Consider the following 70387-nt stretch of genomic DNA (forward strand, 5'->3'; position numbering starts at 1 on the left):
CTTGCCATAGAGTCAGGCTACACAGACAGCTTGCCAACCCCTGGATCTTAAACCAACGCGTCTCCTCAGGCAGAGATCATATTTAACTTCAGGAAGAATCTGGCAAGAGGAGATGCAGCAGAGTATCGCAGGTAAAGGCTGCAGGGGACTCTGCAAAGGCAGCAAACTCCAGCTGTGTGGACATGGAGCCTGTGGTGAGAACTCAGCTTGCTCACAGGAGGGTTTAGTAACATGACAGCCAGGCAGTGCTGCTCCACACCTGACCAACACAGCACCCCGAGACTCCCACCTCAGAGCAGCTTCCCCCCACATTCAGCACCTGGTCTTCTGAAGTTTCCAAGAAGAGCCCATTAGCACAGGCACTGCACTCTGCACCTTCCAAAATCAAACTGGTCCCTGATCCCTGCAGTCACAGCAGTCCCCACTGCAGCCTCAACTCCCTGAAACGTACCTGCTTTCAAGGGTGGGAACGGAAAGGAGAAGTACATGGGTGGGGAGTAAGAGGTAGCGACGCTGGGGAAATGAAAGCTTTCATCTACAGCAGTCTGGAATCTGATGAGTTATTACCTAAAGAATTAAAGAATATGACAAAGACATTATTATTCAGCCATAAAATGCAGCTATGTATTTCAGACTAGATGACAACAGAGATGAATACAAAGCTGTGTAGTGTGGTATCCTTGATCCATTTGATCCCTCTGCCTTCAAAAAATAAAACACAAACCGGTATCCAAAGTAGCAAACCCATGCTCCACCTTCCACAGGGACTCTGCTGCAAATCCTAGCCAGCATGATGGAGTCAAGACAACAGCCCTCTCTCTCTACATTACTCACTTTAATGATGACTGACACATGAATCATGTCAAATGAAGTCCTGGATATGTGAAGTCCTCTTTCCTAGTAAGAAATCTATGGCAGAATCCTGCCCCTTCCACTCTTTTAAGTTCCTTCACCCTGGTCCCCAAAAGGTAAAGCATGGCAATGCCAGAAAATCATTGAACAGAGTTAGTTGCCTTTGATGTCATCTCTGAGGAAGCATGATCGTAGCCGATGGTTTTGTCCTGAGGCTCACTGGTGATGGCTTTATCGTTTCTTTTTAGTTTCCTTCTTGGGTTTCTTGCTTATCTGTGCAGCAGTTGCCTTTGGCTTCTTCACTGTCTCTGAATTCTTGGGCTCACAAGTGTCTGAGTCCTACAAGAATCAATTAACAAACAGTCAGTAACTCCTTTTTTACAGTTTGATGACAACTCACTTTGGGAATTTGAGTATAAGCCAAAGGAAGCCAGGGCTGGGTATCCGTGTTGGAACCCATCTATATCACACTGAGTCTGCATTTAATGAGGCTCAGGCAGTGCCATCTCTGTTTCCTCTGCCTGTGCTCTCTCATGAGCCTGAGTTTATGTGCTGAAACAGCTCATTACCACAGGAGCCATTAAAGGTGTCTAAAACAGGCTTTAAAAAACAAAACTGGCTTTAAAGAGAAGGAGAAAAGCAAGTCTAAAGGAATACTGTGCAAACTAGGAAAAGCAGAAGATACCATACAATCACCAGAGTGTGTGGAAACATTCAGCAGGTACTTCTGCCAAGTGTTAATCATTATCATGTGCGAGACAAAAAGTATTCCTCAAAACAGCACCAGGGATGTCAAGCTCAGAGCCTCTAAACCAAGCCCAAAACCCAGGCAGGGGACTGCAAGCAAGGCTCTCTTCACCTGGACTAACAGGGAATGCTTAGGGATCCTGCTTGTTTCCTTCAGGGGAGATGACAGATAATATTTCAGCCATGGGAAATAAAGTCTAGTTATCTTGTAAAAACACAAGGGAACAGCGCCAGTCTCATCTGAGAAAGCACACACATGCAGATTGCCTCCTTTCATTAAATGCATTTGAGTATAAATATTGCTTTAGCATCTTGGTTTCTATCAGTCAGAGCGTGCCAACTGGAAAAGGACACACAAAAAATGGCTGAGCAAGACATGCTAGTTTCAAGCTTCCAAGACAGCGCTCCAGATAATGGAGGGGGAGGCGAGCATCTGACAGAATCCTTTTAATCAAGGAGCTTGGTTCAAACGTCTCTCAAGTTACTGGGCTATTACAGTTCACATCTGTGTGGCTTTCCAAGGAAGGAGACTTGGCTGGCTTTCCAAAGGCTGTAATCGGCGCACGGGGAGCTGGCAGGCTCTGGAGAAATGGAGCAACACGCAGTTATTACTCAGGGATGTAGTGTGCTGCTGCCATAAAGGGAACACTGCTGCCTTCTAATGTTCAAACCAAGGTAGACTTCAAAGCCTGAAGCCTCCAAGACAGAGAAGCTCCTCAGTATCCCACCCAGACTCGAGTATCGTTCCCAAGATCTTGGAGGGGTAGCCTCTGGTGTTTACAGCCTTACAAATTAGCTGTATGGACAGTAAATCAAGAGGATGGAATACATATAAGGAAAATAAAAAGCAGAGCATGCAAACATCAAAGCTTGCTTGCAAACTTAAAACAGCAACAGGTCCTTGAGCTTTTATCGTTTTAACTGGTGTCCCAGTGTTCAGTGTCCCACTTCAAATTAAAGCTCTCAGGTTTTCCAGCTTCCAAGAGTCAGAATTTCTCAAAAACCCATCAGGGGAAACCACAGACTCTGACAGAGGGGGGCTGGGGGCTGCAGAGGAATGGTGCACGATTTGCAGTGCCACTGCATCGTGCCTGGCGGCCACCTGCTTCATCTCCCTGCTGCTGCTCCTGTGGCAGGCCTGGCAGGAGGGAGCCCTGTCACTAATCCAGTACATCACACGGCCAGTTATAGGGGAAGGAGCTGGGTGATGCTGGTGATGCACTGTATCCTTCACACTGCACCTCACCCTCAGGCCTTCCCTTCCCCAGATGGGCTGAAAATTTCCATGCTTCCTCTGCACAAGAGGGAACAAACGTGGCCATAAAGATAGCCTGGAAACAAAGCTGCCCCTGCTGAGCTGCTCCTGAAAATAAACCACAGGCATCTCTATCAAACCACCAACCCCCTGAAATATCTGTCCCCAGCACCACTGACATCACCAAGCACACAGAGCTCTTTTTTCCAGGAAGATGCAGGTCACCTCTGAATCAGAGTCCTGTAGCTCACCTCAACCTTTCACTTTAAAACTCCTGTGCTAATTGCACCTAAGGAGCCTCCACTTGCTGGCCAGGATTGGGTGTCAGTACTGAGAGCTGCCTTCCTCACGTTAGAATGTACTGGAAATTTCACCTGTATCTTGTTTCCAAAAATCCCAAACAAACCAGAGCCCGAGTCATTCCTGCAAGGTAAGGCTTGCAAAGGGACAGCCTGCCTGGCAGTCAGTAAAGCAGATCAGAGGCAGGGGTCAGGAACAGCATGTGCATTCAGCACACTTGGTCAGTGCTTCAGCTCACTTTTTTCCCCGAGATTCAGAGAGACCCCAGCTCAGGGGTTTGTTCCTGATTTCCTAACCTGGGGGTAAATCACAAGTCAAATGCTGGAGGTGGGAAAGCTAAAAGGCAAGAAAATGAACACTAAAACTGTCATTAATCCCAGAAGCAGACCTCTGTATCTCCATTAACTATTCAAAGGTCCCTCCCATCCTATTTTCTCCATGCCTGCCCACCCATATCAGTATTAAAGAGCATTACTTACTGTTTTATGGGACTTGGAAACGGGCAGGATTATGGCTAGCACACAGATAAGCTGGAAAATGGCCCCAAAGAAGAGTCCATAGCGTAGCACATTCTCCATGAACGTGGGCTCAGGGATTTCAGGTGGGGAGAAATCCAACTCAGTGGCCATTGTGAGTGAACTCTTCTGCTCACGCTCTCAGGATGATTGGTTACTACAAGGAGGGGTAAAACAAGAGCAGTTATTTGCATCATGCTTTCTGGTCATCACTTTTCATTATCAGAAAAGGACAAACTCCTGCAGTTTGGGTTTTTTTTTAAGACAGACCCAATAACAACGAGGAAAATCAAAGTTTATTGGATGCTTGGCTCTACCACTGGGCTACATAAATAGTCCTCAAAGGCCACTATCGGCCTATTTGCAGGTGAAGGTACAACAAACAAAATACCTACAGTCATGAAATGATAAGGGGAAGCTTAATGAGCAAGAAACAGGCTTCTCCCTGAAGTGGATCATTCAGGCAAGGTGACTAGTCTTCATTTTTATTTATTCTGTGTGTGGTCACAGCCTTGTTGGTTTGGATAGTGTACAAAGCCAGCTACTACTTGAACAAACCACACAGGAGGAATGCCTGGTGAAGGCAAGGGATGAGTTACGTGTTTGAAGTTAAGCATGGCTTCAGTGGCTGCTTACACCAAGCCTGATGTACCTGCAACGGTCACACAGGTAGTTTGTGGCAGAGTTCAGTACTGATCTCCTGGGTTCCACAGGCCCACCCTTGCTCGCTAATGGAGCTGTCAGTTCATTTTATGACTGACTAATGGCTTTCTACAATAAGGGAGAACCCTCCTGCCTCAGCTGCTGGAGCACACCACAGAGTCCCAAAAGGGAAAGTCAATTAGTCCAAGATGCCATCAGAACTCGGTTGTGATCAGTGTCTTATTCAGTCTTCCCAAGCTGTGCGATCCTGGGGTGTACTTACTGAATCTGCACTGCTTACTGATACTCACAATTCTCTGGGTTACTAAACTTGGGTGTGAGATTTTGCCACACACACGTTTCAGCTGAACAGCAGTGATTTCCCTCTGAGAAATTAAGTCCAAAGCAGGGTCTGTATTTCTCAGGCTGGGAGGTTTCTACAATCTGCAGACATGACCCAGTTCAGACAGACTTAAGTAAAGTTTATAACTGATAAATTTGAGAGTCAATCATCAACACAACAGCATTGTGTAAGAGGGGAATGTCACGTGGGGACACACTGACAGGAATGGTATGTAAATGACAAGAACTAGTTCTTTTGGTTTAATTCAGCTAAAGTACAGGCTCTGGTTTGGAATTAAAAAAAAAAATACAAACCAGGAAAAAAAATTCCCCACTGCACAGCCTGCCAGCCCCTGGAATACAGAGACCATGGAATGCCTGCTGCTGGTGATTCAGCTGAACAGATCAGATAAGGGTGTGAGTATATGTAATCCTGCCTTTGAATCAGGAGATAAAAATAGGTGACCTCTCAGGGTCCCTTCCAGGTCTGTGCTTCAGTAAAAGAGATTTCTTAAAAATTCTGATTAGAACTCTGCAAGCTGCACAGGACCTGTACGTGAAACTGGAACACACGCTGGGTCTTTCAGGTTCAGCACGTCCCAGAGCAGAGCCAAAGGCCACAGCAGACACACAACGGTGCCAGCAAAGAATGCACGAGTGAGGCTCATCCCCAACTGCTTTTACCTTTCCAAACTCCCGCTCCCCCAACCCACAAAGGCAGCAGGATCATAAGGAAAAAACAGAATCATGGGGAACTTCACCCTCGAGTTGCATTTCATCTCAGCTTTATTTTTGGGCTATCTTATGAAAACGTTATCTTTGCCCAACCCTTTCCTCAAACAGAACAGGAAGGGATGGTGCTCCATTCCTCACCCGGAATTTTCTCAGGACAAACTCCTACTGCTAATCCTGATTCATGCACCTGAAACACAAACAAAGAAAATAAACCAGAGACTGACACAGCGAAAACAAGAATATCCCTGTCGTCATCTTCCACAAGTCTCCCCTCCTTTCCCCTATTCTATTTCACCTCCCTTGAGGGTATTAATAGTTTTCTCACAAATCCCAGGTGACATGAACAGCACCAAGACCTCTCACACAGGCTGGCAGCAGCTGCCACTATCATTTTAAGCACCATCCCATGAAATATGTTCAGAGAAGGCCTAATGTCAAGCTCCAAGTAGTGAGAGTAGAGTGTGCTTGCCTGCTCTCACTGCAGCCACAGCAACTCACATTCAGACCCTTCACTTTCATGCAATCAGTAGAGCTGATCTAATATCAGCAAAACTCTTCCCTGTTTCAAAATCTCCTGTGGTGAACACAACACCCAAACCTGCACCTGCACGGAGCCTAAACCTTCCACATGTGAGCAGGCCAAAGCTGGGCCCTGGGGAAGCAGGGCTCAGCCCCCCTGGGGAAGCAGGGCTCAGCCCCCCTGGGGAAGCAGGGCTCAGCCCCCCTGGGGAAGCAGGGCTCAGGCCCCCCGGGGAAGCAGGGCTCAGGCCCCCCGGGGAAGCAGGGCTCAGGCCCCCCGGGGAAGCAGGGCTCAGGTCCCCCGGGGAAGCAGGGCTCAGGTCCCCCGGGGAAGCAGGGCTCAGGCCCCCCGGGGAAGCAGGGCTCAGGCCCCTGGGGAAGCAGGGCTCAGGCCCCCCGGGGAAGCAGGGCTCAGGCCCCCCAGGGAAGCAGGGCTCAGCACCCCACACGCTGTGAACACACAACTCGCACAGTGAGTTTTCTCACCAAGTGCTACCTCCTAACCCAGCAGGTCCCTGGAGGATAATGGAGAAGCTAAAAGTTTCACCACTTGTTACTTCTCCACAGCTATAAACCACCTTCTTCCTCAGCTATTGATATGGCTATGCTTACAATAATTGTTCTCACACTGAGTGTAAAGATCAGGTCTCCTGTTTCAGTTGCTGAGAGGAAGCTTCCTCTGACCCCAGCAGCTTACTCATCTGGTCTAACAGCAGCCACTGCCTCTGCCCACATGCCTGGCCATCCTGCTGGAACAGGTCACAGTTTGCACTGTGCTACAGAAATTAATTTTCACTGTCTGTTTATAAACATTCAGTCTTCCCTCTATTAGGGATCTACCCCCCAGAAAAGGGCCTGGTCCTCCAGCAAAGCCAGAGCTGTGCCACAGAACGAGCAAGGGAATCCTCCATGCTGCAGGCTCATGGTTTTGCTCAGCAGCACCCCTGGAAGAGGACACAGCCATCTCCCTGGGTGCAGGATCAGGCACCAGGATAGACAAACACTTGCTTTCAGGATCAGGGCTACAAACGAGCCACCTCAGCAGAGCTCTGCCAGACTCAAACCCTTCTTTTTGTTTCCCAGCCAGCATCCTCAGGGCCTAACGCTATATAAACAATTAGTGCAGGGCAAAGCCACAGGAGCGCTGCAAGTAACACACACCAGCTGCCTCTGGGGCGGGGGATGAATTAAGAGCGGCAGCACCAGCGCGGAACTCAGAGCTCCTGCCGAAGGACGGGGCACAAAGGGGCTCGGCCTGAACTGCTGAAACAACGCAGCCGGCGTTGGGACGGAGACGGGCCGGCTCCGCGCGGCCTCGGGGCGCGGCCCCACGCCCGGCAGCCGCTGCACCGGCCGCGGACCCCGGAGTCCCTCCCGCAGAGAACGGCCCCGCGCTGCTCCTTGCTGCAGGCCGCCCATCACTCCCCTGCCCCCGCAGCTCTCCCACCCGCTTCCCGGGGAGGCCGCAGCAAGGCCGAGGCCGAAGCCGCCGCCCTCCTGCCCCCTCCCCACGGGAACCCCGTTCCCGCAGCCCGCCCCAGCAAACCCCGGCCCCGCTCACCGCCCCGCTCGCCCAGGCCTCGGCGCCCCGGAAGTGATCCCCACACGGCAGGATGTTCGCCCCGCCCTTAGCAACCGCCCGGGGCGCCGCGTTGCTAAGGGCGGCCTGCGGGCGGGTCGGAGCCTGCGGGGCCCGAAGGCTCCTCTGCCCGATTCCGCCCGAAGCGCCCCGGGCCCGGCTGTGGGCGCCGACCCCGTGGAGGGTCCGCAGGGCCGGGCCCGGGCGTTTACACCTCAGGGTTAATGCACTCACCCCCCCGAATCAGCGTGAGTTTCAATCGCCATCATGACAGCGTGGCCTTTGGGCCCCGGTGGCTCTCTCTATCCCCGGGGTTCCGATTGCTCCCCTGAGGCGCTCTGGCAGCAACAATTAAGCCTCACGCTTCTGGCGCTGCTCTTGCTGAGGATTTTATTAATTCCCTGATTGGGTATCCAGCTCGGAAACAGAGATCTCTCTCCAAGATGACCTACAAAGGAAAAAATGCCTCGTGCTCCCTGTTGCTGGCTTATGGTATTTGAAGAATCTGATTTGTTTTGCCCTTCTCCTAACCCTAAAATATCAGTTAGCGCCAGGGTAGTTTTGCTGCAGAGCTTTGTTATCAGAACACCTAAATGCTGCAGGGAAAACCTAATCTGTTGCTTATCTGCTGAGGGAGTAAGGTATGGCATTTGTAGTAAAAGGATTTCCTAGGCTGTAACCAAGCATTTGAATTAAACGGGTATTAATGAAAACAATTTCAAAGGTTTTGAGCAACTGGATTAAAAACCCTTTCATCTTTAGTGCAGAAGGCTTTACAGACAACTAGAGAATGCCCACAACTATGAGTTGCAGAGGCCAGAGACGCTTGTACAAAGACATTCTAGCATAAAAATCCTAACAAAAGAAATTACTTCTAAATAATTACCAGAGCTTTCACTGCCCCTGGTGAGTGGCTGCACTGGCTTCAGGGCTAAACCCAGGACTCAGGAAAGGCAGTAAACCCTGCCCTTTTGGCTCCCAAACACATTATTCAGGACAGCAAAACACTGAGGAGGGAGAAATAATTCAGTGAATGTCAGAAGAGATCCTATCAGTGTGGATTAAACAGCCAGATTAAATTCTTCCCAGTCCTACAGGTACACCAGATTCGGTGGTGCTGCTGCTGTGTGCACATACCTTCCCACGGGCTCTGCTCCTTGGGGTTTGAAGTTTGCAGGCAAAGGGGAAAAAGAGGCACTTAGATTGCAATCAGTACTGTAGGTTTTCTTCCTTTCACCTCCACTCCCCCAACAGAAACAGCACTACCTATTTAAAGTAGAAATAGGCAGGTGGGGGACTGCTAGTCCCCCCGCCCTGTGACTTTCCAACACCCCCACAGCCAAGCAGCGCTGCACAGGAGACACTCAGCCTTTGAGCTGCAAGCAGGTGGTGCCATTAGCCCGCTTTGGCTGCGCGCCTTTCACCAGCACCACCCTGACCCATTCTTTTCAGCTGGTTGTGAAAGGATAAAAAAGAAGCTATTTCTTAAAAAAAAAAAAGTATTTTTTTTCCCAAAGCCTACGAGATGTGAGTGGGTTTTAAAGCTAAAATCGATTCAACAAGAGTAACTGGCAATTTTGTCAGCACCCAATTCAAAGTAGAGACAGAGCTCAGGTGTGATGTATTTCTCCGAATCCAAACCATCTTTAGGTGTTTTAGTTCTTTCTACATTTATTCTTTGGTTTGCATTGCAGCATTTCCTGCATGTCTTTGCCGTGAAACCTTTTTATTGCCGTTCCTTGTACGTGTACCATAGCCTTGTGCACCAAGGTCTCTTAATATTCAGCTAGGAAAAAAAAATATGGGAAATGAAATGATAGAAAATATGTAGACCAACACCCACCCTGCCATGTCGAGAAGGGCTGTCGTTGGAGTAGTCATTAACCCTTCATACCCTCTCCATCCCAGAGTATGAAGGTCTTGGTGCTTCCCAAAATCAGGAGTAAGGTCCTCAAGCGTGGCACTGGCAGCTGAAGGACTTTGGTGAACTCATGAGTTAGGACTGAAACCCTATTTATTGATTCTGGCTGTCATGTGATGTGTAACCTTCCAGCCAAGGCTCCTTTCCAAACTGAAATGGGAGTTGTAAGACCAAAACCAAAGTCCTTAACTACTGAGATTCACTGCTGGCATCTGAGCAGTATCTGTCAGGGTTGGAAGAGGAAGGAGATGGAATTTAGAGAGCCAGACATTCAGGAACCAGCAACTCACAAGCTTACAGCTGAGCGTAACGTGCTGACATCTGGCTGAAACTCTTGGCAGTTCACTTGGGCGATGCTGAAATGCTCCAGCAGCTCTGCTAGGAAATAAACAGCCAGACAGGTACGGGCGCTATAAATGGATCTCACCCGCAGAGCTCATCAGGCCTCCTGACAGATACACACCTCGCAGGCTGGTGCCATTTGTTCTATTGTACTCTCAGTGATACAATAATGTTTGAAGATTAAGCAGGCTTTTAACTCTCTGAGACAGTCTTTTCTGATCACACTTCCTTGCACATTTTGAATTCCTGATTTTGTCCATTTTTAATCTGATCTCTTGCTTCAGACTCATTCTCATAGTGCAAACTGTCCAGAGGGACTTCTTCCTTGAGATTATTGTGACTAATGTTTACATCCAGCTTCCTACCAATCTGAATTCCTCAAGGGAAAATTCTCCCTGGGGAATCTACTGATGTTCAAAGGACTGAATCTGGAGGATCTGAAGATCCAGATCCCAGCACTTTATCCCTCCAAGGTGGAGAAACCAAGTCCTGTACAATTTTCTAACTGAGAGTCTCACCACACCCACTGGGTTTACGTGTTGGGTCTTCTGTTTGTTCTTCAGGAGAAACTGGCAGCACGGGCCAAATCTTGTCTTTCTGATTTTTGTTTCCTTGCCTTTCACAGAAGTGATCGTGTTTTTGTGAAGAACTGAGGAATTAAAGTCATGGTGTACACCCTGGTAACAGACAGCATAATTGAATGATTGATGGTCAAGTTATAAATGTGCTTTAGTTCTGCCACTTGGGATAAGACATTTGAACCAAAGTGTGTCCCATCCTACCTCTAAGATGGCAAATCTAGGCAGAAAAATGTAACTTCTGGATTTAGGCAGTTGTGTTTAATGTAGCGCTAGGGCAGCATCTGGGACTACTTAGTCACCAGCACATCTCTCAAGCAAGAGCAAACCACAGAGGAGAGTTTGGGGGTTCCCTCAGGAGTGATGGGCTTGGAGCAGCTCAGGACCAACAGCCCCAATCTCTGCCATTTTGGAGAAGTGCAGGAAAGCTCAGAGCTGAGATAAGGGATGGGGTTTTTGCCATATGATGAGTTACTTCCTACTGTCCTTAGTTTCAACCTCACAAGGTGAACAAGACCATTTCACATGCTGCTTGGCTTATCTGACACTGTGGGTTGTGCAGCTGGAATAGACACAGGCAATTTTTTAAAGCATGGCACAGAGACTGGAGGAGGTAAAGCTAAGAGGAAATCAATATCTGGGAAATTGCTGCAGGATCCTAACACTGTGTCCTGTGTCAGTGAAGGATTGGCACTGAAATAAACTAGCTGGCATGTGTTTCTCCCAAGGACCTTCGGGCCGTTAGGGCTGCATGGATATGACTCCATAATCCAGCTGTAGGAGGTATCTGTGGCAGCTTGTATCTTGTAGACTCTGTCAGGCTTACCCACTGCTCACTGCTAACCTGAAGTCATGGTCTGTGGGAGGCAGTTTGAGTGTTTCATACCCCTGTTTTGGGAGCAGGTGGGTGCTAATGACAGTAGCTGTGTCAGGGAGGAGAGGTGGGGAGAAACCGAGCAGGTTCTAGGGACAACTCAAGAGATGATTCTAAACAGAAAAAGCCATTCATTTTGCAAAACAAGTTTCTCATCTGTTCCACCAAATTATTATTGAGCCTGTCCCTAAAATGAAGTTCCTGTGAGGAATGCTGTCACACAACAAGTACATTTAGCCTTTGAACCCCCCTGATATGCACTGAGCAGCTCTCAGGCTGTGAGGAGTGCAGAACTGCAGCCAGAGCCACCCTCCCATGCGTGCAAGGGGCTACCAGCTCCATCTGCATGACCACCCCACTGAAAAATTGACCACAAGAACATCAGCTCAAATACCTACCATAACATGGATGGATGCAGAACGGCTCCAAACACCACTGGATCCTATCGCAGTCTGTAGCATCTTTGTCCAGAGACACTATCAGCCAGAACACCCATTGTGGGACTCATCGTGGGAGGCTGGAGTGCCGGCAGCAGTGGGGATCAAAGCCGCTTTTGCCACAGGGGAGGTAGCCTTGCTAGCCAGAGAAGTAGCCTTGCTAGCTCAAGAAGTCTGGTGGAGGAGCTCCACAAATGACCCTTCTGGGTCCTGGGAAGATGCAAAAGTTTTGACTAAAGCCGGGACAGGAAATCCCGGGGACAGAAAAGCTGCTCTGTTTAAGCTGTTTCAGAACTCCTAAGCTGTGTACACCCCAAAGAGCCTGAAGGGTTTTTAGAAATTTCTATTGCCTCCTGCAATTAATCTGAAGTCATAAAGAGAGCCTGTTGTTGCATGAATCGTGCTGGGCCCAGCTGTGCATGACAGGAACCCAACCCAGGCTGCACAAGGAAACTCCTAGGACAATGGAGCTTTGTACAGCCTTTGGAAGCAGCTCACTCGACATATGAGTGTGGACCACGGCTCTCCTAACCCAGCTATAAACAAGTCAATATAGACAGATTCCTCTTGATCTGAGAGATACTGCCTAGCATCTTACAGCAGCTCTGTGTAAGGCAATGGGCTAGGAGGAGGGAGAATTTGCTCAAAACCATGCTACAGGATAACACCTTGGCAGAGTGTAGGCTCTCAACTGGTTTCACATGGTCTGATTCATCTGTTCAGCCAGTGTAGCACCAAGACAGTGGAAAAAAAAAATAAGTCAGGCTGAAAAATCGGTGCAACTGGCCTCACACATGAGAGAACATGAACAGATTGTTTCAAAGAAAGCAAACAAAAATCCCTTTCCAGTTTGCAGAGACAGCGTGCAGCCGTGTGCATCAGTACAGGGATCCTGGAAAACCTGCTCCCCAGAAATCCCCTTCTCTGGGGCTCCTGAGTGGATGATACAAGTGATAACGTGCCGCCTTTGCACGGCAGCTGCTTTCCCCTTGAACAGGCCAGTGCCATTCCTTCCTACAACTGGAGGAAGGCAGAGGTTCTTGCTTGTCTTCATGTTCCCCTGTTTCTTGATTCCACTAGAGAGGCCCTGGTCAGCTGTTCTGTTCAGGATCAGCTTGCACTCTGCTTTGGTCCGTTCAATCTTTTTTCATGATTTCTCAGCAAAGTGGCCTGATCCTGGTTTGATACCAGAGGGAACCTGGGCCCTTGGAGCACTCAGGGCAAACAGGGAGAGCCCAAAGGTGTGAGTGCACATCTGCATAAATACAGGGCAACTGCTGCTCAGCACCACAGAGTTGTTTGGCTCGCAGAGCTCACTTGAGCCTTTCCAAATGGTTAGTGCTTACCAAGAGCCCACAGCGTGGAGGGAAGATACTGCTTCACTAAGAAGTTGAGCCATCATCACAGTGCTGATTTCTCACCTTGGCAAGAAGCAAAGGGGCAACAACAGAGTTAAACCAGTGCTGAATGCTTCAACCCCCTGCACCACAGGCCCCCACACTTACACCAGACTCACCATCCTTCCCTTACAATCCATCTCTGCCACCAATAGCTGCAACCAATAGTGCTCTGGTGTGAGGTGAAGGTATTCAGGTAGATATGAGTCATCTCACCTGCGGAAACTTCTTTCCAGCATTGAGTCATGTAAGCCCTGAGACTGGAGGGTCTGAGTCCCCATCAATTCTGGGCATTATGAAGTCAATACTAAAAATCTGACAGGTGGAACTCATGCTGGCACCTCATTTTTAACTCCTCTGAACTGTCCTGGTCTTCTTGGCACCATGGCTGTGTGTTCTTTTTAATGGGGCTCTCATAAACCTGTTCCAGGAATGAAAACAGCTGCCAGCACATGCAGCCCCCTGAGGAAGACCCTCACCTTTTTCCTGAGCTCACGAAGGGAGCGGGACTCTCCAGCTGCTTGGTGTGCTCCATGTGAAGCTGTGATGTTTGCGAGGGACTGAAGCATGAGCTGCCCCGCTAACGACAGCAGGCATGAGTAACAAAGGCTGATAAATCAAAGAAAAAGAAAATAGCAAAAAGATAACTCCCCCTGAGCCGGCAGTGAGAGGAAGTGTTAATGGTTAACTCCATGATTCTATGAACTCTCCCTCACCGTGGAGTAGGAGGGAAAAACACAATTGCAAAGGGAAAGAGAAGTTTACCTTGCAAAGCAAATTTGTCATTTACTCTGCCAGATTATTCTTGTTATTATTTGCTCTTCGCTCTTTGAATGATCAAACATGCAAATGGCCCTCGACTCCAGGCATAGCCCTCTCCCTGCAACCTCCCTGCCTGCATCCTTGCGCACACACAAAAAAGAGGATGCTAAACGCTGCCTTTGAAATTCAGCAGGATAATTGATTCTCTGACGTGGTGAAGCCCACGGGACCCCTGAGGGAGCACAGGTATAAAAGGAGGAGACGCACCTCCCTGGCAGCCAGAGGACAGCTGGGGGGAGATCTGAAAGTGTCCTCCCGGGTCCTGCGGAGGGGACGGAGGGACCCAGCAGGGCTCACCGGAGCAGCCCAAGGGAAGGAGAAGTTGTATTTGCAACAGGGGAAGGAATCACCTGGGCAGGAGTGGATCTGGGAAGTGCTCGTTTTCTAAGGGAACGGTAAGTGTGAGTCTCTTGTTATGTACATTTACGTGCAATCTCTCTTGTTATGTGCAAGATATCTGTTCAGAAATTTGAGACAATTAAATGCTGAAATGCAATCAAAGCTGGCATCAGTAATTAGCTTTGCCAGGTACTGTATCCTCTATACCATACAAGACTGTTTTGTACCAAGTTATAGAATGAATCAATAACTGAACTACAGGATAAACATCAATCAATAGGATGATAATACAGATGGCTCTTGTAGGAACGTGGTGGATGTTTACTAGCTGTAGCACCGTTTTGCTCTTTTGCTATACCGATCCGAGCTCCTTTTACTCTGCAAAACGAACGTGGCTCTACTCACCCCTCAATTAAACTGGGTTTGAGCCAAACCAAAGTGCTAGGAGAAACCCAACGGTGTGTTACAGGTAACGGGAAGCCAGCTACAGGGCGGCAGAGTAAGGCACCTGAAAGGGTTTCTGCTTTTCTAATCTAGTATTTCATAGTATAAATGTCTGAACTTTATAGAACTGCAGGCACAGGAAAAGCTTCGTTTCATCTACACAGAGGTATTGTAAAGACAGAGATCAGGTGCAGGTTTCAGAAGCAGCAAGAGATAGTTAGCCCATCTCCCCAACATCGCTGCCACGCTGCTGCTGTTAGCGCTGCACGGGATGGAGTGAAGCTATTACACTTTATCTGCTGGAATGATGCTAAAAGCTCTTCATCTTAAGGGGAATTTATTTATTAATCATTTTTTCACATGCTGCCAGAATGGAAAGTAAAGGTATCTCTCATCTCAGAAGAATTTCAAAGGTGACAAGGTTTTACAGAGCTATCAAGCTGCCTGTATGAAGGGTGACACTTAATTCCCTGGCTTCTCCTCTGAAATAGCAGACACTTCTGGGAAGGGGTGAGGATGTTCATTTCAGGGTCCTTCCCAAAGGAAAAAGGGAGCCAGAAATACCCAAGAAGCAGACTGTAGCAAAGGGAGAAAGACAAAGCACGACAGGGGAAGAAAGACAAAACCAGAAACTAGAAAAACAAAACAAAAATTATCACAAAGAAATTAATAGCAGAGAAGAGGAAGAGAAATCTCAAAGGGACAAAAAGTGATTCCAGAGGGGGAAAAAAAGGGTCAGCATTCAAAGAGAAACCAGATACAGAGAGAAAGTGGTAATCAGGGCTGTATCTCAGGCAGAAGAAAGGGAACCAGACAACACTGGACTAGGTTTTCTTTTAATTTACGCTGGTATTTCACTTCTCAGCTCATGTGGCAGCTTTCCTGGTACTGATTAAATCTCCCAGTTGGCACTTTTTAGCGATGCTGGTGCCACAGTCTCCTGGAACCTCCTGGCAGATGGTTTAGATCAAAAGATCTGATTTGGGATTTATCTTGGAGATACTTAGGGGAATGAGGCACAAAAGCAGCATGCTTTTCCACATTCAAATGAAAAGTGGAAAAAATAAAGGCAGGAAATTTGCCCTAAACACAGTTGTCCTACAAGTCTCTCTCAAAGTCACTTTTTAGCTGCTTATGAGTGTTCCTTGGTGCTCTGAGAGGCTGGAAGACACCAGATTTCAGAGGTAGAGGATGCAACTTGTGCATTTGTGAGTTCTGCTGGAGCCAGGAGCAATGGTGCTGCTCCCAGGGGAACAGAAGGGGAAGCCACTGGCACCCTGGCCCAAGGGCTGGGAGCACAAGCAACTGGAAACGGGGACCAGGCTGGGCAAGAATTTAGGATGAGAAATGCCGTTTCTTAGTGCACCACCTTGCCCACGTCTATCCACACACTTTTACACTACCACTAATTCTGTTATTAATTTCCACAGTATCAAGATCTTGCATAAACACCGGCCCCTAATTAGCATTCCCCCTTCCAGAAACTGAAGCTGAGCAGCAAAGCAGAGCTCCCTGCTGGTGTTTCCATCAGAAGGGCCCCCTCCTGCCACCACCATCAGTAAAGCCCACTGCTTGGAAAGTTCACTCGGGCAATTAGAAGCCCAACCAAACCCTTTCCATTTAGAAACCGCTCTTTTTGCAAAGAAAGTATTGTTATATGCTTTAAAGGATTTTTTTTTTAAAAAGAAATAAAAATTCTCAAGTGTTTTTTTCCCCTCTTACAGAGATCAAACACCCCTCTGCTCTTTTCTTGTGTAAAATAAGACAGGAAACAGGGAAACTTGGTGTTTTAAAGATTTCTATCCACATTCTTAAAGAATCCTTGCTGAGCAAAAAAAGATCAATCAGTTTCAATAAAAACTCAGGGAGAACATTCACTGAAATACCTTCCACTGCCCCTCGCTTCGGAAGACAAAGGCATCGCACGCAGCTCCCGAGGCGCATGACCTCGGGCAGCTCTGCCCTGAGTCATTCAGCCCACGTCGATGCGAAGCACTGTGGTTCTGGCTCTTGGAGGGCAGACACACGGCTCAAATCCTCCTCACCTACTGCCCAAGCGGGTGCTCGGAGCTGCGGGGGTGTCCTGCTGAGCAGTGGAGGGGGCTCCTCTTCGCACAGCAGCAGCTCAGCTCTCCTGAAGGGATGTATTTCAGCCCAGTCCCCCTTCTCCCCAAGCACACTGCCTAACGGAGCAGCCTGCAGTTTGTTTAGGCTAATTAAGCTCAGCACTGATGCCTTTAGTGAATGGATTTGCCAGGGACACCTCTGGGACAACACCACCCCTCTGCTCAGGAGTTTTGTTTGGATTTGCCTGTTTCTCCCCAAACTCCGGCAGATGCTGTGCAGGGACCTGTGGCCTACAGCCACACGTGCCCAGGAGGGGTCCCAGGGTCTGGGTGCAGAGAGTTCCATGCAGGCAGTGAAGTTGGTTCTGTCAGCCCCCACACCTTGGTACCCCTACACGGGCGCTTACAGCCCAAGCAGCAGCCCCGGGGGCTTGCCCCAGGCTGAGAGCTCTGCCTCCACCACAGTGGAAGGACAGGTCAGTAAGGGGGTCCCACAGCACAAAACTCTGCTACTCAGCCCTGCTTCCTGACCCAAAGGGGACATCTGCTCCCTGAGGGGTCACACACAGGCACTGCTTCCAGGAACTGCACACCCTAGGCAAGCCTTTGCCACATCAAGACACCTCTGCACTGGGAAACGCCATAACCACAAACACAGAGGCAGGTGTTTGTGCCGGTAAGTGAGCAGGGGGACTGAGGACACAAAGGTGGCACTTGGCTTCTCTTCCTGGCCCTCAGCATCTCACTGCCGCTGACCCAGACTGCTCTGTATTTCAGGTGACCCCAAAGGGTGGAAGATGCTGGATAAAGCCACCCTGCTCCTGTTCCTGCATCTAGTCACATGCTCCATCTCCTCTCCTCTCTACCCAGCTCTCAGGTAAGCTCCGGAGTCTTTAATCCAGAGTCACCCACTCTCTCATCTCTGACCTTCTGCAAAGTAAGCAGGTGCCCAATTAAGGCTGCCAGCACGTCTGAAGCCAGATAAACCATCTCTGTGTTGTTAAACCTGTTTCCTTACCCTGGCTTAATTTTTTGGGAACACTGCTAGCCTAGGGGCAGTTCCCAAATACGGCAGGCATCTGGCATGGGATGTTTCAGTCCAAGCAGTTGGCTTTGGAATTGAATGCTGGGTCCTATAAAGGGAAACCTGGCAATCTCAAGAGCAGCCAGCACCGCCGGCTCCATCACTGATTAACACTTGTGCCTGCAGGCACCTGTGCTGGAATCAGAACTGCAGAAATTCTAGTGCATGGACTCAATAGCAGACTGTTAATATTCCAAGTATTTCCAAGTCAACTATTCTGAGTTGCAACATTGCTTTGATGAAAGCAGAAAATGAGGATTGGGTTCTATAAGGTGGATTTGCAGTGTCCCAGAGTGCCCAAGCCATGGAATAATGATACTGGAATCATTGGAATTTTGCTTGAGGATGCTGGAAGCTCAGCAATGGGGAAGGTGTGTTTGGAGAAGCTCTATTAACCATCTTTTCAGTGCTGAAATAGCTTTAGGGCAGTTTCTAGCTGGAGAGAGTGAAGGATGCCACTAGTGTTATTTGATGAGGATGGCAAAAGGAGACAGAAAAAGCAGGAGAACAGGGAGCACTGGCAAAGACAACAGATCCCCAACTGGCCAATGAGCAATGTCTTGCAGTGCCTTGGGTTTGTCTTGCAGGTACAGTCCAGGGCCAGTTGCTGTCAAGGCCGTGAACTTCCAGCTACAGCACAGCAGCCCACTGCAGAGCCATAACCCCTCGGCAGAGGAACAGGATGAGGAGGGTTCGTTAACAGACTCCACAGAGAAAAGGTTTGTACCTCACCTCTTGGCCTCACTGCAGCAAGAGTGTGCTGGTTATGGTGTTCCCTCAGGCTGGGAATGGACCAGCAGTGCAGTTGTCCCACCGGCACCACAAACTCCAGACTACACAGGAAACCAGAGCAGAAGGCTGGGTCTGTGCCAGCTCTCACCATCACCCATGTCCAGAGCCACATCCTGCTGTGCCCCAGCGGCAGGGATGTACTGACAAGGGCAGGGGCACAGGCCCAGCACTCCTGCAGGGACCACAATTTTGCACAAGCTCTGGGAATCCACCTGTGCAGCTATTAAGAGCCTCTCCTTTCCACCCCTGCCAGGAGATGAAAGATGGTTATTTCTGTCTGAAGCATGGAGGACTCACCCTTACAACAGTGGGACCAGCCAAGTGGCTTGCGCTTCCCCTTCCTTGATCAAACCCCAGGTTAGAGATCAGAGGCTCCTGTCACCCTGTTTCAGACACAGCCCTCCCAGGAGGTGACAGCGCACAGGAATGTCCCAGCCTCAGCTCTGCCCTCTCCCAGCCTGTGGTTCTCCTCCTTTCCACTGGTTCTCTGACCTCACCTTAGCTTTGCATGCACTTCTTGTTTCAGCAGGAATACTGATTAACAGAGATCTTAATTTGCCTCCTGCCTCCCTGTCAGGACTGAGCTCCCTCAAACCCTGTTACTCTCCAATACGAGCGCAGCCCAATACCACCAAAAGGCTCTGGCACATTCTAACATGCAAAACAGGCATTTCTCCCCTAGAAGGTGCCCTGGTAGCTCAGAGAGCACACCCTGTGCTTGTCTTTCACCCCAGGATGCAGCGCCATGCCGATGCCATATTCACCGACAACTACCGGAAATTCCTGGGGCAGATCTCCGCCCGCAAGTTCTTACAGACCATCATCGGGAAGCGGCTTGGGTGAGCAGCCTTTGCTGTCCTAGGGGCAATGTCTTGCTGATGACACTGGGCAGTTTCTCTCATACCTGTAGCAGAAATAGCTGCCTTCCACTGCAACAGAAACAACTCCACATCCTGAAGGGCACCACACATCCCTATGTCTTGGATTCCCCTAATCATTGAGCTGCTTAATTAATTCTTTCCTCCGAGGCTATAAACGTCAGGTCAGCCAAGAGCTCTATCATAACATCAACAAGCAATAATATTTGCAAATAATAGTTGTAGTGATCATTGGAATACAGAAACCAGCCTCTCCAGTACCACTCAGGCCACTGTGACTGGATAGATCAGTGACTGCCACTAAGACCGAATACTCGGATGTGAGGCAGCTCCAATCCCTCTCCTGACAGTTGGATGTGAGGCAGCTCCAATCCCTCTCCTGACAGTTGGATGTGAGGCAGCTCCAATCCCTCTCCTATCACAGGGGCAATTTCTTACTGAAATCCAACAGAACAGCCTGAGGCTCAGACCCGGCACGTTCCCTTGCTGTGCTGCTCAGCCTGAGCCAAACTTCGAGTGAGGGACTATAAAGCATCTCTGAAAGATGTTTCTCATCTCTGTGTAACAGCAGCACTGAGAGCAGCCCAGGAGAAGGGGTCCACGAGTTCCTGACAAGGCGCCAGTCTGACAGCATCCTGATGGACAGCCGCTACCACCAACAGATGGTTCTACGGGACTTCCTGGGAGCCATTCTGCAGAACCAGAGGTAGGTGGGAATCAGTTCATTATCTGCTCACCACAGGAATAAGACAAGGTCCTTATTGCTGTCTGGCTTCCAGATGTGAAGCCATTGGATTAAGTGTCATCTCTGAGGTAAACTCAGAGAAAGAATAAAGCTCATCCCTGACCCCATAACCCGGCTCTTCCCTTAGGCAAGTAGGGTGCCAGTAAGGAACAGCCTGTCCTGAGCCAGCGCGCACATTGTCGTGCTGTCTTCTCACCCTCACAATTGAGTAAAACAGCAGTGGAAAAAATAGTTGCTCAATCCCAGTTATGCCATCTCTGCCTTATTACCTTCTTCACAGGCCTCAGGACATCAACAGCAGTCGGTTAGAAGGCTTTCCCAATGCCCTGGCCAAGCTCATGTAAATACTTCTCCCTTTTTCATCTCCCCATGCTCTGGTGAGTACTGCTCCCTGCTCACTTCTGTACGGGACGCACTGCTGCAGCACTGCTCAGGCAGTTTGAAGATTGGTCTTCAGCAAAGGCAACTCCCACTGCTGCCCACAAAAAAGGGCACTTGCTGCAACGTAAGGGGAAAAACCTCCCAATCAATTTTGTCCGGTACCTAAAGTTGTCTTAGTTTTAACAGACAGACCAGGAGTGTTAGGAAGCCACGTGGGGATGTGTGGGAAGAGGCTTGTAGCAACCAAAAGCAGCCTTGTAAAGCTATCTTTGCCTCTGTGTCCAAGTGTCTACACCAGGCAAAAGGCAGACAAAAGTCTTCTCCTCAGAGCAGTTTCCACCTCTAGGTCCCTGGGACATACCAGGTTTTCCCCACACTCAATAGGAAAGGAAGTCTCACTGTTTTCTACACCCCTCACTCCTGAAAGGAATTACCTGGAACTTAATTACACTCTCATCTTGCCAGCCCTGGGGGACAATCCATCCTTGGGAATACCCCCACTCATACAGGTGGTCAGTTGTGCTGTTTGAAGGAACCTCATCTTACTCCTCTGTGCAACCCGAGCCAGGGATGTGGACATGAGACCTGTGTGCACAACTAAGCAAAAACAGGGCTGGGGAAGGGAGAAAAAGACCAAAAGTTTTAACTAAATCACCCCTAGGGACTCAGCTGGGAGACAATGGCATCTCAGTGTCTCTTGCCACGCTCGACTTGGTTACCTTTTCAGGAATAAGGTCAGTCAGAAAAGACCTCCAAAGAATAAAAAGCCTTCTGCACATGCTTGCAGATCTCTCAGAATTCTCTTTTCCTCTTGCTTCTGTCTAGAACAACTCGGAGCTCGTGGATCTAACTGTACAGCAAGCCCTCCACAGCAATGAAGACATTCCTGGATGTGACCAGCTGGAAACCGATGCATACGCTCCTCAGATCTGTTTAAAGGAAGGCTGTTCTGATGCACTGCCTAATTCACTAAGGTCTTTACAATTTAACTCCCCTCTCTAAATACTAGTAGGTGTACTGAATCAGAAGAGCAATACCTCAGCGGTCTAACCTCAGGCTGCTTTACAAAGACAAAAACAACTAGTACACTTGTAATCCTGGGGACATACTGTCTGCTAATTAAAGATTTCAAACCATGAAGCATAGTGAAATTTCTGCCAAGTCATCATTCTGAGGGCTTGATTAATAAACATGAGGCCACCAAAAAGCACCTTCAGGCAACTTAGTGTGATTACAGCCTTCTCTAAACAGATGCTGATGGCACAACCACACACAGAGCTGGGATCAGGGCGAGGTAAAACATGAACCCACACGCCTACCACCCATTAGAAACGCTGCTGTGGGCCGCTGCTCCTCGATGCAGAGCCCTGGCAGCAAAACTGAACTCTAAATAGCTCAAGTACAGTTAGTGCTCATCCTTGAGGTGTTCAAGCTACAGCTGTGCAGGAGCTTAAGGAGATCCCTGTGCATCAGATTGGGCTGTTGCTGTTTTAATTCCAGAGCCATCCGGTGGCTGTGCACTCCACCTTACAACTGTAAATGTTTTCAAAGTAGTAAGTTATTACCCCAGTTAACCCTCTCACAGCTACTTCCTTCCCTATCACCCCAATTCTCCTATTGTTTGTGTAATAATTATGTCTTCAGAAATGTAAATAACGTTTGGATGGGGTCTGCCATCCCATCATGAGCAGGAAATAAAAGTTGTTCTAAATAAACCTGTGCAACAGCAGGTCAAGATGGCTCTTTGTCTATTGAGACATTAATGTTTGTTGATTCTGGGCCCAGGCTGGAAGATGTCACTCAAAGACAGTGGCCAAGTGCACCAAGGACGACTCGGAGCTGTGCTAACGAAGGCACCGGGTCCAGCACCCATAACTCAAGACCAGGCTGGAAATACAGTGACATGCAAACACATAGTAAGATTTCTGAGCAATTCCTTGACAGTCTGCCACAGGTAGAATCTCATTTTTCCAGCAGTGATCACGCTTTAGCACAGCAGGGTCCAGCATGCATGGAAATACATTCACGCTTACACCAGATGCCTATAGATCACGTTCTTTCTGTTCAGATTTTACAATTCTAGAGCTATGAAAATATTATTAACTGCCCAGCAGGATGGGGAGCAACAAGGGGATGTTGAGGGAGATTGGTTAAAAGTGTTGTTTGTAAACCTGTTCTGTAACACCACACTTGAAACCATCAGGACTTACTTGCTCCAAGGAAAGGAATTACGAAAAAAGAATCAGCTTCCTGAAGTGCTAAGTAAACATGCTGGCATAAACCCCCTAAAATTCTGCAAAGTGACATAAAAACTATATGCAAACACCAGATTGAGAACTGGAAATAAAATCAAAAGACCTATCAAACCCACTTTGGAAATACCTAAGTCTGTATGATCCAACAGCTTGGTGAGGGCAGCTATGTGGAATACAAGACACCCTTCTGAAAGTTCAGTTTGCATCAACACGAGGAAACAAATGGTCAAATCTGGGAGATTAAATATGAACACAAATGAAGCAAGCCAGAAAGTGTCTGAGCAATAAAAGGCCAGAATAAAAACAGCCTCTCCTAACACACCACCAAGGAGGTAGAAAGCCAACAGCAACACACAGAGCTCAAGATAGTAGCGCTCCCCAATTCTCTTTTTGCCTCTGTGCTCCCCTTGGATAATGTGCCACATGCCAGAGCTCTACAGCAAGAGTATCAGAGCATCCATCCTAACAGGAAGCATCAGGAGAAATATAAGTTATAAACCAAAGCTGATGAGTGAGCAGAAACAAAATACAAGGCTGAAAAAACCTTACCAGGGTGAGAAGAAATTCCAGGCTAAAATACTACAAATAGTAACTGTTTCTTGCTTAAAACTCCTCTAGTCCCAGAGGACTTTAATACACCACCAGATGAGGTGTCTGAAGGAGTGCAGGGGAGGTCAGGAGAGTTCATTAAACATCTGTGGCACCCAAGGTAACGTTCACAGTGAACAAAGGGGCAGTAAGTATTGCAAAGAACAGAAACAGTGAGCTCAGTGTGAACCACTGCAGTGGGAAGGGGCAAGATGCTTTTACAGAGGGGAGTCGTGCCTCACACTTGTCAAGTTCTCTGGAGGATTCAGCTCCACACACTTGCTGGTTGATAGTTTTCTTGGATCTCCCAAAGACATTTGATAAAGTTCTTCCAAAAGGAACTAGTCTGATGCAGGACAAAGAGGAGTCAATGTGTGGATGTAAGGGAGGGAGAAACTCTTCATCTTCCCAGGTGGGAGCTGCTCATCAAGAGCAGATTTTGGCCTTTTGTTATTACTACCAGAGTGTCCTATGATAAAGCCAAATGTCTACTGCCAGAACACTGCTCAGTGGTCTTGAAGGTGGTAATTAATCAAGAAGTTAGAGCTCAAGGAACTCAAACTTGACCACATGGCAAGGAGCAGCTTCCTGGCATTGGGTTTCAGGGAATGGAGGCAATAACCTCAGGCTGACTCCTAGGTGGAGTGATCTGGTGCCATCCTGAAGTCAGAGAGAACAGCCATTAGCAGAGAAACGCAATGACAGCGTCACGCAGGGGACAGGCAGGAGTGGGAAGTCCCAACCATCCCCCCCAATAAACACATTCCTCTGGGAAAGGCCATGAAAGAACAGGAAGTTTCACACAGCAATGACTCATCCACAAAATCACCCACCAGAAAAAGCTCTTTTCATTCCCATGTGAGCCCCGCTTCCAATCGCAGCCTCCAAGACAGCCAAAAACCACCCCAAAATTCAGGACCATTCTTTCCTCTTTATTCATAAATCATTCAGAGAGAGCACCTGGGAAAATGGCAGAATTGTATTTTCTTCTTCCTCTTTTTTAAGGGGAAATGAAAATGGCCTGGGAGAAAAAAAAAAAAGGGGGGGGGGGAGGATCCAGGGAAGAAAGGATTTTCTGGATTCATATGAAAAGCACTCAAGTAGCATGAACACAATGATGAAAATCAGACCTTTAAAAAAAAGTAGAACTGGCACCCTTTTGACTTAATATTAAAAAAATCTGCTTCCACCTTCCTCCTTCTGGACTTTCAGTTACTTATTCACTTCTGTTCTGAAGGTATTTGCTTTGTTTTTCCCAGTTTCTTCCATTCCTCTGGTACTAGTGTGTCCTGGAAAGAAAAATCAAAAAAAATTAACTCTTCCAGGCAACAAAGCACTTCCTTGCACAGCAAAAGCGTCCCCAGATCCCTCATTCTCTCTCAAAGGAAGCTTGTGAGAGAAGCTTCTCACAGGAAACTTACTGGAGTGGTAAAACCAGTACTGCAATGGAACACAGAACTGAATTCAAGGAGGATGGAAATGGTCAGACAAAAATGAAGGTTAATTTCTGGTGCAGAAAATATGGATGAGCCTTGGACAATACAGAACTGAACAAAAAAGCAGGGCTGAATGTTCCTTAACCTCAGGTACCTTAACCACTCTTCTGCTTTGAACAGGGACAACCTATCCATTTGGATGCACTTGGTCCTTCCCCAAAGACAAAAGATCTTCATATCCCCAAGATGTACTACCATGAGCACAGCAACCCATCATTTTGGGGTCCCTTTCCCTTCAGTCACAGGCACAGCTATGGGAGCACTTGAGAGCCCAGCCCTAGGTGCTGGTAACAGTACAGTCTGATTGACATGTCTGGGGCATCAGAAGAACCATCAATAATGAAAAGCATTTGTGACTGCACACAGCAGTAAACCCAAACTTGTGGGTCATGGGTAAGAAGCAATCTGCAAGATCTTCCAGGATTACTCACAGCCTGTGGGGAATTAAGGAGTTAAAACACCAGGCTGAGAAACAGAAGACATGCAAGCTGTGGAGAACAGCTTGTGAGGCATTTGGTAACAGGCTACGAAAAAGCTGAAGACCACTGGCCCAAAGCTACAGTAAAGAGAAGCAGCCAGGGACCAGCACAGCACCAGCACACACGCCCAGGATGCAGCCAGCCTTCAGCTACTAGAAGAAGGGACAGCCATCTCCAGTTCCTTGTCACAGCTTGTTCTGTGCTCAAATACCTCAAAACGCTTCAGGGAGAGAAGAGGCAGTAACAGGGCGCTTTTCTACAGAACATGATGCCAAGTTTTCCACAGGCAGTTTTCCAGAAACCATCCCCCACCCCATCCAATCTGCAGACAGGAGCTTGTACCACAGGGCACATCATATCTGTGGGCAAACCACCCACCGGGGCTTGAACCCACAGGTTCAAGGCGCTCTGGGTGTTTATGGAGCACTGACTATGAACATGAGAGAGAGCAGGTGCTTATGAGATGTACCAGTGCAGCTCGCTGGGATTTCAGTTCCATCACAGGACTCGTCCCAGACACTCTCTCCCTTCCCCAAAATAACAGTTCAGTGACCAAGAAATGAAGCCACACACACGCATTCAGAACTGGGCAGCATGCAGAGCAGTCCTGCCTCCTGCAGGGCTGTGGATACAGCAAACCAGGACCTTACCTGTTCTGAATGAAAGGGAACAAAGGGCTTTGCACTGGGAAGGGAGAACAGAGAATTACTGGGTGATCATACGGAATGGATGGGGCTGGCTGCTGCTGACTGAGGCACCGTGACCGGTTCAGGGAGATAAACCCTGGGTTGGATCATGTTCTCAGCTGAAAGAGGTGGTGCTGCCCTAGCTCCTGCTGCACACAGAGCTCTCACCATTCCAAGCAAGGATGCAATTCAGCAGAGTGCCTGGCAACTGAATAACCACAATGCTCCAGATATACCATCAGCAGGGTGGGAACAACACAGGTATCAGCCACATTCATCATGTTCTCTTCCAGCTGACGTTACGAATTCTTTATTTGCAGCAACAACACAGCTTGTAATAGCTTTATTTCATCACCTGATAGCAGCTGGGTGCCCATGACAGCGTATTCACATGTGCACATATCACCATACAGACCTCAGATTATTAAGGACATCACACAAAAGGGAATTTAGGCTCAGGAGGACACATACTGCTAATATGCAACCCTGGCTGTAGCCAAGGACACCTAAGGACTGATTTAAAGCCTGATAAGTGGTGTTGGAAGGCAGCAGCTTCAGCTCAGGTATCTGCGTACAAGCTGTGAGTGATGACATGAAATGAAACAGGCAGCATGCCCAGGAAAGGCAAATTCCAAAGAAGCCCTTACTTCTAGAAGAGCTGGTCACTAGCAAAACCCCCTTTTACCGCAGCGTTCTATACTTTGCCAACCTACTGCTCTGCTCTGCAGCGATCCTGCCAAAAGGAGAGAGGAAGAAAGGTTCAGAGAAGATGGGGAGGAGGAAAGCAGCCCTGCTCCAGGAACCAGAGCCAGTGACAGAAATGCAAAAAGCAAAACCAGGCCTTCTGGTAACTTCTGTAAGAAGATGGTTTATACAGTCCCCTTCCCACGCCCGCCAGCGGCCTCCATAGTGGAACAGCAGCTCTGCCTCAAAGTGCGATCTAGTTAATTATCGCTGCACTTCAACATCTGAGACAGGCTAGCAGCCCTTAACAAAAAGATGTCTCTTTGAACTTTAAAGTCAGGTACAAAGGGTTTAACTTTAGCCTAAGGTAGAAGTTTTACTTTCAAATTTGCCATTGTAGTTGCAGCTTCATGTCATTTACAGCGAAAAAGCATACAGACACCCCCTGTGGTGTTTTGAAGTAGGAACCAACCACCTGCATTTATGTGCTAACAGAAGCCCTGGTTGAGCACAGACACTTAGAAGTAAGCTTCATTGTATTCTTTTCCCCCAAATCTGTATGCTAGGCAATCTGCAATTAATAGTGATTTTATCATTACTCTTTAAATTAAAAAGGAAATATTACTAAATGACATAACATAGCCCTGATGGCAACAAGATCCCAGTAGGATCTGTTATGGTATCAAGACAGTGTGCCACAGGGGGCTGGATGTCCAAGGGAGCAAGGCTGCGGCAAGTGGCAGGATGGTATGGAAAGAGTTAATTACAATAATCACCTCCCTGCTACAGTCACCCAAGTAGAGATGTTTTAAAGACAACAAATCAATGCAAAACCATGTGGCTTTTTTACTGCTCTTGTCCTGGTTTTAATACAGTGTAATCAAAAAAAGTGAGACCCCAGGGGTAACTGTGCAAACAGCTCTGCAAGGACAAACAGCCCCTAATGGCGCTCAGAGGGGGGAGTAAGAAAAGCACAGATTTGATAGCAAGGCAGGTCAGTAAGGTCATCTTCAAAGCCAAACTCGACATTAGCACAAAAAGGCCTAAAACTGAAGTCGTGGATGGAATCCCCATGTGGCAGAAGTGAAGGAGAGGGAATGGTTCAACCTCTAATCAATGCACCGCACTGGGAGCTTGGGGCAGCACACTGCCAGCAAGCTGCCCAAGCCACGGCACATCACGAGACCCAAACGTGAAGAATCAGTCCAATCCCGGTACAGAAAGGGATACTGTATCCCTAACAGTCCCCAGAATTTTCCCTGGTTTCCTTGCGTGTTGCTGCACACCTCTGATAAGTATCTGCTTGCTTCCCTGTTCTCTACAATCCCCCTTCCAGCAGAAGGCAGCAGTAAGTTACATCTTAAAACCTCCCTCACAAGCAGAGCTGCTTGGGTTGGGCTCTTCTGCATTATTTAATTATTGTAACACCTTGATGTGAAACAAGTGTCAGTGAAGGTCTCACCAGGCACAGGTGGGTTTCCCCATGTCAAAGTGCACATCATTCCACCCTTTGTTTTGTCCCCGTGCCTGATCCATGGCCACATGGACCGGCTCCCTCTGAAGGAACGTTAGCTGCATCTCAGCCCTGTCAGTTCAAGCCCTTATACTGAAAACCAGCACAAAGCAGGACCCAGGAGCCCATCCCCACACACAGGATGGAAGAACCCAAGGCAGTGTTCGTTACTGTAGGAATTACAGACACACCACAGCACCGATGTGATCACCTCACCACTGATTTCAAAAGCAGCTCCCACCAGCACACCCGCCCTGGCTTACCGCTTTACTGCTTTCTGAGCCAGCATTCTGTTGCCTGCCAGGAATGTGATGCCGCCCAAAATGGCCAAGTACTTCAGAGTCTGGAACATGTTGAGCTGAGTCCAGTAGACATACATGAGCCCCAACATCGCTGTGAGGAAAAAAACAAAAGACAGAGCCCATGGCTGAAATTGCATCTCAAAGACCATTTGTTATCCTCAGAAGAGCTGTTAGGTAGGATGGCCAGGCCAAAGCTCTGGGCATCTATCTCATCTCTGGAACAGCAGATGTAAAGACGAGACATTTTTGCCAGGGAAAGAGGGCACCTGGGTCTCATTCTGGAGTGAAACGTGACACTGACAGCTTGGAACCAACCCTCTTGTGGCAGAATTATGGACACATTATAGACATTAGGGGCTATTAAAAGGAGGAGGATTCTCTGGATTTCAATAGAGGATATTAACCTTTGCACATTTGAGAGAGCTTACAGCTTTATAAAGCTTCCAAGGAAACTGGCCTGGACATAGCAACACAATGTCATTTGGGAAATAGTAGATCCAGCGTTCCCCCAGCCTGCTATGGTTTTGAAATTCTGTCAAGACAGTATATAACTGTGCAAGCAAGGGCACAATAAAATTGATGTAAAAATAAAAAAGGTTAGTCAAAGAACAAGAGCAGCTTTCACATGAAGAGCTTTAAAGAAAAGACGTAGGCGTCAGTCCTGCAGGTTTCAATCCCCACAAACTCCCTGCTTACAAAGGATAAACAGGCAATAAAGAAAGTGTGACCTCTGGAAATAAGAATTTCTATTAAGTACAGATAAATGGTGTGTGAGAGGAGCCCGGATAATGACCGCTGTTATAAGCTGATGGCCAAAACAGGTTTATCACCGTATTAACAATCATGAAAAGCAGGAAGGCAGATGAAAACAAGAGAACAAATGTTATGCTATTATGTCATTATAGTTAATAGACTGCAAGCCCATTAAGCACCAGGGCTCTCATCTGTCACTCCCAGGTGAGAAGGTCAAACAGAGCAGAAAGCCTCTGACACTTACCAGCATGTCCCACGTGAAAAACAATGGTGCTGGGAGCAAAGCTGAAGTTGGAGATGTTGGCACCTATCTTCAGCCACTAAAAGGAAAAGAAAGAAAACCAGAGTTACAATGGCCTAGTAAACACAGGCTTTGAGTTTATATTTCAGTATCTTTCAAGCCTGTTTAAGTTCTTCAATGAATACGGTGTATTGTCTACAGGAGCTCTTGTCTACTGCTACAAGAGGACAGAGCAGTGATTCTGCTAAAGACAGCACCATTGAGCTCCTGTAGTGAAAGTTTCTCCTGCTGCTTCTGACTGACCACAGGCAGTTCCTTGATTATCTTTCTTCAACCAATGACAGGGAACTGCTCCAAATCTACATTTTCCAGAAAAAACAAACATTGCTATTTCTATCCAGCTGAATTAACTTTAATTGAAAAGACAAAAAAAGTAAGGTTCTAGTTTTGTGTCTATAGCTGTTGTTCTGCTGAGTGCAAGATGCATGCTCATAAAAACAATTTCAGTTTTTAGAATACAAAAGAGAAAGACAGGAAGGATGGAAAACAAGAGAAGCAGCAGAGAGTCTTCATTAAAGTGTTACCAACACGTATTTTGTGAATTCCAGAGACCAGTGGACATGTCTGAGTGCCAGCTTTCAGTGAGACTAGCTAATGGGAAACTACTGCCAAGCAAGTACGGGACCAGTTTCACCCTCCAAATAAGGAGGAATTTAACTTGCCTAGATGAGATTTTGTATTGCATTAAGTCCAAAACACTGATCTAATGATACAGTGAGTAGCAGAACATGTTTCAACTACAGACACACAAATACCAATTACATCCATAAATGGGAATTGATCTGATAGGATTAAGTAACACAGATGATGGGATGGATATATTAAGTGTGAGGCAGAATCGCTGCTTATTTTCCCTGTGGAAGCCTAATGTTAGTCATAACTTCATCTGCCCACTGTTCTCCAACATCCCTAGCAGCAGCACGCTGGAGAAACTCACCCACCTACCTCTACTTCCCAGCAGTGTTTTTCTGTTTTGACTATGAACTCAAAAGAAAATCCATTTAGGAAAGAGAAAACACCAGACCAGCGTTCTGCACTGACATGTGCCAGCTACAACTGCAGCACTACTCACAATCACCAAGAGTTTCAGTAAGAAGTTTAGCTGGCCAACCTCCTAAGTGACCTGTGACTGGCTGAGGAAACGTTTTCTTCTTGTGTGGCCCAGTTCACTCACCAGAATGAGCAGCAGAAGCAGGGGGGAGAGAATCAACGCTGTGAAAGTGTTAGACACCACAGTGGGAGGCCTCTTCTCAGGTTCCCTGAAGAGGTGCTGCAAACAAACAAAACCAACTCCTGAGGAGGTGTATTCCAACAGAGCAGCTTCTCTAGTGTCCCACAGGACCAGCTGCAGCCCCGGGGAGCTTCCCAGATGTCCCTCTGGATGATAAGCATTCCTCTTAAGGCAAAGCCTAACTCTTTAAAGTAGTGCCTCTTCCAGTCTCTGCACATTTAATCTCTCGCACAGTTGACTTTCCCTTGCACTCACAGAAGCACTTGTGAGCTTCTCATCAGCACAGACAGTTGAACAGAGCCAGATAAAGCTTCAGAAGCAGAAATCTTCCTGTGGTGCTTAGTCACATGCACACTTTTGGATCTTCTCAGCTGCCCTCTTACAGGTAGGACACACAACTGACTTATTCATCCTGCAGATCACTGCAAGAAATTTCTTTCCATTAAGCAGTAACTCTGCCCTTCCTTTCATTAACCTCCTTCCACAGCATTCATTTTTTTAATGAGAGATGACTTTTCAACAATACGTTACGATGAGAACAAAAACCATTAGCAGGACTAGTTCCCCTGTCCCTGCACATCATTTTTGGGTTTTGACTGTACCTGGATTTCAGGTTTGGGCACAAAGAGGTTCTTGGACTGGACTGTGGATGGTGCATCCTCTTCAGGGAATTTGATCACAACATCAGCCTGAAATGAAATTATGCAGCTTCATGAAGTTTGATCTTAACATATTAAAAAAATTCATAGAAGCTATTCCAGTACCATGGCTTATTTCTTATTTATGTCAATCTAAACTTCAAAGGAAACTAAGAAAAAGCCACCAGATTTTAAAGAGCATTTTCTCCTAAACAGGGGCAGTAATGCCATTCACCCATCCCCAAGAGTTGGGCTTATTTCCAGCACAGCAAGCACAGACAGGCCAAATCTTGCAGTTTGCTGTGAAATTACAAACCCATCAACGGTCTGAAGTTTGTTCCACCACAAACACGATGAAATGAATGTTCATTTCAGTCTTGTTTTGATGCTTATTTAAAAATGTACAATGAACAGAAACCCTCAGAGACCATCAGTGGGCACAAGGATTCTGCCTTGCTCCAAAGTACAGAGACATTTGAACTTCCACCCCCCTTCCAAGTCTGTACTGTGCCCTCCTGTTACACCACCAGTAATCTCAAAACCACATCACCACACTTCCAGCTACGTACCACATTCCACAGGATTGGGTTTTCCAGAGTGGCATCCCCAATTATCAAGTAAAGAGTGTAGGTACCAGAGGCAGAGTCAAACTCAGTCTTTCTCTCTGAGGTATCCAGTTCAAACTTGTACACGTTCTTGCTGTCTGGTTCTGCAACAAACACGACCTCCTGGCCAGTCTTCTGGTTGTGAAGTCGGACAAAAGTCTGAAAGGGAAGTTTGTGATGTCTCTGGAATACTGCATAGCGTGCTTAGAAACATCAGTGAAATGAGAGATTTAACCCCAAATCAAAACCCTACAGCATTAACAAAAGCTGGAGTCTGAACTGGCAGCCTGGGTGTCACAATCCCTGCACATCAGCCAAGTTCTCTTTGAGTAACTACATTAACACAGGACCATCCAGTGGCCCACCTGGGGTACAGGTGATACACTGACTGTAACTCCATATGGTACATGCAACAGCACACAGGAGGGATGGATGCATACCTGGAGTTTGTTGGGGATTTTACCTTTCTTTTTATTTTATAGGGAAAAATTACCATTTAAAGAGTTTATTCAAGGAGTTTTCCAGCAAACATTCTACATTAAAAAAAACAGAACTGCACTTCTTACTTGCACAGATTTAGTTAACTAAGACACAATACCAGAGTCAGAAGAGGTTTTGTTTAACATACAGACAAAACAAACACACTGAATCCATTTCCCATCTACCAAGATCAGAGATCTTTTACAGCCTGTGTCAGAAACATAATGCTTTTCAAAACCCAGCAAATCTTTTCAAGAGCAACTGTCACCTCAGACACTTCAAGATGGAACATTTCAGAGACACATTCATGATACAAATTTGTCCTGACCTGGTGAGGGATGAGTTCGGCTCCACTGTTCACGTCTATCAATTGGAAGGATAAAGCAAAGTTCTGATGGCTGTCAGCAGTGAATGAGCCCTTGGCTTTGGCTGGGTAAGCTACCCTAGGAGGGAGACAACCAAACAGAACAGAGATGATTTTCCAAGAGATAGTTTGGTTTTCAAAGAGATCAAGGCACGCAAGCCTGTCTAGCAGTACTGCAGCCTACTCAGTACAGATGAACCATTTCATCAAAAGACAGGTGAACTAACAGGTCTTTCTCTTCCACTATAAATGTAATCAAAAGAAATGGATGGAATTTTTTCAGTAGGATTTTTGTGAGAGGCATACCTTGCCCGTTTTCAAGAAAGTGTTTTTTTTTTATTATTGTAAGGTTCAAAGGATCACCAGAGGAATGTTTTGCTAATGCTACACCCCACATTCCATTTAGCCAAGGCTATGCTACAAACCAGCGGTGTGATGGCAGAACAGAAAACAGGGACACTTGTACTTCAGCACAGGAATCACACGGCTGGAAAAGACCTTTAAGATCATCAAGTCCAACTGTTCCCGTCCTATGCTAAACCGTATCTTTAAGTACCTGATCTACCCTTATTTTAAACACATCCAGGGATGGTGACTCAACCCCCACCCTGGGCAGCCTGTTCCATCCCTGGCAATGCTTTCAGTAAAACATTTTTCCCTAACATCTGCTCTGACCCTGCCCTGGGGCAGCTTGAGACCATTTTCCCTTGTCCCATCTCCTGTCACCTGGCTGAAGGGACCATCACCCACCTCTCTACAACCTCCCTTCAGGAAGGCTGGATGAACACACAGAGAGGGGCCTTCATGAGGCTCTGCAACCTATGTCAGATCCCACACATCACATTCTAACTGATGTCAGTTAAAAAAACCCAGCATTAATTCAAGTACCCCAAGCAACAGTGCAGCCCCAGCCCCAAACACACCGTGTATCTTACTTTAGAGCACCTCTACCAAAGCCAAATAATACCAGAAACATTAACACAACTATTTTAACTTGCTTTTGCTATGGAGAGGTGCCAACAAAGGAACAGAAGGCTCCAGTTGCCTGGCTTCTGTTAGTACTTATTTCAGTACTAAGGAAAACCACCTGTAAAAGGATCAGCATTCTCCCAATGAACTCAGAAGATCAAGAGAAACAGCACAGGCACAACTATGTAGTTATCCCAACACAAGATTCCTCTGGTTTAACTGAAGGAGGTAAAGCTCAGAGGAGCTCCAGTCTAGAGCCAGAGTTGTCCCTGAAAGGATCACACACACAGCATCATTTTACCTGGTGGTTTTTGGCGCAATGCTCTGATCTTTATCCACAGTAGAAAGGTCCACATTAGTAATCCCAACTTCCGTGGAAACTTTCACTTTCAGCTGCAATAAAGCACAACAGGAAATTAGTCAGAGCACTCTACACATACTAATTACAGTGAGCTTTCATGTGGAAGCTTTAGCTCTTCTGTCCCCTTTCCCAAAGGCAATGTTACACTAAGACAAAACCAGAACCGAAGCTGAGCAAGACTTGGAGCAACTTACCCTCTGGCAAAGCTCCTGCATCAATCAGGCTCTAACCCTAACCTGTCCCCTTCCTCCTGGCACATGCAGCCAGTGAGGAAGACACCAGCTTCTCAGGCTGGAGTTCACTGCCCTTTGGAGAACTGTTTTTCATAAAACAGTTGAACTAGTTTTCCTTTTAAGCTAGCAGAAACTAGCTGTTACAGGTTACATCACATAGGATACAACTCAGAACTGCATATGTACTTCTGATAGCAGTCTGAGAGGAGGTCGGTCTCCAGACAGCAGTGAGCTCTGCTGCTGCTCTCCTAAAGCCCAACAGGTTTCTGCTGATTTTAATCACCAGCAGGCAGAAGGCAGAGCACTCCTGCAGACCTGCACTTTGTCCAGCAAGCTTTCCTTCAGAGTCCCAACAGTGCAGGGCAGCCAACCAGGTCCTGCCACTTATCACTCTCCTTTGCACTAAGTGCTGTATAAATCCTGAGCAGAAAATGATTTCCTGCCCTCTCCCCAGTCCCAAACCACAGACCATCCAGACACTGAGCCTGGGTGGCTCTGACCAGTCTCAGCCCTTCTCTCAAACATCAGCAGTTACCACAGCCTGTAGTTTTTAATTAGCACGTTTGTCCTCACAGCTTACAAATGCTCCCCTGGAGAACTAAAGTTTCATTGTCAAGCTATTTTTCATCACATACTGCAATTTGTTACTACAGGTTTGCTTGTGTGAACTGGCCCCACACCCACAATCCTGAAGAGTAATTTACAGGGAACCTGGGGGAAAAGTATGTAAAAACATAAACCAAACTATTTAGGTCAGACTTCAAACATAACAGTCTCAGCAGCTCCTTTACAACATGAAGGGTAACTAAAGATAGAGGTTACCTCAGAAAACGGATCCATTAACACGTGGACTACTCAGGCTAACTCAGTAAAGCCTTAGTTTGTTCCAAGGTGGGAGAAAAGAAAGATGGGCTAATGAAATACTCATTTTAAAGTTACGTGAAGGCAACTTAGAGCTGTGGCACACAGTCCCTCCAACTGAACAGTACACAAACATCTCTCAAATATTTTAATGCCAGGAAATGTAGTCTCTGCCTGGAGTAATAACCCACTGGTTGAGCTCATTACTGTCAAAACGATGGTGCATTAAGGACAATTAATGCTAATAACAGTAAGGAAAAAAAAAAAAGCAATTCCCCCAGCCATCCTCCCTCATAACAATGTGTCTTATTAGAAGCTGTTCATACAAAGCCCCCCAGCATTAATGCATTCCTGCCCCTGCCTCCGTGTGCCAGCAGCCAGCCTGAGCAGGACAATCAATCCCCTTTTGACACTCCTAAGTGCTATTACTACTACGATGACAACATCAATTTGATAGACAGAATAAAGGTCAGCAGTTGTAAATAAGCGTCTTCCTCCACTCCAAGCTGACTATGTTGGAAGACTTTAAAAGCAAATCTTTTCCTTAAAAAAGTGATCAAGAGCAAAAACTAACCCTGAGAACAGGCATCACTGGAGCAGAGCGTTCTCAGCTGCTGACACCAGAGTGACTGTATGAACAGTCACAGAGGTCACTTGAGGAAAGTAAAACTCTGAGCATTTACATTAAACTCTTCAGAAAGGTGTGGTGTACCATCTTTTGTCACCAAAAAGGAGGTATGTATACAAGAAATAAAGACTTCCTTTGCTTTGGTCACTGCTTCTGCACTACAAAAGTATCATCACATTCAGTTAGGAGATGCCAAAAGATCCGCTAGACTCTTTTTAGGGGTCTAGAACTTGAAAAACCAGACCACACAAATGCTCAGCTTCCACAGATCAAGCAATCACCAGACAACTGCTAGCCAAGCCTTGGGATTTAACAGACTCGCATCTCAAACCCTCTGAAGCACCCACATTCTTAGAAACCTTTTTGCACAGCTGCTCAGAGCTGCAGTATAAACACTTCCCTTCGTTGCCTTTCTTCGTACCCTGTCAGATCAGCAAATATCTAAGTAAGTCAGTTGAAATTTACACAAATTATTTTGATCACATATTAATCTGCTTACTGGTTATAATCCTGAATCAAGATCCAACGCATCACAAAACAACACGTGATAAAAACACCACACAACCAGCAACATCCTGAACAGGTACAGACAAACAGCTATTTCAGGGCACAGCATTAAAATGCCATCAGAAAGCACACCCACCTCAACTTTATTAGCAATAAATCGGTTATCTCCATCCACGCTGATGGAGAAGTCATAATACCCACTTGCAGGTTTCACATTCATGAAGTTCAGCTCAAAGACGTCTCTAACAAAAACAAAAAAAAGCAGCAAGGTGTGAAGGATCCTCTAGGAAACTAAAGCAGCCTACAAATAGGAAGCATCTTGCTACTGAGAAGCCTCCAAATATCTAAATTAAACAGGAGGGAAATGCAGCACAAAATTAACATGGCTAAGTGCAGCAGGAAAAGAATTCTTTGAAGTGCCCCTAAAGTCACAAGGAAACTGCTGTTCCCCACTCCCAAAAGAAAAAGGAACAGAAATCCACCATCACTACCAAAAGTGCTCAGCCACCACCTACCAAACACACACAACTACAGCATTTTGAGTTCTCCATCATACAAACATTTATCTGGTCAAAGAACACATAAGGAAAATAAGCCCACCACTGTTTAAGTAGTACCTGTTTGCCTTACAAATTGTAAAAATAAGATTATTTTCTTACCCTGAGAGAGTAAATGCTGCCTGCTGAAGAACAGTGGCTTTGCTAGCAGCAGACTTGGCATAGTCGAGCTTTACAGAAGCTTGAGTCAGCGGCCGGGACATAACATTGGTCACTTGTAGCTACAAGAGAAAAACAAGGACTTCTGTGAAGCCTGTTGGAGCCTGTTGGCCCAGAGGAACATGGGAGCACAGACAACACACCATCCCCCTGCATTATACACCCAGATTCACCTACTTCTTGCTACCATAACCAAGAAAGCTCAAGTTTCTAATCAGCAGGGCTGACTTCCACACAGTGGCATTCTGAGGTAGCGCCTGGTGAGCCCAGGGCAAGCAGCAGTTCCTAGGAATCCCTTCATAAAAGCCCTAAAAACCCAGACCTACTGGAACCTGAGTCCTGGAGCTAAACTTTAGAGACATCACCTTACACGCTCAGTCAGCCCAGACCTACAGCACTAAAGACCAAGCCAATAGGTGAGTTAAGACCTGTGGCTTGAGGACTCACCTTGAGTACAGGCTGATGGTGAGACACCGCTGCAGCCCCATCGGGGACAATAATGACAGGCAAGTGGTAGCGGTTCTGGGATAGAGAACCTGCAGCACACGCAACGCTGAAAGCCTCTGAGAGAGTCTCAAAGTTTTTCTTGCTAAAGATTGCGTTCATCAACTGGATAATTTGGTCCTGGAAAACAAAAAAGGAAAAGCAAATCACATGTAAGCACCAGCATCTTACCACAACATTGCAAACTGGCTCAGTCTAATGTTGTTAATCAAAACATAATTCAGAAAGATGTTTTAATTTCCCCACTTGCTTGAAAAATAACTTGGGTAACCCAAAATTAGCTACCTTTTGAACATGACATTAGCATTCTTATTCTTGGCTGGGAGGTTCCAACCACAACAGCTCTGATTGTGCTAAAAACTTGTGAAACCAGAATTGCAATCCACCAGAACTTCTAATCTTCAAGCTAGGTGTTTCAGAACAGGAGATGCCTTGAGCTCAGCTATCCAGACTACCTACAGCTGCAAAAAGACAATATGGCTCCAGGGGCTGTACAATTGTCTTCTACTAGATGTCCTGGCTGCCTGCCAAGCTGGGAAGGCCACAGAGAGGTGATGCAAAGCATCCTAACGGCTCTGGAAGGAGCCAGTCTAGGCCCATGCAGACTTTATCCCCTTAGGCTCACCAGTATCCTTGAGCTAAGAGGATTAGCTTTAAAGCAGTACCACAAGGAGCACAGAGCTGGCTCTGGAAAGTGCCAGAAGTAATTTGTTCTCTCTGAAGGAGGAGTGGGACATGGGACAGAGTCCCCCAGCTGGTTTTGCAGTCTGACTTTGTAGGGTTGGTGTATCTGGGTCACACTCTGCAGGCTATGACCTATTATTCAGATCCTTCCATTACTCCCTGCTAGTCTGGAAAACAGTTTGGTTACCTGCACTTTGAGCCAAACACAGGGTTGCAGGCTAAATTCTAATCAGAAATGAGGATAATCAAAGACAATCCCAAATAAAGCAACAGACACACAATTTAGCAAGCTACAAAGAGCACTTTTAAATGAAAGCCACTGCATCCCAAATTTTCATCCTCCTACTTGCATTAATAAGCATCACCACACATGACATAACTAGAGACAGCACACAGACAGATGCCACAAAACTCCTGCACAGTGCAAATCCTGCAGTGTTTTTCATTTACATGGAGGGCATGGCATAGCTCCAGACCTTAATCAGCAACTGACATACTGACACTCTCATTGTGAAGAGGAAAAAAAAAAAAAAAAGAGGAGGAGAACTGTTTGGTGGGGTTTTTTTTCATATACTACATGCTAATTTTTAAAGAGACCTTTGTGACATTCTGGAGGCACTCTCACCATTCACAAGAGAAAGCATTAAGCCCCAACAATAGCACTTCTGACAGCACAATTCTGAAACAACACTGAACAATTTTCCTTAATTGGTCTTATTTTTTTTCCTTTTTAAACATAATTTGGATGCTGACAGTTTGAATTGTGTGTGGCAGAATCACCTCCTCAAAAATGACATCGAAATTGCTTTGTGTTAAGTCTGTTTGGCAGCAGCGTGGAAAGGAGCCAGGAATGAACTCAGATGTCTTACGCTGGCTTCTGTCTCAACCCTGCCACTTCAGCTGGTGCTTTAGGGAGCTGCCTTTCTCAATTAGAAGTACACCTCATTCAATTCACTTGTTGGGGGGAAAAAAACAAAGTAGACAACTTGCAGTAATGATTTCTGGCTTAATCAAGCTCAAAAGGAACTTCCAACAGTCTTTCATTTCAGACAACGAGGTTTTGCATCTGGATTCCTGTAGGTATACAGTAGTAACATCACCTCCCTTTTGGGCACCCCAAACTAGGGTGTCTGTATTTCCTCACAGGTAAATAACATTTGTAAAACCCTTTGAAATGCTGGAAAGTGCTAGCAAAGTGCTAAATACCAGAACAGACTCTGAAACAAGAAGGTTTTTATCAACAGCTTGTCTCAATAAATAAAGAAAAATAAGCCTCACTTGCAATTTCCTTCTGTACATTTGAAAAAAAGTAAGAAAACCAAACAAAATTCCACCTGTGATCCTGAAGATGGAATTTCCTCCTGCATCCTGTTACTTAGCATGCCCTCAGAGACACCCTTTTCAATCAGTGTGCTCATTATTTTTTCCCCATTAGAAACTCTGCACAGTTACAGCGGCCTCTTGCACTGCACACCAAGGACTTGCAGATCCTGTGAGCCACAGGGCACAAGGGAGACAAAGCAGATACAGACCTCCTTCATCGCTGGCTCTGTACCCACGTGGTCTGAGAGCTTATAGGCAGCAGCAACAAACAGTGCAGTAGTCTCAATTCCTTCTTCAAACTGCAGATAAACTCCACCCAAGTCATCCAGGCGAGCAACAAGATCCTGAGGGAAAGAATCATTAAAACTGGAATCAGCCTGGTTGGTTCTTCATTTTGTGTTTCACACTAATGCATCTTTTAGTACTACAGAGGTCTAACAAATTGATGACTATGTAGAGCATAGCATGTTCCTACCTCAATCTCCTCAACAATCCCACTTAGATCTGCCTGCTGGGACAAGTAAGATGCCGTCTCCAAAGCCTGGATGGTTCTTAAAACAAGAACAAAAACAAACAACTGTATGATTTTTCCTTCCTTCCAAACCTCATTCAAATCAAAGCAACCGCAGTTTCTATTCTGAATGAAGGGTAGAACAGCTGTCACTGCACTCAGTTGACTCAAGGCAATGAATCTGAAGTGACTTAGTTGAAGCCTACAATTCATTAGGGAAAGCCACTTTAGCTGCATCAGTGCTGCCATAAACTCAGATTTAAAAGCAGAGAATAAACAAATCTTTGATCCCTGCCCAGTACAGATTCCCCAGGCTTGCTACCAAGGCTTCCAGGAATCCACTCTTTTAATCAACAAAGCAAATTTTCTAGTTCCTGTTTCTTCCACAGCTTTTCAGGAAATCTCTATTGTCTCATCTCACAGTAAAATCACTTAATTCTTTGGTGACGAATGCCAAGATTCCTTCTGCTTACTGGCACATTTTTTCCACCTCTCAGTACAGGCATCCCAACCTACAAGCCAGGACTGAGGAAGAGCATCAAGTCTATTGCAATGTAAATGACACAGAACCAAAGCTGGACTTTTAAGTGATAAGTTTGCTGCAATCTGCTAAAAAGAGAAGCCTTCTTTGGGATGTGTCCTCTTTACTGACCATTCCTCTTGAGCACGTAAGCTTATTTCCAAAATCTCACAGAAAATAGCTCAAAACCATATGCTTCATTCCTCCCAGAAGGACAATAATGAACTGGACAAATACACCACATGAAAACACAGCACCTATATTACAGAAACTGTCAAAACCCCCTTTCACTCCAAAATCCAGCTGCCTAGAAGATATACAGAGTGAATCGTTCCAAAAGACTTACGCCAGCACGTTTTCTTCCTTGCTAAGACGAGTAGTGAGAGCAGTGAGCGCTTCCTGAGATGCCAGGGGGAGACCAAAGCCACTCAGAGCTCCAACGGCGTGGAAGATCTGTGTGACTGAGGAGTCCTCACTGACAGCTGCCAGCAGCAGCTCCCTGGTCTCATTTGAAATGGTAACCTGAGGAAGAACACATGGAACATGTTGATTTATACTTGGGAAAACACAGCCTTCTAGTCACCTCTGACTTCTGGGAGCAACACACTTGACTGGTTAACTACTGCAAGCCTTTGGAGAAAAACAACAACAGAACTTTATCTTTTAAAAAGGCCTGTTACCTTTTAATTAATTAAATGCCAAAGTTTTGATGCCAGCTATCAATGAGTCAGGATAATGCACAATTCAGATTTACCCTGTTAACCTGCTACTGTTTGTCATCTGGCATCACATGCTGCAGCGGGTGGTACTGATGAGAACAGGCCCTGGATAAGCCACCTGTGATGCAGCAGGGGTGGGCTGTGTTTGTAACCTCGTGGCATTTCAACACAGGGTTTACACCCAAACACTTTATCATATGCCTAAAACATTTTTAATTGACAGAGCTGCTCTGAGTTCTATTAAAATAAGTACTTGCTTTAGAACCTTACACTTTGCCTCATGTAGAGTACTCCCAGAGACCTGGTGAGTTATTTGCCTAAGACATACCAGAATACCACTAAAAGAATGTAGAAGTAGAAGCCATGCATAAAACAAACCCAAGAAAAGGATCAAGGTAAATATTTCTGTGGTAACATCTGTCTTCAGAGCTCAGGGCTCCAAGCTCACCTCGCAGCCAGACAGGACCCGGATGGACTGTGCAGCGTAGAAGAGGGAGTCGACGCTGCTGGAGTCCACGTGAGACTTGATGAAACTACATGCAGCCTGTGAAGAAACAGCAGGTAACTTACAGCAAGAGTCTTACACCACTGACAGATCTAAATGATGCTCTCAGTTTCCTGTACATTTTTATACTGAGAAAAGGCAAATTAAATCCCTGGTAATATCTGTGATGCTGCAGAGCCTGGAACCCCCCCAGATCCTACTCTACTAAGAGCTGCACAGAAACAAAGGTGATTCCTGTAGCTCCACTGCAACCAGAATTCAAATTTAAATTGAGTATAAGCATAGAACCTGTCAAAATAAAAGTCCCACGTGTATATTTAGTGGGGAAAGATCTCCCAGGAGAGAGAACAGATGAGCAGAATCTTTGTGGGCGAGCTTCCTTCCCAGCTGTGTATCACACACATCATCAGTGGATGCAGAATACAGTTTCAAAGCCCACAGAAAGAGAAGTCAGGTAAGCAGCTACAGTATGAAGGCAAGCAACAAGACTGCTCATTAATCCATAGCCAGCTTAACTGACAACTAGATGGCTGGATCATTAAGATTCCATTTTAACCAGAAAGTAACTAAGAATTTAACTGCTCATACTCAAAGACCTGTGACTTATGTATGTGGAAAATAGGCCTTTCCAAGCAGGACAAGATTTTAATGCTACAGTTACCTAGGAACACTGGTATGTGTTTGAGTGTTTTGCCTACTTACTCTTTTTACTGCCTTTACTTTTTAAATAGTCTCACCCCATGAAGAGCTACACTGTCCCAAAAGCAGTGTCTCACAATAAACCTCAAGGAACAAATAAATACTTCTACCTGCAGAAACAAAGTCTGTGTTATCACTAACAAAACTATTACAGCTATTAGAAAACCCAGCCACATGGCACAAATGAAAGCAGCAATTCCCAGCCCAGCCCCAAGATACCCTGTATGTGACCCCAGCAAGGTGAGCAGTGTGTGAACCACATCACCTTCAGGAGCCTCACAGTTAACAGTCTGTGGTGCAAAAGCACAATAGAAAGCAAGGCCAAATGGTTTAGAACCACTGAAGTTATGAGTAAAGCACAAAGTTATGCTTACAGCTTAGGTGCACAGGTAATGTGTGTGCATGTATGTGGGTACACTCATGTAAGGGGGTTGTTATAAGGACAAACTACAACACTGCAGTGAGAAGCGATTAAAGATGGGAATGATACTCTTACAGACATGCTGATACCATGAGCCTTTGCTGCGAGTCTGCATACAAGAAAACATATTTTATATATAAAAAATAGCAAGATCAGCCAGATTTGTTGTTGGAACCAAAATGAGCTCTTGTACCTGGACAGCAAAGCAAATGTGCCATGGGCAGAAATATTTTTCACAAAACAGTGAAACAAATTGATTGCTAGAGTGGTATCTCACAGGCTATGGAGGAGCAAGCCCTGAAACCACCTTCCAGAGGTGGTACATCTCAGAGAGCCTGTCTGGTGTTCCTGCCCTGACTCCAACTCATTCAAACAGCAAACCTGAAGAACTGCCAGCGACTACCAGTGATTTGCTCTGGCCCTTGCCAAGGCGTAACGCTGTACACCTCCCTCACGCTCCTGGCAAAGTGCAGCATGCTAAATAAAGCCACAAGCATCTTTTGCTGCTATGGTGCCACGGGCACGCGGAGCAGCGGGGGTGGGGGGGCAGGGCTGGGGGACCCAGAGCAGGCTGGGGAGCGAGCTGAGGAACAACGAGCGGGCTGAGGAGCCGGTGGAGGGCAGCGAGCGGGCTGGGGGACGGGGAGCGGGCTGGGTGAGGCAGCACTGGCGGCCCCGCCGGGCCCTCAAACCGCTCACCTTTTCGTCCGCCACCCGCACCCCCAGGCTGGCGAGGCCCACGATGGAGTAGTAGGCGGCCTGCACGTCGGCGAAGGGCCGCTCCAGAGCCGCCCTCAGCCGGGCCAGGTCGCGGGCGGTGAGGCGGTGGCTGGGGGCCAGGGCCTGGACACCGGCGAGGAGGATGAGGAGGTTGAAGGCCGCCGCCAGGCGCAGCCGCAGGCCTGCGGAGAGACAAGCGAGTTACACCACGGCCCTTCCCCACCCCGCCGCACCCCTGCGGCCCCGCTCCCGCCGCGACCCGCGCCTCACCCGGCGCCGCCATGATGCCTCCCGCCGCCTGGGCCACGGCGTCGCTTCCGCCCCGCGCCCCGCCCCGGCCCGCACCACTGCGCCCCTGCCACAGGGGGAGCGGGAGCGACCGCGTATTTTTTCGAGGGGGGAAACTTCCCCAGAGGCGCCCGCCGCGGACACCGTGGAGCTGCGAGAAGGAGCAGAACACAGGGGCTGCCCGAGAGGGAAAGGGGAAGCAGGCGGCGGCAGATCCGCCCGTGAAGAGCCAACGGCGGCTCCCCTGGACGCCGGGAGTGGTACGGACCAGCCAGCGGCGGGCGGGGGCGGGCCCTTGGAGAGGATGTGGGCCGCGCTGATTGGCCGAGCCGCCTGCCACGCTCAGTGCGCCGCGGCGCCTTAAAGGGGAAGCGGGGGGCACTGTGGCGTGTTGCGTCACGCCACGCCACGCCTGGAGCCGTGCCGCGCCGCGCCACATGTGTGGTGCCCTGCCGGGCCCCGGGGCTCCGCTCCCCCGGCAGCCCCACGCGTGTCTCGGCACCTCCCTGCGGCCGCGGGGGGCTGGGGCGTCAGCAGCGCCCTGCGGCCCGGCAGAACGGGCACCCAGCGCCGGGGGTGCTCAGCCGCCCGGGACGCGGTGACCGCCGCAGCCCCGAGTGGCCGGCGGCGGGTCTCAGCCTCCCGCCGCCCCCCCGCGCGGAGTTACCGCCGCCGCCGGCTCCTCTCCCCGGCAAGGCGGGGGCAGAAAGGGCTGCGCGCTTCCCCGGGGGGCGGGCGGGAGGGCGACCTCCGCCAGCCTGGAGGGGGATCTCTCGTGCCCTGGGACGAGGCACTGGGAACGGTGCTGTCGTGCCGGGTTTGGGGCTCGGAGGGGGGTCCCCCGGCAGCAGCGAGGGTTCAGGACCAGCGAGGGTTCAGGACCAGCGTTTGTAAGTGAGCAAGTGCATCTGTGTGATGCTGCTTGCACGGGTTCCTCGGGGGAGGTGTGCGAGGTCCCGTATTTCAGGCAGCCTTCTTTCCCACCTCTCTCTTTCCTCCCCTTGGCTTTCTCTAAGTACCGAATAAATACAGAACCAATGCCAGGTTAACCCCCAGCTCAGCTGTGCGACCCCCAAACCTCTCTGCTACCCAAGCTGCCTTCCCCCACTGATACAACCAGCACGGTCTGTTTGCCCTGATGGGATATTCCAGGGTACCCCTGGGAACGGCCATGGCCAACCCCAAGTTCCCGCGGTGAAGCAACACGCACGGCAACATACGAAGTGGCTTCTTCCCCGTGAGCCCCGGGAGGTGGCTGGTGTCCTACACTCTCCAGGTCTCACGGCGGCAAAGCCGTGTGTGACAGGCCCCGTCCGGCTGCTCGCTGCCCTCCTGGAAGGCCCCAACATTTGGGGAAGAGGCCCGTGATTCCTCCTGCAGAGGGCACTGGGAACTTGCGCTGCTTTGCTTCCCGGGGAACATCCCGTGGAGCCGGAGAAGCTCCCGCTTTCCCGCCTCTGCCGCCCCTCTGCTCTCCCGGTGCTTTGGGCTGTTCGCTGTGTGTAGGGTGGACACGGCTCTTGGGCTCGCCGGGGGAAACGGAGGATCTGAGAGCTGCTGTGCTGCTTCAATGTGCAAAACCATCGCTGAGAGGGCAGCTTGCTCCCCTTGCCCCTCTCTCTGCGCCGGAGCCGTGATGGGATGTCAGCTCCTCTTTGGGTGACACTGAGGTGGCCTTTGGGGGGTTTATAAAGCCCAGGCAAGACACACTGTGCATCAGCTTGGTTTCGACAGTGCCAAACCACCATTCCCACATAAATCCCCCAGTTACTGAGCCTGTTTCATTGCCTCAGTGTGAGGATGCTCAGGGCACAGATGGGTACCCAGCTGCGCAGTGAGCATTTCCCATGCTGAGGCGGTCCCCTTGCACTGGGTTATTCCTCTCCTGTTTTCCCTTGGGAGATGGAGCTCCACTGAAATGTGTTGCAAGATCCTGTTGCCACAGCTCTCCTGGAGAAAGGAAAAAATGCTCTGCATCAGAGCGTCTGATTTTGATATTCTGTCCCAGAAAGGGATTTTGCTTTGCTGAGCTGGATTTGCATCACCTTACATTTTGCAGTAAACCAACAGATTTTGGCCAGCTGTGATGGTGCTTCCCATTCTATTACTCTTCCTGGAGAGAAACTGGAGCAAGGGGAAGATTCCCCCCACCAGGATTGGAGTGAAGCCAAACTAAAATGATCTCAAAATCCTTTGTGTGATGGCATTTCTCTTCAGTTCTAGCGATCAGATGAGTCTGAGACCTTGCTCCAGCCCTGCTGTAGTCCACATCAGGGGATGACCATGCAATCCCCAGGGATGCTGGGGACCTCTCTGAGAGGCTGCGGGGTGTCTGACCCCACCATTGGAGTCCTGGGGAAAGGCACCAGCTCCAACACCTTCTCCTGGGGCTGAAGCACCCCGTGTTCCCCAGCCCAGTCTTGAGAGGAGGCTGGAGTCCTGCAGCCAAGATCTTCTGCTGTGACAGATGGAAATGGGAAGGGGTGTTTTTTTATGAGATGAGAGAGAGAAAAAGCTAAAGGCTGCTTGTGCAATTAAGTGCCTTAAACGTGGATTTTATTTCGATGTAATGGGATGGTTATTGCATATAAAAGAAGTGCCAGATGGTTGTTAAAACCACATTTACTAAGTTGTAATAACCATGCATTTGACCCGTAGCCCATCACTTGCTGTGATCCCTCATTATAGCACAGCCTGGGAGCCCTCACCCCAGCAGAACCTCTGGCTGGTCCTTGCTGAGACCTTGGCACCACAGCAGCACTCGCTGCCCAGGGCAGGGCTTGGCATCATGGCACAGCTCTCTGGCTGCAGGATGCTTTGCCTGTTCCTATTTGAGCTTCAGTTGGTTGGTGATGGTGACAAGGACAGAGGGATACAGAGGTGTGAAATAATTCTGCCAGTCTGGGGAGAGGAGCCAGGACCCCTCTGTGGGGTACAGGGCAGTAGGTGTGTGCACACCCCAGGGCAGAGCTCTCTTCTGCTGCTGCACCTGGTGCAAAGGGGCTGGGAGGAGGGACTGGGGAGGGTTTGGGGTTTGGGATGGAGGGGAGGAAGGTCGTAGAATCACAGAATGGTTTGAGTTGTGGAAGGACCTTTAAAATCCATCTAGTCCAACCCCTCCTGCAGTGAGCAGGGACATCTTCAACCAGACCAGAGTGCTCAGAGCCCTGTCCAATCTGTCCTTGAATGTTTCCAGGGATGGGGCCTCCACCACCTCTTGGGCAACCTGATAGAGGATGGAGGAGGAAGGCCCTGAGAGGAGCAGGAAACTGGGGTATGACTCCTTCTCCTCCTGCCTTGCTTAAACACGTGGAGATGCAGGCAGGGAAGGAGGGGTGTGAGTTTAGAGGGGACTGCAGGTCCATTCCCTGCCGCCTCTCCACTCCCGCTGCACGGGATGCACAGGATGTGGGTGGCTCAGCCCCACAGCAGCCCCAAGGAGGCCAGTGCACGGCCCCAGCCTTCCCAGCACCTCTGGACTGGGTCTGGATCTGGCCCCCATGCATTCAAGGGGAGCCTGGGACAAACAGGGGAGCGAGCCCCCCCAAACCTGTGAGCTGAGCTGTGGCATCCCTCCCCGCCCCGGCTCTGCCTGCCGGCGGCACAGTCAGCCTTCCTTCTTTGGTAAAGACTCCAACTATTCCCTTTTTAGGCTCAATCCACCAGTGTCAGGAAGGAACGGGAGCCCATTCCCCATCCCCCAGCCCTGCTGGGGGGGCCTCTGAGTGGAGGGGCTTCCTGCAGGGTTACAGCCCGTGTGCTGGCTGCCTGCAGATGGCTTTCCAAGGCAGCCCTTCCTCAGGGTGCTGCTGCCCCGGCAGCTCCTGCCTCTCTGGGGAGGCACCGTGGGTCCCCACTCTGCAGGAGCTCGGACACTCAACCTGCTTTCCCAGGAGCACACCCTGCCCCAGCCAGCACCAAGGTATTACTGCACTGGCTGGGGTCTGTTTTCCTTACTTCTACTCCTGGAAATCTCTCCCTGATGAATCCCAGCTGGGAGACATTATCTTTTGGGGTCTTATTGTTTCTATGTATTTCTCTGCAGTGCTGGTTGTCCTCCCCTTCCTGCACTGCTCTGCCAGCCAGTCCCCCTTCACAGGAGGGGATGAAGGGCTGACAAGGTGCCTGAATCCAGCCCTGCTCCCACATGTAACATCTCTGGGGTCCCCTGACACCCTATCCCCAGGAGCCCTGACTGCTGTGGGGCTCTCCCAGTTAGCCCAGACCCTATACTAGCAGTCAGGGGTGGGGGTTGCACTGTGAAGCATCCCACATCCTCCTGACAGCATCCCCAGGTACGGCCCCAACATGAGACCCTGTAGCATCGTTTCCTGTGTGTTACACCCCACCCCCTCCGCCCCCAAATGCGAGCAGCATCCCAGCACTGCCCAGCCCCAGGCAGGAGGGTGATGGGAGCGGGATGGGAACTCATTGAAAGGCTGCAACAGATGGGTTGTGTTTGTGCTGTTCCCATTGTACATGTTGAAACTCTCCTGTTTTCATAGGATGATGTCAGATTTGGGCTCCTCAGCCAGATTCCCTTCACCACAGGGAGGGAGACGGAGCGGAGAAGGTGGGAGCAGAGGCCATAGGGAAAGGGAGGGACCTGCCTGGGACACCCAGCAGGGCTGTACACCTCCCTCTCCATCACATGAGAGATGAGATGAAGCAGACAGGTGAAATGCTGCTGGCTCGACCCACTGCTTTTCCTGGTGCTTTTCCTGGCTCCCACTGGCTCCGGCGTGCCAAGACCAGGCCTTTTCCTGGCAGCTTCAGCCCCTGTGGACCCCGCTGGGGGCTCCTGTAAAAACCCAGCAGAAGGAGCCGGCAGTAAAACCCACCTAACTGGGGGGCTGGAAAACGTATCCTGATCCATCTGGAGACACTGGGTGGGTGGAGGCAGCTGAGGGGTGGGGTGGGGGGCACAGTGGGGGACCCTGCCTGCCTGTGAGATGCCAAGTTTCCCCCTGCAATTGCCCAGCCTCAGCCCATGCCCAGTCCCCCTGGCAGCATCGGGGCTGTTCAGACCAGGGTGTTTCATCCCTCAGTATCACCTGGGCTTAGAGCTGTGCTGGGGGGGCCACCCCCTCCTTGGGTATATAAGGTGCCCTGCATTTTGGAGGTCTCCAGGGAGTGGTGGAGAGACTGGGGTGGGGTGGGCTAACCATGGGGGCTAGCACAAGTCCCCCCACCGCCTTGGTCTAGCATGCTGCATCTGTAAACTGCTCCCAGTTCTCCAGGGCCCATCTTTCTGGGTGGCTCCAGCAGCATCCCATCCATGGGGCTGGAGGTCAGAGTTGCATTGCCCCACCTGGCCCCCAGGAAGCGTGGGGGGGGCTCGATTCTCTCCCATCCACCCACGTGGGACCAGCCCCATGCAGAGGCGGCTGCTGAGTGCTTGACAGCTTGTTTAGACAGAGAGCAGGGGGAAAGGCAGCAGCACGTCCTGCCTCTGGCACATCCATGGGAGAAAAGCGGCTGGGAGCCACTCACCCCAAAAGCAGCACCTCCAGCTCAGCCACCCCTCAGCCTCAGGGAAGCCCCCAGCCCACACACTCCTCCCAGGCAGCCACCCTGGGATGAATCCCAGGTGGTTCCTATATGTTTGGTACAACAAGCACCACAAAACTCTCAGTGTTCCCTCTTTTGGGGGTGGTACAAGCAGCCCAGAGCCGTGAGCCCAGCATGGGGAAGATCTGCCAGTCTTCCCCCCTCATTCCATCGGCCACATGACACACTCACAGGGCTGCTGGAAACAGCCCAGCAAACCACCCCCAAGCTGGGCTGGAAATCCTGAGGCTTTGGAGCCAGAAAGCCCATCAAGAGATGATGGCAGGGCTTGTGCTAGATCCACTAAAACTCAGAGTACTGGCTACTGAGCTGTGGCATCCTGACCAAGCCCAGTGCCCCACCCCTGCCAGGGCTCTGGGCTTCTCTTCATCCTCCACAAACAATAGATATTCCCAACTCCTGCAGCACTTCTCAGTAAAGAAATCCCCAAGGGTGACACTTGCTGGTGCATCCCTAAGTGACTCCAAAAGCTTTTCAGGGAGCCCTGCTCAGCAAGCAGGGGAGGTGGACCAGTAGCCTCAGGGGACAGTGATGGTTTAGCATGGGTTCCATGCCTGAAGGCAACAGTGATGCTGTATCACTGCTGGTAGCAGGGCATTACCAGGATGGGTCCGAAACCATCAGCACAGGGAAGCCTGGATGACATCATAACACCAGTAAATATGGAATAGTTGAGCTTGAGGGTCTCCTTTCTGGTTTAGAAGGTAATAAGTTTGACCCTTGCACTGCCTCCTTCTGCAGGTGGGCAGGTCCTTACCAGTGTCCTTATGATGGTCCCAGAGCAGAGACACAGGCAAGTCACTGCAGAGCTTTGGTGGTAATGTAGAGGCAGCAGCAGGACCAGGGGAAGGACAGGCTGTGCTCCCCAGGGCTGAGCCAGCAGCAAAAACCCTTTCCTTGGCTTTGTTGGTGTATGAGTTTGGGGCAGGGTGGTGATGGTCACAGTGGAGGACCTGCCAGAAAACTCCTGCACATGGTAGAAATCCCAGCTTGGATGACAGTATTTCCCTTCTGCTCCTGCTTTGCTTGATAAGTACCTAAATAAATAAAAAGCCCTCAGGAAGCACTCAGACAAGCTATTAAAGAGAATAAAAATAAAGAAATGCAGAGAGTGGAGAAATAAACTCTGGCTGCACAAGCCCCAGCCTCCTGCCTGGCTGTGCCAATGCAGCTCCCCGTGTTTCTGAAGTGCTGAGCCTGTTTGGGAACAGTTGCCCAGAGGTTTTATCCTCTCCCAGCTGGATCAGGACAGCAGGGATTTCCCTCTCCTCAAGCCCCAGCCATTTGTAGGCATGGGAGCAACAGGTATTTGCACCAGGGTCACACTAAGTTTTCCAAAAAGCCCTTAGGAGCACGATCCTGCTGAAGGAGATGAACATGCTGGGACTGGAGCAGCAGTGGGGGTGGATACACCAGTGTGGGTACTGCAGGTTACACCAGCTCAGCTTGGTCCTGCTGGGATGGAGCTGCTGATGGATGGGGGTTTGTCTGCTGTCTCCTGTCCCCCTGGGTGGGTGACACGTTACTCCTGCCCTGCAGCCAGAGGGGGGGAAAGAAACTGATTCCTGACTCTTAACAACTGCAAGTATCAGGTTTGGTTTGTTCTCCTTCATAAATATTCAGCTGCCAGATGCTTGAAAAAGCCCCCACAATTTCCCCTGGCCCCATGTGTTGGTCAGTGCCTGCAGCCCCCAGCCCCATCCTGACAGGATCCAGCCCCACACACAGGAGAGAACCCACAGCCAAAGCCAACAGCTCATGAACAAACCCTGTGCCAAACCACACTCCCCCAGCACACAGGTACCAGGCTGATCGTGCCAAACAGCATGGTGGGATGGGGACTGACACCCTACATCACAGCAGTGGTCCAGAGGGACATCCTCAGAGGGTGATGGGGATGCAGCTGCCCCCAAGGAATTTGGGTTTCTGTGTGTGCTTGCTCCTCCAAGCACATCAGGATGCAACATGCTGTCTGCCCCGTCCCTGCCAGCCCCCAGAGCCCAGGGGGTGGATGCTTTTTGCAGGGAGCCCGGTGTTTCCCTGCTCCCTCTCCACCACATCACAGATGGAAGCAGTTACAGAGCCCACATGCCCGCTGGACCTGTCACTGACTGGGAACACACACCCATACCCCAGCACACACCAAATCTGCAAAGCTCCAGGCTGCTGGACACCCCCTCACCCATGGCTTGGCCAGGGATGGAGAGACTGTGGGGAGCAAAAAAAAGGGGAAAACCCCCAAACCCGCATTACAGATGGGTCCCTTTTTTCAGCAGGGCAGTGTCCCTGCAAAGCCAGCACTGGGGGTGGGTAGCAGCTTTGGGGTGAGGGCTCCCAGGGGGGTGCAGGGCCAGGGAGCACAGCAGCCCTGTGACTCCCCCCTCTCCAGCCCCACGGGTGCCTGCACGACCCTGCAAACCCCAGCTCCCGCTTGGCTTCCCCGTTTCTTGCCAGAACCACTCCGGAGCGTGTCAGCACGCTGTCATGTGAGGAATCTCATTTCAGAGCAGCTTTTTCTTTCTCTCTCTCTCTCTCTCTAGATACAAACCAGACACAGCTCCGTTTTATTGGGTGTGAGGGCAGGGCTCCCCGCATCCGGCCTTCCTCCGCTCCCTCCTCGGAATGATACTGAAATAAATGGATCTGGAGATCTTGGGCTGTTGTTTAGGGCAGTCCCTGCACACACAGCAAAAAAGTGTCCACACAGGTACTCCTGAGCAGGTGTCTGTACATTCCACCCCCCCACCTTCCCCTGAGCTGTGGCAGGCTCACATGGAAACCACTGGAAAAGAGAAACACTGATCCATGAGGTGGCTTTGGGGCTGGCTGCTGCACCCTGGGACCAGGCAAGCCTCAGAAGAGGAGGATGCTGCTTTTTCCCTCTGCTGCATCATTATTTCAAGGACTGCCATCCAGTTCCCAGATGAAGACTGCTCCTCCATGAAGCCCCCAGGAGGTACTCACACTCTCCTCTCAACTCTCATCACCCCAAACCCCCTCAGTGAGGCCACAGCCCCCTGAACATTCCTGCCCCTCTTATTCCGGGTGACTGAGCAGACCCCAAAGCCCTTTACCTGCCTGACCCCAGGGCTTGGCTGCTATGCTCTGGGGATGGATAGTGATGGACAAGTCCTGGCCTGGATTCCCTGTGCCCCCTCCCAGCACAACAGGGATTTCCCCTTCCCTGATTAACTCCATGGTTCTGGATGTCCAGGGGAGGCAGGGAGCAGCTCCACTTAGCCCCACATGCAGAGCAATGGGGATCAGCAAGGTAATTAATTGGTTTGGGTGGTATTTATGGGCACAGGGGTAATTTCACAGTCTCCCCAGTGCTTTTTGCACGCTGTCATGTCTGTGGTGGGCTGAGGCTCCCCTGGAGCCCCTCTGCAGAGAGCTGTGTTCTCCAGGCATGTACCACACACCTTCCCCATCCCACCACCACCTTAGGACCAACAGTCTCTGGCTCTCCCAAAAGGACTGGGCTGAGAGCTGCTGGGTTGGAAAGTATTTGGGATGTCCAGCTGTGCAGGGAATGGGAAGTCAGAGCATCCCCAACACCTTCCCACCAGCACCTTCAGTGGGCCAGGCAAGGTGGGGACCGGCCAGGTCTGACCCCTGCACACATCAGGAAATGCATTTTCTTTGGAGGTTTCCCTGCTGTGCTCTCTGCTGCTCTTTCACCCCTCACCTCCTGCTCATCTTGCTGCAGAGGAGCTGCCACCCATCCATATGGCACAAGCCCCGCAGCCAGGCACCGCTGGCTCCGCACGCACTGTGTCATCCTGCCTTTCCCAGGTGCTTGGCCTGGGAAGCAAGAATAATCTGCTTATGTCAGTGAAGGATTAAAACCCTCTTGGTCTTTTGAGCTGTCCACCTGCAGCCCCACAGAGGGGCTTTTGGGCAAAATTTGCCCTAAACAGGCTGTGAGAGCTGGTGAGCTGTGATGTCCCCGCTGCGGAGGCACAGCGCCGGAGGGGCTCTGGTCCCAGCCAGCCCTGCTGCTCCATCTGCTTCTGCACAAAGCTACCCAGCCATGAAGGAGCTGAGGCTTCCCAGGAGAGCTTAGACCCATGGCCAAGCCAAGGATCTTGAAATCAAATGGGGGCTTTGAGAGGTTGCAAGAGCTGGTGCTCCCAAGAGGTGCCCTAAATCCCACCTGAGCCCCCTTCCAGTCCTGCTCATGGCCAGTGCCATGCCAGCAGGGATAGGGAGCTCTGTCCCCATCACCGCCAGGACCAGAGAAGTGGTGGATGGTAAGTTCATAAAGACCTGGAACATGGCTGGTGTCTCTGATTTTACCTGCAGTAACCTGGGAGTAGCTTTTGCCTTTTTCTCTGGGGTTAAAGCTCATTCTGACAATATATCACAGCCTCTGTCATGCAAGGCAGATGTTCTAAGGAACATTTTTGGATGCAGAGGCTGTTGCACTCAGTGAAGAATCCTGCCAGTAATACCAGGCCTGGACCAGCTCCCTGCCAGATGTGGTCCTGAGTGCCCCTGGAATATCAGGGAGCCAGGGCAGCACATCCCCTGCACAGCATCCACCACCTCCGCCCCTTCCACACCCCCTGCCCCCCATCCCCAAGCCTTGCAGCAGCCCAGCCATCCCTGACCCCACTTCTCCCCATCTGCAGCACTGGCCAAAGGTGTCCTGAGCAGGTTCTGCACCCCCGGGGAGGGAACACTCCCCCCTCCCCTTGCTGGGGAGCCCTGGCCCATATGGAGCACAGCTTTGCAAATGCACAAGAATTTGCTCAAGAGTTCACCAAAGTTTAAAGTGAGAGCTCGTCTCAGACACACTCTGTGATGCTTTTCCATCCTAACTCACATCAAATCATCGCTGGACATTTATTGTTTCTGGGAATGCTCCAGCTCCTCCAGGAGACAGCCATCAGAGGGCCCCTCACCTCCTTTTTCTCCTGCCATCCCCAGGCTCGGCCCCTTCCCCCCTAGTTTCCATCCCTCAAAGCCTCCAATCTCAACACCCCCAAAGCCCCTGCCAGGAGCTGGGCTGGATCAAGCCCCATAGAGGTGAGGGCTCCACACACACACACACCTGGGACAGCCAGTGGATAGTGGTACAAGAGGGTAAGCAGTACAGGAGGGGCTGGCTGGGAGCAGAGTGCTGCAATCTGGGGAGACAGGGGAGGTGAGGAGATGCTGGAGGATGCCAGGATCCCTGCTGACCGGTGGTTGATGCTCCCTGCTGCAATTTGAAAGTTGCTGCAGCCCCAGGATAAGGTTTCCAGTACAAACACTCAGAGGTTTTCACTCCAAGTTCGTGTTCCAAGACTAATTTCTCAATATTCATTTAGGGAGTCTGCTTTTCTGTGGGTGTAAATTGGTGTACCTCCACCACCTTGGAGAGGCCTGCACTGATTTATATCAGCTGAGATGCTGACCCCAAATTTGCAGTTTGCACAAATGTTTCTGCCAATAAAACTGTTATTTAAAGTATTCACAGAAAGTGAGCCCAGGAGGCATGTGAACATGGTCCAAACAAATCTAATTAAAGCTTTCATCCAGAAAATTCTTCCTTGCTATAGAACAAGAATCCATACATTAATACTTGTCCTCACTTCACTGGGGCTAAAAAACTCACTTTGGAGTCCTGGGGTAACTAATACTCATGCCAGGCTGAGCACTCTCAAGCCATGCTGGCTCCAGGAAGCCTCAGAGCTCCTTTGGTCTCCCCCTGCATCCCCATCCTATGGTATCTATGTGGATGGTGCTCAGCCTTGTGAAGCAGCTCACTGCTTAATTCAGATGGGTTGGGCTGGGCTGTGGAGGGCAGAGCCACACGCTGCTGGCTGTGGGGGGAGATGGCTAAAGAAAACATCCTGGCAGGGCTGACAGGGGCTGGGGAGGGTGGAGGTGCCAGCAGCAGAGACTTGGTTACCACCAGCTTGCAGAAACATGGTGGAGATGTTCCAGCTGTTGCATCACAGCTGGCCCAGTGGTTGGGGTGCTGGCTTGGCAGTGTGAATTCAAGGCCTTTCTTTGGGCAGATCCTGTCTGATTTTAATCACTGATCACTTGATCTACCACAGCACCTACCCAGGAGGAGCTGATCCAGCCCTTGCAGCAGCATTTCAGGAGGCTCCATGTTTACTCCCCAGGATCCTGGCTGTGTACAGACAGGCCATTGCCAGCACACACACAGCACTGGTGACAAGTATCACTGTTTTACTGCCTCACTATTAACAGTGCTGGTGCCTTTCAGCACCTCCACAGCCACCCTCCCCTGCCACCCCAGCCCATGCTGCTGAGACACAGAAATCCACCAGCAGCCTTGCTGGCAGACGAAGTATCTCTCCCCAGCTTGGAAAACAGATGAATAGAGACTTCCTTCCCCTCTCCCAGTCTTACCCTGGAAGGACTAAACCAAGCTGTGAGCTCAGCAAGGGACAACGCATGGCAGAGACTGCATTTGCATGGGACACTGGATGTCCCACAGGGTATGGGCACACACTGGCCCCAGGCTGGGTTCTTTTCTGAAGCTGTCACTCCCAGAACTGACTCTCACATCACAGTGATGGAGCAGCCTGTGGGGATGCTGTACTGCTGCATCTTATAGTCACCAGTGGAAGCCAGGACCAGATCTGCAGGAGACATCTCTGGCCCACCATCATCCAAAGGCTGGGAGCACAATCCCTTCCCATTTTCTCTATTCCTGCCTCAACCTTATTTTAGCTGACACTAAGTGGGAATCACCCCATCATCCACCTATTTCTTCCTCACTGCCCCTTCAAGCTGCTAAACAAATTCAGACCCCCTGAATCACCTTCATTTCATGTGCCCTCTCAAAGGCCCATATTTTTCTGCAGGATTCCAGCAAGATAGCCCTGCAGGTGTTTTCCAAGACAGGAGGAACTTCAGACAGCAACAAAAATGTGTAGAATTTGGCCTGTTCTCTTCACTTACCTTTTAGTGACCTTCAGGGAGCTTTAGACAGGCAGCATCTCTCCTCACTCCCTGGCATGCCCCAGGACATCTCCTGCCAGCCCAGGCTGCCTGCTGGGGAGCAAGGCACAGAAATGGAAAAACAGAAGAATGAGACAGGTGTGGAAAAAAGATGAGTTGACTGGTAATGTAAGAATTGTTTCCATGCATATTCCCTCTGCAACCAAATAGCTGGAGCAAGACCTTTCAGTGCAAGGTGTTCTCCTCATCCTTGCTCCCACCCTGTCTGGGCCAGGCCACAGCAGAGATGCACTTCATTGTATTAGCCTAGGAGGTTTTGGCCACTGGAGAAATCCAAGATAAGGTCTAGACCAGAAGGCTTTACCTCAGTTGCACTTCTGTATATCCCACCCCTTTCCTCCATCACACTGCCAAGGAACTGCCCAAGGAGGCTGAGGCAACAGAAACTGGTCAGATATGGAAGATGTGCTTCCTCCAACTCTCTAGCCAGGGAATCTTAACTTTTACCCAGACACCATGGGTTTCATGGGTCAAGAGCAAAGAGCATCCCTCAGGATGGTCCACAATCACAGGTGGTCTGTTTGGGGATGAGGTCCCCAAAGGCTGCAGAGCCCATGGCAGAGCCATGCAAGGGATAGATGCTCCCAGAGCAGATTGCTTTGATTCCACCATGACTTTAACCTTGACCTGAGGGTCTCATACAGCAGAAGCCAATTCATTCCCTGTGCTCAGCCTGAGGGACAGGCTTGTACATGACAACAGGGTCACTCAAAGCCCCTCAGGGGGCTGTGGGGGACACCTGCATTGCCTGTGTGTGCCACAGCTGCCCAGCACTGCCAAGCATCCCACTGGGCTCCCACAGATGAGCAGGAAGCACAGCAGGACACGCACACTGACATTTCCTCCATAAGAGTGTTTTACAAGGATGACAGGTGAAATGAAAGCACAGGAGAGCTGTAAAGAAGCTAATTTGAGTGTCTCCCTGGGGCCTTGTCAAGTCAAGCTTCAGCTCCAGTCAACACCTCTCACATCAGCCAGAGCCCAGCCCTGAGGGACCATGAGCTAATGGATTTCAGGTGCTCCAGCAAGGCATGGAGAAGGATGGGGAGGAGGGAGAGCCTTCCCCATGCCCTTTGTGCCTCACGAAGCCCCCTCAGCTGGCTCCTGGCTCTGCTCTCAAACATGCATTTCACTGCATGGGCCTGGTTTCTAGGCTGCCCTGGGTGCATTTCTAAGGAATGGTTCTTAACAGAGTGGGAAAAGTATTCTTTTACCCCAAAAAATCAAAGCTCAAAGTTCAGGGCCAAAAGCAAGCAAAAAAGCAGGAAGAGCACCCATCAAAATCCAAGCTTTTAAACAGACATCCAGAGATCATTTCCTGCCCAGGTCTCTTTTCCCCTACTCCCCTTGTTTCCCTCCCCTTTTCCCACTCAAGCTGAAGCCTCCCTGAGCCAACATCCCACCTGTTTCTAACCCAAAAGCTCCTGTGCCACATTTCCCAGCAGAAACAAAGAACTCAATGGAAAAAGTAAAAGGTCAAGATGGAGCCATGCCAGGGCTGCAGAACACAGCTACAGCTGGGAATGGACTTCCAGAAAATGTCCATCCTTCCCAGTGACAATCCTCAGATGTCCTAGAGATGATGCACTGAACACAGCTTGCCAAGGAGGAGGAGCCCTCCCTGCAGCCTGGGAGCCCAAGCACCATGGAAGAGGCAATGGCAACTCCAAGTGCCAACTGGGAAAAGCAAGAACCTGGTTTGCAAGTAGACCAGGCAATTAGGTAGGCAAAGTATCCAATCTATGACAAACTGGGCCACCGACACATCAGACAGGCAATGAAACAAAGAGCCAGTGATGAACCCAGCAAGCCACCGTACAGCCAGCAGCAGATGTGTTCAATTAGCCCAAGAGCCAACATCCAACCAAACACCAACCTAGCCAGCAAGAAATAGACAATAGACTACTTGTTCCATCAAACAGCTGAGTTAATAGCAAAAACGTGCAGGGAGTGAGCGAGCAGCCAAAAACCCACGCCAGCCACTCAATAAGTCAATTAACCAAAGACCCACATAATCAACCACTTAAGTAGAGCCGAGCAAATAACTCACAATGAGTTATTTATCCATTGAGTTTAGTCTCTAGTTTTGCTTGGGCCATCTCTCTGAGCACATGTCAAGTCCCTTCAATTGATTTTCAATTAATCTCATTTTGGCTTGTTTACTCTGCACGTGGCTGGCCAAAAGTTAACATTTGAACTGCAGTCATTAGCTCTGATTGCCCAGGCAGATTACACTTTGCTCTCTAGTCTCTGATTAGATAAGCACAGCTTTGCCAGTGAGCCTCAGTCCCCAAAATGCTCGAACAAGACTGCTGTTACATAGCCAGGACACGGTGATCGCATCATTCAAAGAAAGATCTCAGCAGGCTGTTATTGAGCACTTAGCCAGCCATCCAAACTCAACTGAGTAGTCCCACAGGAAGAGGACTAGTGATGCTGCTCAAACAAGTTGGGAAGATTGGAGGGGGTTGGATTTAGTGCCTTGGGATTTGGCCGTTTTGCAGGACCTTTTCCATCACCACAGGGCAGTTGCTGAGGACATGGCTCCGTGGCAGGCAACCGTGGGCCAGCTCTGTACCTCTACAGCCCCTTGTCTGGGGGGATCCTCAGACTCTACCTAGGGTATTGCAGTGTCTTCCCCAGGGCCACGGCAGGGCCTCCTGGCAGACCCAAGCTCCTGATTTAATGTCACAGTTGAGAAGCACCTCCATGGTAGCAAGCTAGGGGACACAGCCAGGCCAGCTATTCTGGCAAGGGCTGAGGACATTGCAAGACTCTGATCACATCTGGATGCTCCAGGTATCACCAAAGCATTAAGACAGCAGCAAAACTACACTGAAAACCCATTAAACTGGGAGCTTATCAAAAGAGAGACCATGTTCCCTACACGGCAAGCCTTGGAGCAGAGATCTGGATGGTGGCATGGAGTGTGAGGTTGCTGTCACCCTCCTCCTGCTGCTGCAGAAATACCTTCCTTCCCTGACCCACGCCAGACCCTTGCCTGCTGCCAGGAGACCACACATCTCATGCAGACGGTCAAACACCAGCCCAGACAAAGTCCTCACTCCTGTGGAGCCGCGCCACAGCTCACACTGCATTTCACGGAGCACGAGCCACGGCCGTTTCTACACCAGCACTAGGGATGATGGGGAAGGTACCATTCCTGGCCCTTTCCACCCCAAATTACACACAGAAAAAGAAACAATCCAGGCAGGTTGGGCTAGCTCCAAGCACGGCCCCACACAGCTAAGGGAGCTTTATATCCTTCTCCTCCCGGGGCTGCCGCAAGTGCTTTGTGTTTGGTGCTGGCAGGGAGGAGGCATGTGCTGCCGGCTCAGCGCTGCCAAACCACACTGTCAACTGCTTCGCTGCTGCCTGTGAATCCTAATGCCGCCGGCAGCATATAACCAGCGGGAACACCGCCATCTTTGAAGCCTGAAGGGGAATAGCGGAGGGAGACCGCTATCTCCGGCCTCTGCGAGAGGCGGTCGCAGGGCCTGTCAGAGAGCAGGACTGATAGTACTTGCTCACTCCCGCAGCCAGATGAATCACTGATCCTCACACAGCCCCTGCATCCTGAGGATTTTTTGCCCAGCTCCGAGCGTGGAGCAGCAGCACAGCTCAGGCTTTGCTGCTTTCATACTCAGAGGGCTGTGCAAAGCAACACCCGCCCTCATTACCCTTGCAAATCTAGCCTGTGTTTTTAATCTAGGCAGCATCTCCTGCAGCTCCCGCTGCAGATTTAGGTTTGAACTTGACTTTCAAAGGAGAGCTGACCTCTTGAAAGCCAAGCTCGGCTACAAGCATCAGGCTTCGGCTTCAAGACCAAACAAAACCCACTGATTTCACATTATTTCCATGCAAAGCTATAAATCAGCTCAGGCTGGCTTGACTCTAGGCCAAGGCTTGACTGAAAGGTTCATGAACCTTAAGGAATCTTTTGACAAACTTGGTCTGAGATTCAAATTTGTAATGAAACCCCAACACAGCGAAGCTCTGCTAGTTCCACATAATTTCAGGTTTTGTTGTGAACATTTCACGCAGCTCTGGGGACATAGTTACGACAGCATAAACCCAGTTACTCCTTAAAAATCAATAGAACTGGCCTGGATTTATGCCGGTGTAAGAGCAATCAACCCAGCCCAGAAAAAAAAAGAGTTATTTTTATTCCTTGCCTTCTGTTTTGTTAGAATCCACCCAATAAAAGTTCTCAGCCTGAGTCCAGACTGCAGAAATGCAAATGCCAGTAGAGCATAAAGCCCAGCGTGCGTCTGGAGGAATTCATGTAAATCAACAGGGTTACTCCAGCTGCACGAGGCGGCTGTGCCTTGAGTGAGTTTATCAAGCTCAGTGAAAGCCAAGGAGAACCCAAAGACCTCCCTCCTCCCTCAGCCAAATCTGCTAGTGCCCCAAGGGGCTTCTCTGAGAAGGGACATTGCCTGGGCTGCTACCCTGAGCTGTGGCTGTTTGTGAAGGGCACATAAGTCACCGTGCCCCATCAGACTGACCTCAGGACAGAGGTTCTCCCAGCCCTGAGAGGGCTGGTTCCTGCTCAGCTCTCAGGCTTATTCCCACCGATTTTTTTCCACATAGCCCCAGCACTAATAAGGCAAACAAGTTTGTGCTCTGGAAGGAAAATGCTGTGGGGCTCAGGGGACACTGTCCTCCACCCTCACTCTAATTTTATAGAGTATCTGCAGCAGTGGCTCAACATCAAATTGCTTCAAATGGGAGGATTTGTGTGAGGTGCTGGTCCAAAGCCCACTTAACTCCTTTCTGTCCCAGCACAGGAACCCATCTCCACAGCTCCAGCCAGATGGCTGCTAGGGTAAGGTATTTCTGCTCCCTGGCCTCCCACCTGCACAGAGAAACCCTGGGCTCTGAAGCCTCATGCATAGAAAGAGCACAGCAACCAGCAGTGAGCTCCATTACCCTGCAGTAACATCAGCCCTTTCAGAGCTGTCCCAGACACATGCAGCAGCAGCGTTTGGCCTGGCACCAGCTACTGCTCCTTCCTATGCCAAGCGTTTCCTGCAGTAAGACAGCAAACAGCAGGAATTCCCTGTGCTTGCTTATTTTAAGCTCCTTATTGCAAGGGCTTAGGATCTATCAGGAAGCTGGATCTGTTTATTTACCAGGCCACTCACAGCAGCCCCAGGTGAAACACAGGCAAGCACTCTTGCTTGCCTGCTCCCCATCTCGTCCCCAGCCTCCCCAAAGGCTTGCAGCTCCTTTCACAGCTCCTCATAGCACCCAGTACCCTGGCTTTCCTCAGCTTGCCAGCTCCTCCTGCTATGGTTCTAATCGCTCACCTGCTCCCAAGGGTTAAGGTGCTTGGATGCTTGCTTCCTGCCATGTCTCGGGAAGAGAGAGCCTATAAGGCAGCCAAGTCATCACTTTGGCACTCTGTATCGTCCTACCAGTATGCTGGGAAGCCAGCTTGGCACTCTGCCTTCCCTGCTAGGCTCTTCAGAGGTGTTAAGAGGAAATGTCTTGTTCCCCAGCAGCATCTTGCTGACCTTTCAGCACAGATGCACTCAGATTTATGTGTTTGTCCACATAAGAAAATCCATCACTGATCTGTTGCCCCTTGGTCTGAATAAGTAATGGTACCTATCTCTGAGGGGATTGGGATATCATCAGTGGGACTTGGGGTGCTGGCTCCATCCCACATGCCCTGGGCAGGCTTGGAGCAGAATTTTGGAAGTGCTCCCTGCAGTAACCCTCTGTGCTGGGTGTGGGGCTCATTCCCACAAACACTAGCTCATCCCATGGCCATATTTCCCAGGATACAACCTTTATGCTCCTAGGAATGCTGCTTGGGTGAAGGGCCTGAGGGTCTGGTGTGCCCAGCCAGCTTAGCCACTTGACGAAGGCACCACACAGGGAGTCAGACACCTCCTGAGAGCACAAAACTGGGTCTCCTGTAGCCTTGCAGCACCTGACCAGCAAGCCCAGCATATACCTTAATGCATAAGCATAGCAAACTCCTCATGTCAGTGGCACCACTCCAACACACAAAGCCTGCACAGCACCTCCCCACTGTCTCTCCTGGAGTTTCTCCTTGGAAAGCAGAAGGCTCGCTGCACTCACAAAACCAGGATTCCAAACCCTGGGTGCAAGCATGAGCTTTAAAGGAGCTTGGTCCTAAACCTGACCCTATCTTTAAGTAGACAAGGGCATGAATGCTTCACCTTATTTATCATTAATACAGCTACTCATTTGTACTTACATCAGAGTTTCCAGCAAAAGGCACACCAGTAAAGAAAATATTAGCTCTTGTCCTACCAGGAATGAAGTCCAGGAGCAAGATAAGTGACCATGGAAGAAGTCACACCATGGTCAGGCAGTAGCAAGATCAGGATTGGGGTGGAGAGTGATCCAGGAGCTAAAGGTGATGGCAGTATAAGGGATACCTGCATTGATGGTGTATAACCCTGCAGACATCAAACACAGCAGGTAGAACTGGGTAGGACACATTAAGAGCCCCAGGAAGCCCAGTCAGGAGCAAAAACCCCCCAGAAAGAGGATGAGACATACACCAAACCAACACAGGAAAGGCATGCCCTGAGCTTAAATAGAGCCCAGGGTCCATAGGCAGGGGTGTGGGTGGGGTCCCAGGTGAGGCTGGTAAGGCCAGTGGATGTTCATTAAGGTGCACCTGAAAGTGCTGCAGGCACCTGGCAGGTGTGGGGGCAATGTTGCACTACCCAGGGGATGCTAGCCCAGATATTTAGAGGTACCAGGTCTTCGAAGGTCCCTCTCTTCCTCCCTGTCAATAGCACAGAAGAAAATCAGAGCTTCTCACATGTGCCCACCTTCTTCTCAGGGATGTGAATTGGTGTCGGGGGGGGTGGTTTCACGGCTCTGCTCTTGGCAGGGAGTAAGATCAGCCTCTCTCCATGGCAGCAAGACTGAGCATCTGCCACAGCAGGCCAGGGTTCCCCCAGCAGTGATCCTGGCGGGAACCTGGACCGGCAATCCGTGAATTCAAGTGGCAGGTTGAATGCCTTGCAGCAGACAATGGGATTTGGCTCCTGAACGCTGTGCATGAGGGGAGAGAGCCCACTGGGGAAGGCAGAGTTATTCCAATTGGATGCAAGCTGCATTTTATCTTATTGGAGTGGGTTTGGAGGTGATGTAATCACTCAGTGTGCTTGTACACTTGGGATCAGGACGAGATGTTGTTTATCATGAGCTGACAAGTCAAGGAAGGATGCAAGAAAATGATCTGGGACTTCCCATGCAGGACTTGCTGGGGCTGCAAACCAGAGTGGAGACGTGACTGGAAGCCGCAAGGATTAATGGCCCCAGTGCTGCTGTACAAGGCGTGAATGAATGAAATTCTGTTCCCCTTACAAAGGAATGCCATTAATTCAAGGGGAGATAGTCCAGATTTTTCTCCAGTGTGATGAAAGTAGAATTTGGCCCTTGATCTTGCACAGAAATTGCCTGTCTAGCAAGTTTCAAGGCGCTTCTTTCCATTTCTCTTTTGATTTGATTGCATTTTCTTCTGTAGAAACATTTTTCTTCCAGTAAATGCAGAGAAAAAGGAAAAGGAGATAGACAGGCAGGCAAGGAGAGAGGTCCACAGTCAGGAGTGAAGAAAAAACGATTGAGTGGGGGGGGGGGGGGGGGGGGGGGCGGGGCTGTCCCTGCAAGCCAGGGAGCTGCTCCCCCCCAGGCAGTGGGGGAAGATGCCAAGGTGCAAGGGCTGAAAAACCCCGGGGATGGGAGGTCTCCGGCACCTTTGTTACCTCTTTGGCTGGAATTCATAAGTAAATATGGAGCTGACTGAAACTGCTCCTCCTTGGCTGCAGTCCCTCTTCGGTGCTCGGTGGAATTTGGGGCGGGAGGGGGCCAGGTGGGATCCATGTTTGCTCACATTCCTCTTCATGTACCAGTTTCGGGATGCTGGTGCAAAGCACGGGATGGCAGAAGGGTGGTGTGTGTGCCTGGGAGGGGTGATGGGTTCCCTTGGCTTGTGGTGCCTTCATGCACCGGTAGCTGGTCCTGGATGGAGCGCAGGGCAGGGTTTTGTAGTGCAGCTGGGGCTGGTACTGGAAGCAGGTCAGGGAAGGGAACCCCAGCAGATGAGGCTGCCCCCATCTCCCAGCAAGGCCCCTGGGAGCACGAGGAATCAGTGTCTTCACCAGCATCCTGTGGGCATGCCGATGCAATGGGTCCTCTGCCCCATGTGTGCCCAGTTCCAAGGAGATGAGCATCCAGGAGGAACAACGTGGCACATGGCCACCCAGATGTGCCCAGCCTCTCTCCTCCAGGCTGTGGTGTCCCCAAGTTTCCAGCCATGGGGTGCTCTGGGACTCTGCCAGAATACACTTGAGAATACACTCTGCTCAAGGCCTCCAACTTGGGGCTTTGCTGTCCATCACAGCAGGGAGCTTCACCTAATTCTCTAAACAAAGCTGTCAGTGCTTTTTCTTAGGAAGCAGCTGAGGTGAAGCCATTTTGCTGTGTGTCACCCAGAACAGTGGCAGGCTGAGCTCTGCCGAGCTGCACCGCCTGCCATGTAGGATCACTTTTGCTACCCACATCCTGGTTGGAGCTTCTCCCCACTGGCAGGATGCTGTGGTATGACAATCTAGAAGCAGAAGCAGCAGATGTTTGTTGAAAAAAAAAGGAAAAAAGAAAAAAAAGGGGGCAATAATCCAGAATGTTGCTGATATAAACACAGTACCAGCACTGAATACAGCCAAAGGAAGACAAAAACATCCCGAAGACATAAAACATCAGGCCCCTTGGAGAACCTCCAGGCTACATGCACCAAACCCCGTCAGCTTTGGAGAAATGAGTGCTTAACCCCTTTTCCATCTTTTTGGCAGTTGAGTCTTTTGAAGATTTACAGTGGGCTGTTTGAATGAGGGATCTTCCCCAGCATGTCCTGCTCCTTTAATTCCGGGTGAGAAAGCTAACGGCCGGCCTGCAGACACCCGTCTGACCCACCCGTTCCTCTCCCCGTGGGACACATGGCCCCTTCCTCGCCGTCAGCTCCTTCCTCACCATCACTCCTGCCGCCTCCGCAGCCCTGCCGACAACTCAGGGCCCTGGTGTGGCGCTGGGGATGCCCATCTGCCAAACACCTGGTGCTCAGATACCCACTGGGATATCCCAGGGATATTCCTGGGATGCTCTTTTAGGAGAAGGGCGCCTTGATGCTGTGCTCCCCATGCAGCATCAGCGAGGCACCGCTGGGTGCAGGAGTCGGTGCAGGCCGGTGAGGGCAGGACAGGCCGCAGGACTAAGCGGCCTTGGGAATTCCGAATTCCTCGCTGCCGGTGCCGCTCGTTCCCAAGCCCTAATTACAGCGGTGCTGCAGGGACCAGCCTGGCGCGACTGGATCCTGGGGTCAGGCCAGGCTCCGAGGGCCAGCCATGCTCCGGAGCCAGCGCTGATGTATTTTGACAGGACTTAAGGACACCTGCTACTTTCAGAGATTTTTCTCTTTTGCTAGTGAGCTTTCGAATGAGCATGTGTGTGTTGACAGGGGCAGATATCACTGGAGGGTGTTGAGGAGGGAGCAGGAGGGAAATCTCTGGAGAACATGTCAGGAAGGATTTTTCTCGGCTGCTCACCCTACGGTGAGCAACAGGCACCAAGGAACCGGCATCCCTTGGGCCCAGCTTGTTGTGTGCTAACTTTGGTTATGGGGCCTTACCATATTCTTTTTAACTGCACTCTAAAGCCAATTAGTAGCTTTAATTTATGGAGACCACACACATGCCCAACCCTTGTATTTATGCTGGATGGTTTCCATCTTGGAAACTTTCTTGGCTTTCTGTCCATCCCCGGGACATTTCCAGGACTCCACCTTCCCCTGCCCAGCCCTGTGGCCTCGGGGGAGCCGATAGGATTCACAGCCAAAGCAACAAGAGGGAAACCAAGCTACCAACTTTTCCCATCCATCAGAAACATCTCCAGCTGAGCAAAGCACGTGCTGCAGGCATGGGAGGGGGACTGCATTGACTCATGATATAAAGAGACTTAAGCTGCGTTCTGCTCCATGGGTGCAATACAGAGAGGGATGAATTTTGTTCCTGCCAGTGCCAAGCCTTGTGGGCTGTGGCTGAGACCCTGACCACAACAGATCTTGTGGACTTGATGGATTTGCTCCAAGCAGGCATCAGAAAGCAAAACCAAGCCCGTGTATTTGTTTCACCAGCTCTATTCATTGCCCTCTGTCCTCTCTCCACCTTTTGTCCCAGTTTCCCTAGCCTTCCCACCTAAGGGACTGTCAGCCCAGTAACCATCGAGGCCAAGCTCGACTGTCCCAGCTGTGGATCTCCTGCTGGGCACATCATGAGGGTGACACAGTGGGCAGCAAGGGGAGGTCTGAGCTTCACCTGCCTGCGCAGGAGCTGGGCATGGGAGGTCAGCTGTCTGCTCTATCACAGACAGGTCCTCAGCAGAGCAGCTGGGAGCCCAGCAAGATCAAAAGGTGATCAGAAGGTGATCAAAAGGAGCTGCCATCCCGTCTCGCCTGTGTTACAGTGCAGAGCTCCTTCATAAAGTGCTTGGTGGAGTGATGTAGAGCCATGTTGGCCAGATCTCCCTGCAAGCTTCCAGACACATTTTATACATATATATGTATATATATAGCTGCTGTTTTGCAGCCAGTGGGAAATGAAGGCTGTTCTCAGCCTTGTTCCCTCTCTGTGCACTACCCATGCTCCCCCTTGCTGGCATTCACTGCACCCTTCTTAGTGTGTATCAGAGGAAAAGCCAGGAATTCAGTAGGTGATGAAGGTGTTTGATGTCTTCTCAAACTGCTCCCCGGCCTCTCCAGGAGGCTTTTTCTGGGTTGGAGTGGTGGGATCATGTGAGAAGGGCTGGAACGAGCATCACACACATCTCCCCCGGCGTCAGAGCCTCTCCATCTGACTGCTTTCATGTGCAAAAGGCAAACCAGAAATGCAACTGACCCCTGAACCTTGGATGGGGCCTTTCACCACCTCAAAGCAGTTGACATTATCTCTGTATTACCTCCTTCCTCTCTTTGCTCCAAAGCCTGGACACTCACGCCAAGTCCAGTTCTCATCACATCTGCTCTTTCAAAGAGTTGGGAGGTCCCAAGACCAGTCAGTCCTGGTGTCAAGACTCTTACATCTGGTTCAGCCTTGTCTATGAGTCACTTGGGGAACTTGGGAAAGTCACGTAACTATTCCTAGCCAGTGCAGCTGACTGCTGGGGCGGCGTGAATCCCACCCCAGCAGGCCCAGTTGGCCGTCCTTCTCCAAGGCTTCAACTCCAAGCACATGCCAGGTGCCTTGAACTCTTCCAATGGAAAGGCCCTTCCAAATGATGTTCTATGATGGGAATATAGCTGTCCTACACCAGTGGGCCTCTGCCAGCCCATCTCCAGAAGAGGAAGGCGCGAAGATGCTCTGTGTAGTCCTCATTCAAGACTTCAACATCTTGTCAAGACTTCACGAGGCGTGTTCATGCACTGCCATTTCCTGCTGCTGCCCTCTGCCCTGTCATCCACTCCTACTTTAAAGAGATTTCAACTCTTGTATTGCGTTTGCTTCTCAGGACCAAAGTCTGCTCACAGCCTCCCTGGCGTTGAGCTGGAGAAGCACCGCCAGTCTCAGCTTTAAGCCAAGGTTAACTGAGCAGAGCCTGGCCCTGTGTGTGTTAATTGTTTGCAGACTCATTACTGCCCTTCCCTGGTCTTTGTTGTTTCCTTGGGAGCTGCAGACCTTGTGTGCACCGGGTCCCGAACAGAAGAGTGCAGCAGGAATGGGAGCTGGCAGCTCCCAGCCAGGGGTTGTTGCAGGGGATTTTGTTCCACCGCCTCTGCTGGGACTTTGTTATTCCATCTCCATCCAGTGAAATAAACAGTTTCACATGTCACGAAGTCCTGTGGATGCAGCCTGGGGGCTTTGATTTTCCTTTCCTCATCCAGGCTGCCCCTGCAGACCTCCTCACTAGCCCAACTGACTCGAGTGTCACCTCTAGCCATCATGACCAGGCGTGACCTCAGTGCTCTCCTCCTGGGGACTCCGGTGACGCTTTTCCCCAAGGACACAATTTCCCTGGAGGGACGAAGCCTGGTGTCTGTGGGACATCTGGCAGGACTGTCCCTGCCGTGTGTGGTTGGGATGGAGGTGAGCCTGGTGCCTGGATGGAGCAGTTGGGAAGGACAAGGTGCTGGAGCATGGCAGGAGGAGGGGACCCTTTCAGAGACACCCCTGGGACTCCCTATTCCTCTCACCATGGGACCCCAACCATCCATCCCCTCTCCTTGGCCAAACTTGAGGCTTTGTACCCCTGGGATTCATCCAGACCTTTCCCCAAGACCTCCCTCCCCTTTCCTGAGAGCCTGGGGGCTCTATAGGGAAGGAGGAGAGGGGGAAGAGGGGAGGGAGCATACTTTGGCCCCTTTATTTCTGCTCACAACGTGGCAGTCCCCATGCACGCTGCAGCTCCAGCACTGCCAAGCACAGCCCAGCCTGCTTTTATGTTTCCTGCCTCTGCTCCCAGACAGCCCTGGGACAGCCCAGCACTGAGGTACTGGCTGGGACCCCCACCGAGCTGGCTGCACTGGGGAGGATCCAACCCCTGGGTTGTGACCCCCTCTGAGCAGCACAGGATGCGGGGGAAAGACAGGCTGACCATGGGAAGAGGAATATCTGATGTGCTTTCCTGGTGTCCTCTCTTCTGGTGTGGGTCAGGAGATGCTCTCCAGCCAGGGTGATGCCACCACCTGCATTAACCTTTCTATGGGGAGAGCCCAGGAAGGGGGATTGGGGCTTGATCATTTACACCTGCACAGCCCAGATTGAGCCTTGATCCCAAGGGGAAAGTCCTGCCCCTCCTGCCTTCCCCACTTGTGCCTGGGTGAAGCGGGGGTCCCTGGGGAAAGCTGCAGAGATACAGGAGCTTGTGATCAAGGCTGTGTGGGGCATCTCACTCATGGGAGCATCCCACTGATCCCCAGTGCCATCAGGCATCGTCTGGGGCTGGCTGGGGGTTTGGCTGTCCTGGGACACCCAGATTAGTGTCACCATCTGCAGCAGGTCAAGGTCTAACCTGCACCACAGCAGAGAGGGTCAAGTTCTCCTACAAGGCAGGTTTGCTGTGGCCTGGATCTTTCTGGGTCCTTTGCTGCATCCCAGGAAGGACAGCTGTCCTTGTGTTTTTCAGGGGATTCCTGCAGAATTCGGGGCTTCCCTGGGCCTCACATAGGATACCTGGAGCGGGGGGAAGGCAGGCCCCCAGCAAGGAGAAGGCTGGGTTGGGAAACTGAGGAGCAGGTGGCAGAGGGAGTAAGTAGTCCAGTGTGCCCGGTCAGAGGCAGGCCGGTCCTTTTTTGGGTGCTCAGCCTCACCCCCCAGTTTCTTGGAAAAGCCATTTTTGGCAGCATGCCCACCAGGCAGCGGGGACCCAGGCTGTGGCTCCTCTCCTTCCCTCTGTGTCCCTGGATCTGCCACCGGTGAGATACAGAGGACGATGATTTCGTGGCAGAGAGAGACTCACGTCACGCCCCCGCCATGTTGAGCCTGCCTGCTTAGGCTCCCCTGAACCAGCAAGGCCGGAGCTTCCCCTCCGCCGCTGGATCCATTTGGGCTCCTCTTCTCCGATGCCACAAATACAAGGCAGGATATAAATAAAGAATGCAAACCCTGCACAGACACGGAACGAATCGAAATGACCCCGTCTGTGAATGAAGGGAAAGAAAAGG

At 49.8% G+C, this 70387-nt stretch overlaps 3 protein-coding genes across 4 annotated transcripts; 1 reads left to right on the forward strand and 2 right to left on the reverse strand.

Annotated features, from left to right (window-relative positions):
- Positions 1–609: 609 nt before the first annotated feature.
- Positions 610–7490, reverse strand: MANBAL (mannosidase beta like). 2 transcript variants are annotated; one of them, XM_084271731.1, is made up of 4 exons: positions 7469–7490; positions 5527–5575; positions 3634–3826; positions 610–1191 (listed from the first exon to the last, which is right to left on the reverse strand). In XM_084271731.1, the coding sequence occupies exons 3-4, from the start codon at positions 3781–3783 to the stop codon at positions 1084–1086; spliced, it is 258 nt and encodes an 85-aa protein (XP_084127857.1). In that variant the 5' UTR covers positions 3784–3826; positions 5527–5575; positions 7469–7490; the 3' UTR covers positions 610–1083. The 2 variants fall into 2 exon arrangements, with proteins under 2 accessions (XP_084127857.1, XP_084127858.1); XM_084271732.1 differs by lacking the exons at positions 5527–5575; positions 7469–7490 and adding an exon at positions 5338–5400.
- A 10013-nt stretch (positions 7491–17503) lies between these two features.
- GHRH (growth hormone releasing hormone) lies at positions 17504–20549 on the forward strand (the record flags this gene model as incomplete). Its single annotated transcript, XM_084271583.1, has 5 exons — positions 17504–17583; positions 18378–18509; positions 19317–19421; positions 20029–20166; positions 20486–20549. The coding sequence occupies 5 exons, from the start codon at positions 17504–17506 to the stop codon at positions 20547–20549; spliced, it is 519 nt and encodes a 172-aa protein (XP_084127709.1).
- A 3799-nt stretch (positions 20550–24348) lies between these two features.
- Positions 24349–44125, reverse strand: RPN2 (ribophorin II; the record flags this gene model as incomplete). Its single annotated transcript, XM_084271521.1, has 18 exons — positions 24349–24718; positions 26738–26823; positions 28551–28680; positions 29587–29662; positions 30818–30913; positions 31477–31563; positions 32082–32276; positions 32926–33040; positions 34232–34323; positions 36657–36762; positions 37180–37298; positions 37684–37860; positions 39957–40091; positions 40223–40298; positions 41125–41300; positions 41946–42041; positions 43822–44024; positions 44113–44125. 17 exons carry the CDS (start codon positions 44123–44125, stop codon positions 26772–26774), a joined length of 1944 nt encoding a protein of 647 aa, XP_084127647.1. The 3' UTR covers positions 24349–24718; positions 26738–26771.
- Positions 44126–70387: the final 26262 nt, after the last annotated feature.

This window comes from Gallinula chloropus (assembly GCF_964237585.1).
Source record: "Gallinula chloropus genome assembly, chromosome: 16".
Classification (NCBI taxonomy): domain Eukaryota; kingdom Metazoa; phylum Chordata; class Aves; order Gruiformes; family Rallidae; genus Gallinula; species Gallinula chloropus.

Bases quoted from the DNA above. Each gene is read 5' to 3' on its own strand.
- MANBAL (XM_084271731.1), bottom strand. From the start codon at position 3,783: ATGGCCACTGAGTTGGATTTCTCCCCACCTGAAATCCCTGAGCCCACG. The intron at 1,192-3,633 runs GTAAGTAATGCT...TGATTCTTGTAG, and splicing joins TTTCCAAGTCCCATAAAACA to GACTCAGACACTTGTGAGCC.